The 72,089-nt window shown below is 41.7% G+C and overlaps 1 protein-coding gene across 1 annotated transcript; it reads left to right on the top strand.

Annotated features, from left to right (window-relative positions):
- The first annotated feature begins 19,359 nt into the window (after positions 1–19,359).
- Positions 19,360–48,819, top strand: slitrk6 (SLIT and NTRK-like family, member 6). The gene is made up of 2 exons (XM_079581878.1): positions 19,360–19,472; positions 44,748–48,819. The coding sequence occupies exon 2, from the start codon at positions 44,758–44,760 to the stop codon at positions 47,260–47,262; it is 2,505 nt and encodes an 834-aa protein (XP_079438004.1). The 5' UTR covers positions 19,360–19,472; positions 44,748–44,757; the 3' UTR covers positions 47,263–48,819.
- Positions 48,820–72,089: the final 23,270 nt, after the last annotated feature.

Raw genomic sequence — 72,089 nt, 5'->3', positions numbered from 1 at the left:
AGTGCAATAGTGATCAGTGCAATAGGGATCAGTGCAATAGTGATTATAGCAATAGTGATCAGTGCAATAGGGATCAGTGCAATAGTGATTAGAGCAATAGTGATTAGAGCAATAGTGATTAGAGCAATAGTGATCAGTGCAATAGGGATCAGTGCAATAGTGATTAGAGCAATAGTGATCAGTGCAATAGGGATCAGTGCAATAGTGATTAGAGCAATAGTGATCAGTGCAATAGGGATCAGTGCAATAGTGATTAGAGCAATAGTGATCAGTGCAATAGGAATCAGTGCAATAGTGATTAGAGCAATAGAGATCAACGCAATAGGGATCAGTGCAATAGTGATTAGTAGAGTAGAGATCAGTGCAATAGAGATAGGTGCAATCGTGATAACTGCAATAGGACTAAAAGTGGGACTCTGTGCAATAGGAGGTTGTGCAATACATTGTATCAAGTTCCTTTCTGGTTGTCATATTCCGTTTCACATGTTAACTGTCTGTGTCCAGCTGTCTTTGTACATGTCCTGTGTATATATTATATGTATATAGTGTATTTGTATTGTCTGTGTTTTTATATTTTCTGTAAACATCAACCTGCCAGGGGGTCTGCAGATGGAAATTGGCCCTATAATCTGGCATATTGACATGCCATTGCTCCCCCTTAATCTTAAAATTAATACTTTACCTACAGATTCTCTACTATTCATATCACACTAGAGTACACGCTAGAAGTACTATGACACAATTACTGAAACAGCCTTTTTTCCCCACTCTCTCTTTCTCGTGTGCATGTTTACTATGTGTAATTATCAAAGAAATCACAATTTTCACTGTCTAAGGTGACCAGATGTCCCAGCTTACCCGGAACAGTCCCAGTTTGAAGTCAATAGATTTCTCCAAAAAACATTGATTTGTCCCAGTTTCACACAGTCTCTGTCCCTGTTGTCCCGGGTTTTTAGCCAACATAGTCCTCGAAATAGCACACTGGACCTGAACAGTAATGTGAAAAACAGCTCCCAAGTATAAACCACTTAAAAATCTTACTTCTAGCATCTCCTCAATAATTCGTTGACAGTTTTACCGTTCAGCTTAGGAAAGAGACAGTCAAGATTTTGGAGCCGCTGCATACAACAACATCTCCTCTCTCTTGTTTTCGCAGGTATCCCTTTAGCCCTGTCATACTTTGGCTCGTTCACATGAAGCGTGTCGCCCGGAGGGAGACGGCACCGACTGAAAGCGACACCTGACATGTTTCTTGCCGCGCCGCCGTGGCTCTGCATCTGACCTTCGACCCCTGACCCGTGTCCGCAGTGGCCATATAAACGGTAAGGGGCCAAGAGACGGAAAAAGACAAGAAAGATATAGATAGAGTTATAGTTTGCTTCTATACTTTATCACTGAAATTGCCACTAATTAGTTACAAAAAGTGAAAATGTCAAGTAAAGGTCCTTTGCTGCCGGGCGATTCTTCAAACTATACATCCTTCTGCTGCGCCGTAGACATTAGTTTGTCAAAAAAAAAAAAGTATGCTCGCTTTACTTACACTGAATTGCCTTTAAGCCTCATTTCTAGTATAAATTACAAGCACGTCCTATTTGTCGAGGTCTTCTTCTTCTACCCACTTCTGTTTTGTTTGTGTCAATGCTGTATTTACGTAGAGACACATCCACGCGGTCCATAAATCATCTCTAACCATAGGGTAAGCAATAAAGAGGAAAAACAAGCCTTTGTCAATGAGAGCTTAAGTAGAGCGTGCTATGGCTTGAGGAAAACCGATAAGCCATTTTCCCAATGAAAAAATAATGGGCTTTTAGAACATTTTATTCCTCTGTCATGTGTGCATGTGTCAACAAAGTACGTGACTTGCTCCTAGCGGTTTCCGTATATGTGTTTACTCCCCCCCGCATTCTGCATTACAAGATAAAGTTCAAAGCCCGGTTTGCAATATAAATGCCCCTTTCAACATGTATTTTCAATTACGGGTGGCTTCCTATGTTGACGTCTGACACTGAGAATGTACAAAATATTATGTACAAGGAATTAAAGGAGGCAACTGCGCTCTATTTAAAGTTGGGCAGTCCTTTTGCAGAACATAAATACGTATTCATTCATTCCATATGGAGCGATATCCAGGCATGCAAAACATCGGATTCTCTACAAAGGAATTCAACCTACAACCCGCTCTGCACTCATCTTTAACACGCTACTGTTCCTGGACTCATTGATCAAATACTTGAACAAGCCTAGATCTGTGTGGACAAGAAGTCATCTTTGTGTTGTCAGCGCTAATGCTAACGGGAGACAAGCAGCTGACCCCGCAGAGTGATGAAAGAGCCTGTCGCTCGGAGCTGCGAGCATTAGCCAGAGTAAATATCAAGCTAAGTGTTGGCAAAAGCTACGAGCTGGAGGAGTGGAGCCGGTGCATATTCAAAGGACATTTGCAAAGAAATTGAGAAGTAATAAAGCTGAATTAGGTTTTGGCTTGATGTCATTGGGAGTCGGATCATGCAAAATTAACCTGTTCTTAACCGAGTGCATTTTCTCCAGTTCGGGCTTTACCCAAATCTAAAAGCTTCTGGACTGGAGCCAGTGTGTAAGGCCTCAATGTAAAGCTAAGACCTACAAAGCTGATCTAAACTGAGCCTTTTCCTTGCAATGTGCCTGGTTCAGGTGGGGGTTAAGAGGTTAACTCTTTGTTGTTGAGCTTTTGACCTTGTTATATAACGTTTCCTCATCAAAGACATAACCTGGAGGAGTATTTTCTTCATTTTTCAAGCGCATAATCCATCACTGGACCAATTCGGAGCAGTTCTGAAGCGCGTTTGTCACGGTATCATTGACGTTTATAGCTTGCAGAATGGCGCTACCAAATTGAATACTCTCTGCTTGTATAACTTGTCATTCCCACTACAGCCTGAAGAGGGAGCTCCATGCCTAATCAAATTATAGCCTCTAAGTCAGGGGTCCTCAAACTACGTCCCGCGGGCCAAATCCGGCCCGCGAGATGATTTATTCTACTACTTGTAGAGCACAAATCCCTGAGTATGTAAAAAAAAAAGTAAGTCTCTAGCCCATTCCTGTGCGGAGTTAGGATATTTTAACTAAATAACCAGTTTACTCATTCCAGCCACTAGGGGGCAATTTGAATAAATAAAAAATAATTCCACAGGTGTCCAGCAGAGGGCACTTACATAAGAGATCAGAATATAAACACATTATAGCCACGTGGTAAATGAAGCTCCTCACCACAGAGTGTGGAGAGAATGAATAATGACGACAGTACTTAGAGAAACTTGTGACACAGGCTTGTAAAGCACAATACAAGTGTAAGAAGTTATTACTTTGGTCACATTGCATAATGATGTTTTATTTGAAAATATAAATAAATGGAAATTAAAACTAAGACTTGATTGCTATTTTTGCAAACCACTACAGTGAAACAAATATGTGCCTGAATCAAGTGCTGATCTTGTGGATATAGTAGTGGGGACGACTATGCCAGGCGAGTAATCTCTACTTCACCATGAGGCATTTTGATCTGGCTCATGCAATTCTGTGTTATAGCCAACCCGGTCCGGCCCCCCATCACAGTCAGGAACAACAATGTGGCCCCCAGAGAAAAAAGTCTGAGGACCCCTGCTCTAAGCACTAACACTAGCAACAAATCCTTAACCTTTCATGGGGTCAACTGTTGGATCCCTATGCAGCTAGTGAACTAGAGCTTCAGAGCTTTTTGCCCAATCCGACCGTCCTTACGGGGAAGTGACATCACCATCAGCTGTTTTTCTTCTTCTTTAAAGTTATTTGTGGAGTGCAGGCCAAACAAAAGTGTATGCCACCATCTACTGTAAAAAATCCAAATGATCCTTCACATTTTCCTTTAGCATAATTTTATCTCAGCTATTACTTTTATCTCTAGTAATAGGCGGTGCAGTGGCTTATGGGATGGCACATAGCTCCTAATCACCGGTTACTTAGCACCAGAGGTCCCTATGCTGGAGTAGCTATGATAATTAGCATTGAGGCTCCTTTTCCTAACTCCTTCCTAACTGACAGCCCAATTCGGAGGCTTCTTATCATGGCGGACGCTGACGCACATCCGGTTTGGCGTAAGACCTCTTACCAATCTGCTCGTTTGGGACGGGGGCCAACATCCTGTCCATAGTCTCTCACTCCTCACTGCCTTTTCTGCGCTTGGACTCCCGGGAGATACGTACATCCACTTTGAATTATTTGTGGAATAAAATTGCAAAACAATTACCCATTCGCCTTTGCTCTCCACCCCTGCTCTGACATTACACGTACCACATTCCACTTATCTCATTAGCATAGTCCGCGAATTCTAGCCCAAAACTTTCCCACCATATTGTTTGCAAACTCGAGGATCTTTTCAACCAACTCGTGCGATTCTGTCTAAATAATTAGCGTAACATTTCTGTCGCCTAATTACGCGAATAATCAGCGCTTTATTCCTCGCACAGATGTTTGTCCACTGCCATCTCCTCAGCGAAGGTCACGTTGTCTTTTGCATCTCAACTACTTGCGTTGTTTGTCTCGAAGGCACGATCTTTCGCTCCCAATTTGGCTTAAACCATTTACAGTCACGCTCCCCGCAAACCGCCGGGTTCCCCTCCATCCCACGTCGCTTTCGGTCAGCCTCAGACCGAGTGGCACGCCGGCTTCCAAAGAGAGGAGCTAAAGGACGAGAGCACTTTAGTAAAATGGGATTTGAAAGACGGGGGGGGGCCCGGCATTTGCTTATCCGACATCGAGGTTTTCTTTTCTTTTTTTTGTGCCATTAATAGAGCGTTTTGTATTTGCTCTCAGAAGTGTGTTTTCGTCTTGAATGAAGGAGTCAGCCCACCCACACTACTGCAGGAGGACAGCGGTACAAGTCAGAGAGGCTAGAGAGATGCTGATGAAGTAACAGTGGGAAGATAGAAGTAGTAGTGGCAGAGATAGTATTAGTATTGGAGAAAAAAACATTGTCCATATGAAGGAATCCACAGACACAATATCCCGAAGACTTGAAGCTAAACTGTTTATTATAGACTATTATACGACTCTAAATGATGAATCCTTTATGAGTCATATTCATTTAATGCACACGCCTAGACTCATGCATCTCTTGCTTGAGTGAATTCTGAAGTTTTATGTGATATTGCTATGTATGAGAGATACGGTGTAGGTTTATATAGCTTTTTCCTACTTCTCTTGAGCACAATAGTCTTGTTTTTTCTTGTCTTCTCTGATATATATTTGAACTACCTTCTGCTCAAATGAAAAAAATAAATGAGATGAAAAGTGAAACTGAGCACACAAATAACTGTATTTTTAACATCCAGATGAATAAATTGAACAGCTATATTTGTTCGAAGAGACACCTCAGGGGGAAACAAAGATGTTTCATACAGTGGTTCGTGCTGAGATTTTTCACTAGGTTTCTCCCGTAAAGAGACTGTTCATTTTACACTCACTACTGCCACCTCAGGTCTTACATGTAACTGCAGCTTCTGTATTAAGCTCATGCATGACCTTAGACCCGAAGTAACAACTTTTTGAGTGACAGTGCAGGATTTTAGAGGCAGGTCTGGGCTCATTCTACACATTAGGACATTGCTGGGACATGTAGGGGGATGAAAATACTTAGTTTTAACATTTTTATACTCCGTATAGTCCCTTTAACATCTTAGTTTCATTATTATAAGTAGCATTTAGGACCCTTTTTCTCGATATGAGGTTTTATTCCACTCTGAAAACACTACCTCCACTTTAGTAGCTGCTTTCCAGTCATGTGGTTACAGATATTTTGAAGTCGCTTTTTAAATATTTAATCCCTCGACTGATTTAATGAGCTTTGAACCACAAAAATCAAGGCGAAATTTGAATTTTACTGATTTTTCCACACATAAATAGCTTATTTATAAACTAAACAAGATCCAACAAAATAAAACCATCAATTTAAACCTCGCTCTATCGAGTGTTTAGATTCCGTCGCCGAAAATATGCAATTTTTATGCATATTTATATTTTATATGAAAACATAAAAGGACCTATCATTTATGCCAGTAATCTACAGCAAAAGTTATCTCCAAATTAATTAGTTCTCCCCTAGTGTCCCACAGAGTCTTTTAAAAACATGCAGCGTAATTACTCGCAGGAATAATCGTCCCGTCAGTAATACATCACGGTGTGCATCTGTGTGTTGCTCACTCAAGTGTGTTTCTGGTCTTGGCTGAAGTCTCCGGCCCACCCACAGAGCTCGATGCAGCAAACAGTGGAGTGTGCTGCAAGCTGAGATGTCTCGCCTGGTCTGCGTCAGGGATTCTCAGGGAAGGGAAAAAAAAAAAAAAAAAGAGAGAAAATGCCTTGGCAAAATCCGGACTGGATAAATTTAGTGGTGCTCCCTGCGTCTTCTGCTGTCAAGAGGAGAGCCACAGCACACGGGGCTGCTAACATAAGCTTATTGGGGCTTTTGCAGTTCTTACATGGGAACTTCACTGCAATATCAATGTGGAAGGGATAGAAGGAACAACTCGCAGCCTGGACTTGGGTCAAAGGCCGAGGGTAACCCAGTGGTTCTCAAACTGGGTGCTTAGGCTTCATAATTTAGTTAAATGTATTATATTGTCTGGACTATAAGTCGCTCTGCAGTGTAAGTTGCACCAGCCAAAAAATGCATAATGAAGAAGAAAAAAACATATGCAAGTCGCTTCGGAGTAAAAGTCGCACCATCCAAAAAAAGCATAATGAAAAAATAAACAGAAACAATTCGCTCCGGATTATAAGTTGCACCAGCCAAAAAAAGCACAATGAAGAAAAAAACATATATATAAGTTGCTCCAGAGTATAAGCCGTACCAGCCAAAAAAGCATATTGAAGAAGAAAAATATATATATATATATAAGTCGCTCCAGAGTATAAGTTGCACCAGCCAACAAAAGCATAATGAAGAATAAAAGAACATATATAAGTCGCACCGAAGCATACATCGCACCAGCCAACAAAAGCATAATGAAGAATAAAAGAACATATATGAGTCGCACCGAAGTATACGTCGCACCAGCCAACAAAAGCATAATGAAGAAGGAAAAAAAACAAATTTAAGTTGCTCCGGAGCATAAGTCGCACCATCCAAAAAAAGTATAATGAAGAAAAAAACATATAAGTCGCTCTGGACTATAAGTATAATAATAAGTACACCAGCCACCCTGGTGCACCGTTGACAAGCCTCTCCCAGCAGCACGTTGTTCAAGCACCTATTTGTAAACTTGTTCCTCTAGCTGTGGCCCTCTAGCTTTTAGCTTCTTTTTGTTTTCATCATTGCAGTAAGAGTATAACCTCTGCTTTCTCGCTCAAGTTTCTCGCTCACTCCAAACTTTCTTTCTGCTGCTCGATTGCCGTTTTTGGCTGAATATTATACTCTTTGTAGCTTCTTCTTCTCCAAAATATGATTTTCTTTTTTGGGGGCATTTGTGTTCAGTCTCAGTAGATACTGGTGCACAAGCCTAGAGCGCCCTCTTGTGATTGTCAGTGTAAAAATAACAAAGATGTGAAATTATATATTTTGACATACAAGTCACACCTGAGTATAAGTCGCACTTTCAGCCAAACTATGAGAAAAAAGTGCAACTTATAGTCCGGAGAATACGGTAAGGCGCTTTTAAACACTTTTTAGATCTGGTGTTGTCCTGGTGATAATGCTTGGTGTTTGGTTTGATTATTAATTTTCCTTTATTGGTCAGACTTGGTCAAAAACTGTTTTTACCACTTGAGAAACATTACCAAGTCAAAGCCAATTTTATTCAACCCTGATCTTGTTTTAACATATCTTTTTTGAATCATCTTCAAATGGTTCAAAATGCTACAGCGAGGCTTTCAACAGGATCTAGCAGACAGACATACATCAAATTTTACGTTCCCTGCATTTCAAATAGATTTTAAAATGTTAGTTAGTTCAGACTTGTAGAGCCTTGCACGGTCAGCCTCTAAAATATTTCAAAAATGTGATCTGCTGTGCCCTACCCCTCTGGCCGTACCCTTCGGTCCTCGGGCCAGAACCTCCTCGCTGTCGCAAAGACCCGCTTTAAAACCAGAGGAGACTTGTCCTTTCAAGCTGTTGCTCCTCAACTGTGGAACTCCCTTCTTTTGACTCTTCGACTCTGCTGAAGACGCTTCTGTTCAGATGAGCTTGCGATTGCTTCTATTTTCCTGTTGCTTTGATTCACCTGTGAAGGACTTTTATCCGTGAAAGGCACTATATAAATGAAGTTTCTTCTGGTGCCAGTTGAAGGGTCAAACGTTTGATAAGGTTGTACTTGGTGTAAAGAGTTTGAGAACCATTGCAACTCTGGAGAAGTTTAGGATTGTTGGACATTGGAATAAAGTACATTTCTAAGCCTACGTTTCACACACAAAAGGTAGAAACACATTCAAACATGTTCTTGGACCATCTATCACGCTGAATATAACCTTCAAGAGACAAAGAAGATACAACTTTCCATACATTTTTCTTCCAATGCAAGGCGATAATATCAACCGTTATAGTCAAATTCCCGGCCAGCACGCATGACAGATCCAACTCCATCACTTTGCAGCCCTCAGACCCAATGGAAAGGAATCACTTTCCGCCCTCTTTACCGTCATGCTCCATCGGGTTTAGATTTGCTGTTTGTTTAGCTTTTCGCCCGCTCGCATGTCGCCCATCTCACTCCTATAACACGCGCATTCCCCAGGGGCCCATACATGCGCGGCCGTTTTCGCCGCACTTGTGGTCTTTCTAGATTGCCCCAGTGGTTTGCATAATTGACCCCGGAGACCTCAAGAACCCGGCGCGGTCTGACTAAGTGGCCTTTTCATTAGTGCAAATGGGGCTCTGGTTAAGAGACAGAAACAACAAGCGGCATAATTATGAGCTGAGAGGCCGAGGCTTTCGATTATGGGGCTTGAGATTTTGTTTGGGGGTAAATACAATGTGATAAAGAAGTACAAAGAACATATTTTGTGTTATAGAATGGCGTCTAACTAGTCAGGGTTTTGAGCAAGTGACTTCATAGTTTTATGGCACTGAAACAAGCCTGGTCATGAAAAACATTTCCAAGCATGAGTTGAGTTTTGGTCAATGGCACTTGTGATTAGAAAATAAAATAACTTGTTGTTTTTAGCAGAGAGCTAACACAATGCTAATGGGTGGTACTGCCCTCTCCAGTACTGAATTTTATTTTTGAGTGTCTGTTTTAGTCTGGCATTAGTTAAACCCTTTTTTTTTGTTTTCTCTCTTTATAGTTTTATTATTTTTTATTATATTGCAATGCCCTTTGTTTTAAAGGAAATGTACAGTCCTCATTTTATGAAGCAAGACTACAGCAATAATAAATGACAGTTTAACTTGCTAATATTACTACAGTAACTACTTTTCATTACCTTCATAATAAAGTAGCGCAGTGACATGACAAGATACTTTACCAGAGGAGAAACGAGCTAACATACCGACCGAGACAATAGACCTCTACATTGGAGCGTAGTTTCAGCTCTATGAGTACTTTCTGGACACAGTGTATGTAGCTTATTTTGAAAAGGATGAAGCAAATATATGCCTATAACCAACAGTAACTAGGAAACAGCAACAGTGTGCCCTCGGTGCAAACAGCCTCCTCCAGCCCAGCACGCTCCACTGCAGAATTTCAACCCACGTCCGACACAGTGTCTTCTCTATCCATCTCAGATTAACTATTCTTATTGCAGATGCTTAACTCCGTCCAGCCCTCAAATCCCCTCAGGCGCCGTGCTTGTACCTATCTACCTCTCCATCAGATGAGTGGGAGGCGTATAATTCAGTGGCTGCAACGACTGAACTGTACAGAGGCGACACTGAGGTAACTATTGTTGTTCAGGATATACGCGCTTTTGTAAATGTACAGACTGTGCATGCAGTCATGACTCATAAGAGCGTTTCCCCAGAGGTAAAGGAAAGGAGGACACACTGAACAAAAAAAAAGGGGAGGTTTTATAAGTAAACACCATTACGTGACGCTCGCTGTACAAGTTAAAAGTTTAGCGCTTTGAGAAACTTGTTAAGTTGCTACTGTTAGCTCACTTCCGTCAATAGAAGCTGCGTGACTTGTACAGAGCCTTTTACAACAAGCAGAAAATATATTTTCGGAACGTGCTTGTGCATTCCTATCTCATGGTGGAGGTCCTGAGTCCTGTGTCGTCGTCCGGGGTGAGTTGGAAATCTGTGAAACATTACTACACTATATACTTTCTGCTTGTTGTCACAGCCCGGCACGATGCACGTAAAAGGCATTGTTCACAAGTTATCCACGCTTCTTAAACTGTTCTCTGTGAGCTCTACAAGTCACGCAGCTTCTACTGACGGAGGTGAGCGGGGGAAGTCTTTAGGAGTTACTGCGCGGACATTGTGCTCCTCGTATCATTACGCCTCACAATATAGTACCCCTTTTTATCTGCTTATAAAGTCGACATGCTACATTTCTGTGTAAATATACTTTGCTTGAAAACACTTCACATAACTTAATTTAAATAGGGAACACGTGGAAGAGCTTGGTAGCTTCTATCGTGAGCTTTTTTGGAGCTATGTGACATGTGGGAGAGGCTGCGTATGTGCTCCGTTTGCCTGACAGAGCGCGCGGACAAAGACCAGACGGGGATATATTAACTCGTCTAAGGGTAGGTAAGAACATATCTCAGTATGTAAAAACGGTGGCCTATTCCTTTAAGGATAGTGGGCTGGTGCCTAATCTTAATACATCAATGTTCCCCCACTTCGGTCCCGGGGAACCTAGGGCTGACCCCCATTTTGATGGAGGAGGTGCAACATGACGATGACCCAAAGCACAAAAGCAAATCCACCTCAGAATGGTTTCAGAGGAATAAAATATGCGTTCTGGAATGGCCCGGTCAAAGTCCTGACCTAAACCTGATTGAGATGCTGTGGCATGACCTTACGAAAACCATGCACACATCACATCAGAATCTCACTGTACTGCAACAGTTTTGTAAAGAGCAATGGTCCAAGATTCATCCTGATTGTTGTACACGTTAATCTGCAACTACAGGAAACGTCTGGATGAAGTTATCACGACCAAAGAACGGTCAATCTGAGGGTTCACCTACTTATCTCTCGCTGTCCTGTGAGTACTGGCTTGTTATGGCCAATACAAATATGACCATTGTTTGGGTGGTATTAGTTCAAGCCGACACTGTTTACTCATTCTCGTGATTTTAATAAAGATTCCAAAGGGTTTGCATACTTTTTTCCTCCCACTGTACTCCTCTTCAGCTCGGAGACACCATGGTGCCATCCATCTTCAAGAGATGATGGACGAAACATGTGCACAAAGTCCAAGGTATTCCTCTGTGTTTCCAAGAAGAGGAATTAATTTTTGACGTCTTAATTAAAACTTGTATTTATTAATCTAAATCAAAGAGTAAAGAATAGACACTTTCATTAGTTAAATGCACAGCTAACAAAAAGGACCATTTTGAGTCGAGGTCTGTCTTCACATCTTCCTTTAAAGCAGTACTAAGTAACTCTTGCCCCTAGAGGCTATAAGCGCAACTGCAGGTGTCGTAGCAAGTTGCGTTTTTTTTTTTACTTATTAATTGCCTTGGAGAGTAAATACTACGCTGACAGAAAAGGCGAAGGGAGAGAGGGATATTGTACAACCAATTATACAATGGAAATCATTTTTTTTCACTCAAACTTGGCTGTAAATACTGTTTAAAGTGACACTAGCCCGCAGTTAGCTTTGCCCGTTAGCCTGTTAGCTTCTTCTTCTTGATTCTATTAGTGTGTATTGGTTGCTCCGGTCCGGTGGCAGTCAAGTTGCAAACATGGTTTTAAGAGACCAGGGGGAGATGAAAGACCCTCCGATCATCCCATAAACACTTGTATTACCCCCACAGGGACCACGAAAAGGATTCATTAAGGTACACACGTTACTTAGTACTGCTTTAAGACTATAGGGTCAGATTTCCACTTCCGAGATCTGCCACAGCGAGTCCACAACAAGCAACACTGCCATTACTGCTGTTGTGTGACGTCATGTGGCGCGTTCCATTCAATAAAACCATCTCCACATTCGCTGCCAAGTTGGGAGGCAGCCTGCACTCCAGTTTGACCATTTCCACTCCCATTAAAAGCAATTGGAAAGCCCACTTCGCCTGAACAGATGTGAAGATGACATGTTGGCAATTTTCCCGACCTGGTTTGACGGAAATATTACTGTTTCCGAAAGCGCAATGAGTCACCATCAGGTCTAAAACAATCATTATCTCAAAAGGTTAAACGACTGTCATTGTTCAAAGATATTTGTAAAAAGGCTTAATATAAGAGTACGAAAGAGCAAGGATTTCTTGTTGTTTACAGTATATCCACCTTTCTAATCATTATCAGCTAGAATAACATACACAAACAGAGTTGACTTTTAATATTTGTCCGGAAATTGCATGTGACAAATGATTAACCTGTTGCTAGGTGTCCGCTTGACGGCACTTTGGGAAAACTCATTTATTAAGCAAACAGTAAACAGATTGCGTCGACGGTGCGCTGATAAAAATCGCCCAGCAATCATTGTCCTCGGATAAAGGTTCCCGTCCGGCAAACAATCAAACCCAGACGCAGATTCAATCGCCGTCATTTTTCCAAGCATCCGAAAGATAGGTCATAAAGCGCGCGGAGATTTATAATAATAACTTGTAAGCGATTCTAGAACTGCCAGAGATTGTCTCCCAAGAGCGAATCGGACTTCGAGATTGACATTGAGAAGTTATAAATATGCATTGCTTCTTTTTGGGATCCTAATGTCGGCACTAAAATAAAAAACAGTCATATTTTTAGATTTCTGATTTGGTGCATTGTTTCATCTCTTCCTGTCGTGACTTGTGTGTTATGGAAAGGCGTAGAAATCCCATTTTAAGGAAGCGGTGTTGCCTCGGTGGTTTGTGTCTATCTGGGTCTAGGTCAGATGGAGATTCCCGATGCGCCACAGGGGGAGGTAAATCTGCGCTAATACTGTGACAAAGTGAACTTGGCTCGGAGCCGGAGACGTATAAAGAGGGAAACATGAGGAACACATGTGTGGGTCATCTGAAAGTGATCCGGCTTTGAGCTGCGAGGATTACGGGAGGATGGTTTTTCAAAAGGCCGGACCAGGTGCAGGCACATGTGTGGGAGCTAGCTGCTGCACGGGCGGAAGGGTGAGGCGGCTGCAGTTAGGAAGAACCTCTTACCACCCACCTTCTGTGAGGGCGTTTTCGACAGTTCGGCTTTACCCAAATGTAGAAGCTTCTGGACTGGAGCTTAGAGCCTATATGGGCCAGTGCAACGCCTCATTTGAAGACCTACAAAGCGGATCTAAACGGCTCTTTTTCCTTGTGTTATTGCCGTGTTGTCATCACTTTTTTCACTTTCTTGTTCATCACATTGTTGGCACTTTTTTGTTGCTTTTGGTTGGCTTTTTTATTGCGTTTTTGTTCCATTTTTGCCACATTTTGCATTGAGTTTGTGCCACCTTTTTATTGAGTTTTTGCTACTTTTTTATTGAGTTTTTGGACACATTTTTATTGAGTTTGTGCCACATTTTTATTGAGTTTTTGCTACTTTTTTATTGAGTTTTTGTCACTTTTTTATTGAGTTTGTGCCACATTTTTATTGAGTTTGTGCCACGTTTTTATTGAGTTTTTGCTACTTTTTTATTGAGTTTTAGCCTAATTTTTATTGAGTTTTTGCCACTTTTTTATTGAGTTTTTGCCACTTTTTTATTGAGTTTTTGTCACTTTTTTATTGAGTTTGTGCCACATTTTTATTGAGTTTGTGCCACATTTTTATTGAGTTTTTGCTACTTTTTTATTGAGTTTTAGCCTAATTTTTATTGAGTTTTTGCCACTTTTTTATTGAGTTTTAGCCTAATTTTTATTGAGTTTTTGCCACTTTTTTATTGAGTTTTTGCTACTTTTTTATTGAGTTTTAGCCTAATTTTTATTGAGTTTTTGCCACTTTTTTATTGAGTTTTTGCTACTTTTTTATTGAGTTTTAGCCTAATTTTTATTGAGTTTTTGCCTAATTTTTATTGAGTTTTTTATTGAGTTTTTGCTACTTTTTTATTGAGTTTTAGCCTAATTTTTATTGAGTTTTTGCCTAATTTTTATTGAGTTTTTGCCTAATTTTTATTGAGTTTTTGCCACATTTTTATTGAGTTTTTGCTACTTTTTTATTGAGTTTTAGCCTAATTTTTATTGAGTTTTTGCCACTTTTTTATTGAGTTTTAGCCTAATTTTTATTGAGTTTTTGCCACTTTTTTATTGAGTTTTTGCTACTTTTTTATTGAGTTTTAGCCTAATTTTTATTGAGTTTTTGCCACTTTTTTATTGAGTTTTTGCTACTTTTTTATTGAGTTTTAGCCTAATTTTTATTGAGTTTTTGCCTAATTTTTATTGAGTTTTTTATTGAGTTTTTGCTACTTTTTTATTGAGTTTTAGCCTAATTTTTATTGAGTTTTTGCCTAATTTTTATTGAGTTTTTGCCTAATTTTTATTGAGTTTTTGACACATTTTTATTGAGTTTTTGACACTTTGTTTTGCACATTCATCACGTTTTTGTCACTTTTGGGTTGTGTTTTTGTCACATTTCTGTTGCTTTTTGTCAATTGTTGGTTTGTGGGGGGTTTGTCAATTTTTTGTACTTTTTTGTAGAGTTTTAATCACATTTTTGTTGCTCTTTCATGGTTTGTCATCACTTTTGTGTTTTCTTCGTGTTTTTGTCGCTATTTTGATGCTTTTTGTTTCAAGAAGCGTTTTGAATAATGGAAAATGGAGAAAATGTGCTTGATTTCAGTGGAGGTTAAGAGGTTGAACATAAGTGTGTGTTTGATACCCAGAAATAACATTATAACATGTATGTTATATTATGTTTTAAGTTACATACAAATTCTTAATGGGAAGTATTGGATCTCATTTTAAGCATGCTTTACATGCTGACGGTGAATTGACGGGTTCACAAGCCAGACTGGCATTTCCCTGTGGTTCTGACTCTGGCAATGGAATATTTTATCCCCAGAACAAGAAATCATCCGAGATTTATGTGCTGCCATACTAATTCTCCTTGTCTTTTCACCCGGAGGAAAAAAAGTGCCCGGATGTTGCTCCCGTCTAGAATTGAGTCGGTGGGCAGCGTAAAATTCCATGGTGGTAACTATGGTAACAGTCAAAATTAGTCTTTTTAAGGCTCAAATCATGTTTTTTGTTATTATTTGGACGATCCAGTTGAAAAAACGAAACAAATTGGGTCAGAAAATAGTTTAATGTTTATGTTTTCAGATAAGTCAATATCCATGCATTGTATCATGATCAATACAGGATTCTTCAATACATAAGGATTGTTTCATAACTCCTTGGGCCTGTCTAGTTTCTCCTGTTGTGCTAAGGCTGTCTGCATAATGCAAAGGGAAGCCCATTTTAGCTGTAGTGTATTTTTGAATCTTGAATGGAGAGCAAGGTAGCCCCGTAGCAAAAGTGTCACTTGATTCATAACTGATTCAATAGCCTTTTATTGTGGCTCGCTGTGCATTGTCCAAATTCCACCCGACACGCAGTGTCCCACTGAATGAAGCAATTCGGATACAAAAACCCAACTCTCTTTGTATGAACTGGTGTGATAGACGAAGGTGGTAATGTAATAGTCAGAACAGTTTGTATGGTGATTTGTACAAAAAATTTAAAAAAAAGAGACATTTTGTTCTTTCGCTCTTTTTTTCCACATCAGGGGCTGCTCCACATAATCAGGCCTGGCTGAATTCCATGTAATACAATTATCTTTTAAGTCCAGCTTTTACACATGGGTTGCTAATGCCTTGCTTTTTCCTGGCTTTATTTTTTCTTTTTAGCCCCACCTGGCCCTTTTCTACCCATGTTTTTTTTTCTTCTCTTGTGTGGAGAGCAGAACTCGAACTAATGCAGAATGGTGTTCAACGTCGAATGGTATCTCCCTTTTGCAGATGGGCCAAAGTCGCTTTCTTCTTCTTTTTTTATTAAAAAAAAAAAATTTATTCATGACTCTCGACCTTTGTAAACAGCAGTCCAGGCTATACTTGTATTCAAGAGACATATAGCATCCTAACTGTAAAAGTCGTTTGTTCTTTTATGGCAGTAAAATAGTGCCACAGCCCCACAAGGAAACGTCCTGACTCTTCAATACTCTATGGGGGTCGTTTATAAAAAAAAAAAAAAGAGTGGTGCGCACTGAATGGGTGCTGCTGCCGGATGCTCTCTCATCGAATGCAATTTCTCCATCTGTGAGATCAATAAAGTATTATCTTATCTTATCTTATCAAGACGGGTGCTAAATATCAGGGGAAGCTGAAAAAAAACATTTTGTGGCAATGTTGTACGCAATTTACCTTTTGAAATGACCTGTATTACTGTATAAGAGCTCCAAATCTGGTATGTAAATGAAGCTTAAAGGGGCTAGATGCAAGTTTGTCATTGTATACTCACTACTGCCACCTCAGGTCATATGTGTAACTGCAGCTTCTATATTAAGCTTGTGCATGACGGCACTTCGGACCCGAATGAACACCTTTTTGGGTGACAGAGCAGGATTTTAGAGGCAGTTGTGGTGAACAGGTCTGAGCTCATTCTATACATTAGGACATGGCTGGAACATGTAGGGTGAGGAAAATACATAATTTTAACATTTTTAAACTCACAGTCCCTTTAAATTCAACCTGAAAGACCTACCGGCAGCACTTCATTCACCGCCTCATCTCCGGCTGCACCTCACCAATCATCCAATCATCGCCTCATCTGAAGCCGCACCTCCGTGACAGCCCATCACAATCCTGCTTCAACCCATCATCGCTCTGGATTCCCCTCTCAACCCCCGACACGAACCGAGCTCATTTCCTCCAGTTTGGCATTACCCAAACCCTAAAAAGTTCTTGAAAAAAAAAAAAAAACAAGACATAAACAAGGATGAAAACACAACAAAAAAGTATTTAAAAAAAGCACAGAGCATACAAAAGCACAGCAAAAGCAAAAGAAAGAAAAGAAAAAGAAAGAAAAAGTAACGAAAAATTCAATCAGGCGAAAAAGTGACAATAACGCGGTAACAATTCAAGAATTAATTTTGCAGACAAATAACACTGGCCTCTCAAGTCAAGAAGCTTCGGGATTTAGGTCAAGCTGAACTGGAGAAAGTGCATTCGGTTAAGTTTCCTTCGTTCACTGCCTCGGTCGTTTCCCAGCACGTGCTGCGACCCTCCTCCGCCCCTCCTCCACCTTGGCCTCACCTCCACTCCGCTCATCAAGGCTCGTCGTCCACTGGCCTCAGACCTCATCTTCTATCACCACCAGTGTCCAGACTCCGGGGTGGAAGACTCTCCTACATTCATTCATCACACCGGAAGAGGAACACGGACTAAATATGAAGGATTCCAGAAAAATGCAGCACTCCAGGAATGTCTTTTGATGAGGATTTTTCGCAATTCATCTAAACAGTTTCAAATACAGTAAAGGTATTTGAACATCCCCAAATACCAAAAGATTTGTCTCACTTTAAACAGTTTAAATCATAAAGCAAATTACACCTATTATTGATTTTGTTGCAACTAATTACCACAAACTATCATTAAAAGGACGTATCCATGGCAACAGTATCATTAGACGTACGCTGCACCTTGTACGGCCACATTTATCATCTTGTTTCACTCATGTTATTGCCCGCTGACAGTTACACAGTGCCTGCGGTTCACCGTCCTGACCTCATGTCTTGTAAATATCAGCTCGAACCGTGCATACTGATGAGTTCTAATATGCCGGGGGGTCAAAGTTCACGCAGAGCCAGAGCCCGCCACACACTGGCTCTTTATGTGTCCGGCTCAAGGACGAGTGGACCATAGCTTACAGTGAGATGGATGACGTGCTTTTTTGACCCATTCCGTATATAGGCTTGTCAGTGGACTTTGCGCTGCTTTGTCCACGCCCTCAACGTGATTCACGACATACTTTGGCCACGAGGTGTTTTTTGAAATCTTGTAAATTGATGGTGATTGGTTATTATTCACTGTGTGTCCAGGAGCTCAATCAGGGAGGGAGTTTATTGCATTTGAGGCTTACCAGCTGAAGTGAACGACAAAGGAGTCAGGAAGTAAAGCTGTATTCTTCTTTGTTTTCAAAATAAAACAGCTTTCGTGAAGTTGTGCATGTTTGTATAGCTAAATATGTTTGCCTTTCTGACAAGCACATTTTTGCCTAAAAATAATAATTATTTTGAATATTAGCCTCACTAAAACAATGTCTGTTGATTATACAGTTCTAATGCTCAACAACTTCAAATGTTGTGTCCTTCACTGCCTTTAGCTCAGCTATCAAGAGGCAACACCATGTGTTTAAAAAATGGAAAATGTCAAGTAAACAAATCATTACATAAAAAAAGCAGCTTTGAGTGGCTACAATTGTTGCAATTGTATAATATTAATATATTTTATGTGTAATGCACATTTGACAGTTATGAAAAAAGAAAAAAAAAAAACATTATCAGAGATTGCATTATAGTATGCCAATAAAAAGCCTAATATATCTACCAGATTTTCAAGTAACTATATATAGATAAATCGTAGGAGTGAGCTCAACTATATCCATGATTCATTCAAGTTTTGGACTCTTTAATCAAGTCCCCCCAAAAAAAGAGAGAAAAAACAAAGGATCTCCCTTATGTAAAAGCTACTCATATTCCAGCCGAAAACATGAAGCAATGAATAAAAAATGACAAGCGAAACGGAATAGTTCATGTTTTGGCACTTTCTATTCGTGCGTTCATCCATTACGCTTTATCTTAAAAGGGAAATCAACGACACAGTAGCACTTTCATGCTTTTACTTTGAAATGCACACGGAAACCCGCTCGTCCAACCCTCGCCCAGCTTGAAGGCGCTTCCTTTACCCCTCTGTCGTCCACCTCTCCAGCATGCAAATTACGCAGTCAGTCCAATATAGCGCAGATTGGTTAACAACTCACAGCGCGCGTTGGGAGCGCAAGGAGACGGACACGTTGCGCACCGGCTGCCATCACAACCAGAGGACTATAAACACAACTACTTTTTTTTTTGGTCTTCTGTCACTTCTATCACATTGTTTTTTCTTGCTCTTATGAGGAAAAGAAGCGCAAGTCAGCAGCAGCAGCAGCAGCGGCAGCGGCGGCGGCACCATCCCGGGACTGGACTGTAGACGTCTTTACGCAGCGGAATAATTAGCAGCCCGTTGAGGTCCGCGGCTGTGAGGACAAGCGAGGGGGCCAGAACAAGAGAGATCTGGCCAAGTTTGTGCCTGGGACTGCACGATTTTCTTTTTTTTAATTTGTATTATTATCAATGAGACCAGCCATTCCGCGCTCACCATGGACCGTGTACAGTAGCCCATCTTATTGGGGGGACTTCGATTCTGCACCAGTTTGAGTTGGTAAGTCACGCTTTGACACTTCACTCTCGTTTCTCCCGTTTCTCCCCTCGTCCCCGTGAAGGTAAACAACTTGGACTTTTTTTTAACTATAGGGTTCCCAGTTAGGAATCCATGTCAGTCGTGCGCGAGACGTGTTCCAACTGGCTCCTTGTCTTCCGTGGAGGTATTTTTGTGTGTGACTTTCTGCGACCACTTGACGAGAATAACTCCATTGAACGAGACGCGTAAAAGGAGCGTATGTTTTTTTTTTTTTTTTTTTTTTTGACAGTGCGGGAACAGAAGGGGCGCTTTCCCCCACCCCCCTCCTAAGGGGGGGCTACATTACCTCGAGCCCACCTGGCCGTCTGCCACTCGGAGTTACAGTATCCCGCGGCGACCTGGGTGAGCGCGGCTGTATTCTATCCCAGCTTGTGTGTTTTTTTTTTTGTTTTTTTACGGCCGCTGTAATCGCGGTAACGTCTTGATTGCCCGCAGCGTGCCAGTGATTATTGTCACGCTGATTTATTAGGAATATGGCTACCAAGAGTTTGGGAATGCAGGGTAAAGCTTTTGTTGTCCCCATGGTTCAGAAGAAGGAGGGAAGACGGTGCCTTTTGCATCGTGGAGGACAAACACAAATGGTCTTTCGTTTTGTTGGCAGTACCAGCTCAAACAATTACATTTGAAACCGGGGCATTGTTCTGGCAGCATCACTCCCATTCAATTGTGGCTGCAAAGTAATTAAGGAAGTGGTCACTAATTAGTCCGGCGTTGTCTCGTGCTCAAATGAGTTTTGTATCTCTAATTTTGAGCTTGGGTGAATTTGCTGAGAGGCATTAAGGCCACTGCCGTATTACCGTCCACGTCCCCATCACGTATGTGTATTACTCAAACTGTTAGTGGATTTTGAAGTGCTACTAATACGGGATCATGGGTATATGGACCCCTGCCAAGGCTCTGGCCCATGTCTCTAAAAGGACCAGATAGAAATGATCACATCACTGGTTTATCGTGATGCCCCAAAATGCCATTTGTTCATCATTTATCATTCTGCTTTACATTTTCTGAAACTCCGTTGGTGCTATGTCTTGTTTTCCAGCTTAAACTTAGAGGCAGGGACGGTGGCACATTGCGAAAACTTTACAGAGAAGCAGTACTTTTGCCTGAAGAAAAAAAAAAAGCCAAACAATTCTCCCCGCAGACATGTCAGACAGCGCACTGTAAGTCGGCAAAAGTAGAACTCAAAGAATATTGAATATTGTCCAAAAAAAAAAAAAAAAGTGCTCGAAGAAGGGGCATGAGACTTGAACTTTGTCTTCCGAGTGGGTGGAAAATCATAATTATTATTTTTTTTCAAGGCCCTCTCTGCAAGATACGTGGGCGGCGGGATGTAGATCGTATAAGGCACGCTGCATCCCTTCCCAATCGCGAAGAAAGGGCTATAGCTTGAGCTTGGAAGGGTTGGGGGAATCCTCGGCTAGAGAGTAGGTAGGGGGTGCTAATCAGCTTTACAATCCAAATGCAGCGAGTGTAGGATTGGCATGGTTCACCGTGTGTTCCAGTTCTGAGAAGTTCATTTTGCGGCCATTCTTTTCAAGATTTTGTGCCAGAATCTGTGAGGAGTAGCAAAGAAAAGGACAAGTGGTGCAGCAGATTATAGGCCAGGTGTGAAACCTGTTTGTTTTCCTGTTTGCTGTTGTTTCTAGTCAGAGTTAACCACAGTTCATCATAGGGCTGGGCGATATGATGATGCAAATGTGAATCGTGATCTGATCTCCATGATGATCTGCTTACATGGTTCGTGATTCTGTTGTTTTTTTAATGTTTTTAACGCAGCTCTGAGCTTAAACGGACACTTCTCTTCACTCTCTACGCTTCTACTGTCAGGATTAGACCAGAACTAAACCAGGTGGAAACTAGGTCCAAACCATGTCTAACATTGGACAATAGCATGGACTGAATCTGGTTTAAACCCGGGACTTAACCAAGACGTAAACCCGGGTAAAGCAGAGATCGAAATCATCAAGGTCTAACGCAGGACCAAACTAGATAGCACTAAACCAGGGGCAGAAGGAAACGAGGATTACCCTGGACTAAACCAGGTCTAAACCCAAGGACTCAATCAGAACTAAACCAGGAGAAAACTAGGTCTAAACCATGTCTAACATTGGACAATAGCATGGACTGAATCTGGTTTAAACCCGGGACTATCATCAATGTCTAAACCAGGACCAAAACCAGGTCTCAATCAGGACTCAATCAGAGCTAAACCAGGAGAAAACTAGGTCTAAACCATGTCTAACATTGGACAATAGCATGGACTGAATCTGGTTTAAACCCGGGACTATCATCAATGTCTAAACCAGGACCAAAACCAGGTCTCAATCAGGACTCAATCAGAGCTAAACCAGGAGAAAACTAGGTCTAAACCATGTCTAACATTGGACAATAGCATGGACTGAATCTGGTTTAAACCCGGGACTTAACCAAGACGTAAACCCGGTTAAAGCAGAGATCGAAATCATCAAGGTCTAACGCAGGACCAAACTAGAAAGCACTAAATGCAGGGGCAGAAGGAAACGAGGATTACCCTGGACTAAACCAGGTCTAAACCCAAGGACTCAATCAGAGCTAAACCAGGAGAAAACTAGGTCTAATCCATATCTAACATTGGACAATACCATGGACTGAATCTGGTTTAAACCCGGGACTATCGTCAATGTCTAAACCAGGACCAAAACCAGGTCTCAATCAGGACTCAATCAGAGCTAAACCAGGTGAAAACTAGGTCTAAACCATGTCTAACATTGGACAATAGCATGGACTGAATCTGGTTTAAACCGGGACTAAACCAAGACGTAAACGAGACTAAAGCAGAGACTGAAATCATCAAGGTCTAAACCAGGACCAAACTGGAAAGCTCTAAACCAGGAGCAGAAGGAAACGAGGATTACCCTGGACTAAACCAGATCTATAAAATAAACCCAAGGACTCAAACAGAAATCAACCAAGAGAAAACTGGGTCTGAACCTGGACAATATCAAAGACTGATTCAGGATTGAACCCGGACTAAAACATGATGTCAAAACTATGTCAGGACTGAAACCCGGTCTAAAACGGTTTCAGTCCTTATACAAGACTATACCAGGACAAGCATATCTAAACCCAAGATGAAGTAAATGGATTTAGTCGCCTTTTAAAAGACAATACACACATGAATTGTGAGAAAATCAAAATCATGATGCGATATCGTCCAGCCCTGGTCCATTATGATGATATTCTGTGCCCCGGTTCAGTTCCACGTACGATTTTGAATACTGGCTCTGCTTTATTTGAAGGATAACGTAACATACTCTTTGACAGGGTGATGAAACATGCAACAGAATATCGTTGAACTAAACTAATCATGTTCGATAATCAAGTACCTTTATCGTCTTCCCTTGCCCCCCGCTTCTGCAATCTGACGTGCCGATGTTTGCATGACTCCCGAGCAGCACCGAAAGCTATCATTCACAGAAGTTCTATCAATAATGCTACATCATTTGCTCACTGGGCTTTGAAACCGTAATCATTTCTACTGGGCTGCTCCTCAGACGCGGTTATTTCCCCCCCATTCCAGCTAATCTTTGGGACAAAATAGATTCTGTGCTTATGGATCTTTACATTTCTCCGCCATTGATCGGCCGGCATTAATCTAGGGCCTCTCAAATGATTTTAGACTGGGGCCAGAGCTCAAGAGCGTAATGTGGACAAGCTTAACCTCAGGCTTTGTGGAAACTATCGACAGAAAAAGTCCAATAAGAAAGTCCACTGCCCACCACCCCCCCCCAAGCGCCTTCTTTCTTTTACACAACACTTAATAGACGCGCTGAGAAGGACTCTTACAGTGAGAAGCCATTATCTACCGAGTGCTACTTTTGTGATAAACGACACAGCAGGTAAATACGGGCGGCAGTAATAAGCTCTTCTTTGCAGAAACTTGAAAAAAACCTTCATAGGAATAAAGATTAAAAGTTCGGCCTGTGTGAACCCATCGCTTACAGTATATTTTTGGAGAAGAGTTAGATAATTCCGCGAAAAACAAGACTTAGCAGGAGAACAAGTATGAACTTTTCGTGAGAGTTTGCAAGGACAACGCAAGGAGAGCTTGGGAAATTTGGAACAAAGAATTTTGCTAGTGTCCTTAGCTTTCAGATGAACACCTATCAATTGTGTATATGACTGGGCTGTACGCTCATGAAAACTTGATTTTCTACAATTTGGAAAGTACATAAAGTCAGAACGTGGGGCGGCATCGATCTGCGAACCTTGTCCTCCTCGAGTGTCTTTTATGCGACTTTGAACCCCGCCGAAAGACCATGTCTAAACAGCGGTCCTATAATAGCGCCTTGCCCCTGCGTCCGGCTGCATCCCTGTTAATTGCTCGTGAAGGGTCTTGTTGAGTGAAGATGGAGCAGGTCATCTCCAGGCCCGTGTCGCGCTCCAGTCCTCAGACACTCAATTAGCTGGCGGCACCTGATTAAAACCAGGGGCTTAAATGAAGGAGACCGAAGAAAACACGATTAGAACGAGTGGAGTGTGGATAGGAAGCAGCCGTAATCACATTTAGCAACATTAAAGGCTTGTTTAACTGGATTTGGCGGATTTCTCTTCAAATGGCAACTAGGCCTGTCACGATGATTACCACATCCACTTGTCGATTAATTAAAGACAGATGAACAGTGTGATATTCTTGTTTTTGGTTGAGATACGATCGGTTACGCTTAATAACAGAAGTTCACTGACCTTTTTGCCCTTTAGAATAACACATTTGTCAAAGTTACGTCTAAGAGATGATGTTATGACACCTGCTGAGTGAGTTTCTACACGCTGGCTGCCTGACAAGTGACAGTGTCTTGATATTTATCTTGTGGATGAATGATGTGAGGAAAGAGGAGTTGATTTGGCGAGACGTTTTATGCTCTCAGAAGATGCACTTCCTCCCGTGCGCAGGTGAGAAGTGTGCGTTATCCCCGTGCCTTCCAGATCAGCCGCCTGAATTAGATGTGACAGTCATCGACATCCGGATTGACCGGGTTCCACAACGGCAGAGTGGTTAGCATTCCCAAACAGAAGCTTGTTACCATTGTACACTGTTGTGGTCTAGAGTAACTTGAGTAATCTTTGGATCTTTACCGAGCTGCAGAATTTCTTTCTTTGTTTATAATAATAATAATAATGCATTTGTTTTATGTAGCGCTTTTCTGGACACTCAAAGACGCTTTACATTGCACTATTCGTTCACTCCGTACTCGGTGGTGGTAAGCTACTATTGTGGCCACAGCTGCCCTGGGGTAGACTGACGGAAGCGAGGCAACCAGTCTGCGCCATCGGCCCCTCTGACCACCAACAACCACTCACTCACTACATTCGCTAGGCTTCCTAAACGGTCTCCCATCCAAGTCCTGCCTGGCCCTTCCCTGCTTAGCTTCCAAGGTCTCACGAGATTGGGCAGAGCAAAGGCGGGATGGTTTACTCTTTATTGAAACAGCTGCACAGCGAAGGGGAGCAATACCCCTCATTGATGCAACACTCAAGAAGCCAGAATACAATCACTGATTTCTTCTTCTTCTTTAACCTCTTACCCCCCACTTTAACCGAGCACATTTTCCCAAGTCTAAAAGCTTCTCGACTTGGTCTGCCATTTGAAAGCTAAGACCTGCAGAACTGATTGTGACTTTTTCAGAGCTTTTTTTCAACGCTTTTTCACTGCATTTTTGGTCACTCTTTTCGGTCACTTTTTCGTCATTATTTAGCCCATGTTTTTGTCCCTTTTTTATTGTGCTATTGTTGCTTTTCTGGCACGTTTCTGTTGCTTTTTTTTTTTGCGTTTTCATCCTCTTTTCCGTCTATGACACTTCTTTGAGATTTGGGTAAAGCCAAACTGGAGAAAACGCGCTCGGTTAGAGAGGTGAAGGTTTACATCTTTTGCTAATAGACTAAAACTAAAATTCCTCGTAACTTGCTTTCAGAAGTTCAGTTTTAATCAAAATTCTCCTCATTTAGTTCCATTTTAGCCTTGTGTTCATCATGATTTGACACAGCTTGATACAAAGAGCTCACTACTTTTGTAATCAATTAAATGAAACATACTGTGTTGAAATGGTTCAGTAAAACATTGCAATAATATTCAAGGCAGTTTTCAAATATTTCTCATTGTGCAGCCCTGATATACGCCCTCAAAGGGATCCTCTGACAGTTCAAACTTCAGAGAGGCTCTGAATCACCACATAACCCTCTCTGCAAATTGCATGACGCTAAATTGTCACATTACCCACGCCTAATATTCACCCACTCCTGAGATTTCTACACTAAAATGTCGATTTACTGAAAGATTATGTAGACCAGGGGCGCCCAAACGTTTTGTCTCTGAGGGGCCAAAATGAAAAAGTGCCTGTGAGTCGCAGGCCAAACACGGTGATGTCAGGCACGAAACATATATAACTGCAAATAATAATAGTTACTTTATTTTATTTACTTTGTATTTTTTCGATAGCCAACATTTGCATTTAATTCTATCCATGCAAATAACAAGCTATGTTAAAACAAGTGGTAACTATGGCAAAAGCCTAGTTTTAGTAGAACAAAATCAACAATTGTAGCAATATAGTGCAAAATGTACAAAAAAAACACAAAAATAAACACCTGTATCTGCAGCACTTACAGTGACTTTACCTCATTCATTTGTTAACTCAAAGAAAATGCCACATTAGGTTATTTTGAAAGTGTCAGTTGAGCATCCATCCATTCATTCATTTTTTTTACATGTACTGTTGTTGATTGAAGTTGGAAGACTGTGAAAACGCTCTGTGATTGATAGGGCTGAAACGACTAATCGATTAAGCGACGACTAATCGATTACTGAAATAGTCGACTATTTTAGTAATTGATTAATCGTTTTGTGGTTCACAGAGACTCAAATAGAGCAAAAATGACGTGAAAATGTAGTATTTTTGATGAAAACCTACTTTGTTTTTCATAGTAAGGGTCTGTAGTGTTTTGTACATTGTAAATTTCATAAATATCCGTCTGTGTCTCATCCAATCAGAAGCAGAGTTAGCGCCAAGAGCCTCCAACAGACATTTACTTTAAGTTTCCGCCATCAACATGTCCTCAAGCGGCACCACTTTAGCTTTATGTGATAATTATTTTTATTTTTTTAATCCAATTTTCCTACACCATTCACAGCCAATCGATTAATCGTACAAAATATTCAATAGATTAATCGATGACAAAATAATCGTTAGTTGCAGCCCTAGTGATTGATAATACCAAGACACCACAACAGTGTTTCCATAACTTTGTGAAAGGAGTGAAACAGCGCCCCCAATTTGACGCTGGTGGTCAAAAAGTGTACTGCGCCCATATTTACCATTGAGAATGAATGGAAGAGATTTAGTATTAACCACACGTAGCGCAGAAGCAGGTCACTCTCTGGCGGGCCAACAGAATTGCTTCAGCGGGCCAGATTTGGCCCGCGGGCCCCACTTTGCGCACCCCTGATGTAGACCGCGGCGCACCAGCGAACACAACTTTCACTCATGTTAAGCCTGTGTGAACTCGTCCGGGCTTTCTCGACAAAACATGACCATCGATGTTATGTGTTACCGCAATTACTAACTTTTACTAGTCATGCTCTGAGTCACTTTCAAAGATTACTCACTCGGTGTCATGACATTTCTGACATGGAAAATCGGAAACACTTTGTTGTTGAGCGTCGGTTAATTACGTAAACTGCTTGAGGCTTTAAACATTCTTTATAGTGAGTCGTTATTTAGTATTAAGTACAGCGATCGCTTTTTGACAAGACCGAAAACTTCTGGAAAGGCTTGTCTTCTTACCCGACTGTCACTGCTATATTTATAAGCTGTGCTACATAGTGCACATTCTTTTATCCATCTCTTTTTATCTCGACGATGTTTGGAGACTTCAGCATATGTTTCTGCCTCGTGAAAAACAAGACTGCGCTGTCCGTCAAGCTCCAAAAGTCTGTCTGATACTTTCTTTCTCTTTTTTTCTCTTTTTTTGTTACAAATTTTGATGTCTCTCCACTGGGCTCCCTTGAAGAATCGGAGCTGTCTGGGAGTAGAGTTATCTCTGCCAGATTGCGTTTTACAGGTGAATAAGCGAGAAAGGCTTTAATCAGAAGAGACGGTTACACGATCTTTGTTGCCGATTTGAAGCGGAGCTCAAAAAACCTGCCGAGGCACGTTCGCTCAAGCCTTGCTGCTAATCTCCCCGCGTGCTGCTATGTTGTGTGTTTGTTTTTTTTTCTGTCCTAATTTGGCCTCAAGACACGACAAAGCATTTTATTAGTAGCTGTTAAAGTGTTCAAATCGACATAGCTTGGAAGAACAGCTCGAAACTTGAAATCGGAATTGTAAAACTGTCAGATTAGGGAACGGCAATAACACAGGTCTTCAACAGGACAAGTACTGGGAGCCTACGAAAACAAAGTAAACATAACTCCAAAATCTAGCCTATGTTACTTCTGATACAGACGGTTTGAGTGTCAGCCGATATCCGATATCATCCGATACCATGAGACTTTCTTAAAAGTAGTTGCTGTGAGTGAAAAAGTTGGTCCTCTTTTCTCCATTGTGAGATCAATAAAGTCTCATCTCCATGGTAACGTCTGTTTCTTCGCATTGCTGCGTTGTCGTCGCTTTTTTTCCCTTTTTTCCCCCCATTTTTCACACTTTTTAAGGCTATTTTTGACCCTTATTTTTTAATGACATTTTTTTGACTTTGATTTTTTTTTTGATGCTTTTTTGACTTGTTTTTTTTAATAGTTTTTATTTACCTTTTCTTTGCCCTTTTCGACTTGTCTTTGATGCTTTTTTGACCTTTTTTAATTGTTTTTTTTAATTCGTTTGATGCTTGTCGGGTTTTTTGTCATGTTTTTGTCACTTTTTTATTGCTTTTTTAGTGCATTTGTCGCTTTTTTGTTTTGTTTCTGAAGCTCTTATGTGGGGATTTCATCGCTGTTTCGTCTCATTTTTGTTGATATATTGACACTTTTTTTCAAGAAGCTTTTCAGATTTGGGTAGAGCCAAACTGGAGAAAAATGTGCTTGGTTTGGGTGGGGGTTAAAGGGACTAAACGGAGTTTAAAAATGTTAAAATTCTGTATTTTCCTCCCCCTACATGTTCTAGCCATGTCCTAATGTGTAGTATGACACTCAAAAAGGTGTTAATTCGAGTTGAATATAGAACATGCAGTTACACGTAAGACCTGAGGTGGCAGTAGTGAGCATAAATATGACCAACTTGCATCTAGTCCCTTTAAGAGGTTAATAAACTGTAATGGAAAATATTAAACACAAATAACTAGACTTTTCTTCACTGGTCTGGCTCACATTAGCATGAACAACTCACATTAATTGATCTGATCATTACAACTTCTGCATTACAAATTTGTATAAGTTAGTCTTTAACATCATTTCATAGACTAAAATACAAACACAATTTTATTTTTTTGTCTGGCTACTTTCATAATTTCTGTCCCAGCATAGATTAGTTGCCGTTAGCATTAGCTTTAGAATACTGTTCTCGCTCGCGGCGATCGAAAATACGTTTTCGGTTAAAACTAGCTCAGCGATTGAATTCTCCAGGTTCAAAATGACATACAACATGTCCATATTCACTTAGATCTAGTTGGTCAAAATTGTGTTTTTTAAAGCGGGTATCGGCTCCGAGTGCATCGCTAATTACTACATCTACCCTACGATCTGTGTGCTTGGCCCTTGGTAACATACCCAAAAGTACATTTCTAATCCCCTAAAAATATCCGGTTACTTTCTTCCTTGGGCATCTTAAACTGTGCTTCCCACGCAGGTTAAAACAGGTCAGTTCATTATCCAAGTGTCTACGGTATGCGCACTCTTATTTACCATGTACTATGCGAGTCGGAGCACGCTCGAGAAACAACTACACACTCAAACATAAACGTCTACTCTTATCGCTGGCAAATATGAAGTAATAATATAGATTTTCCCGATGACATTTATCTGTTTCTGCAGTAGAACATTTACTTTCGGGATAAACATAGAAACCACTTTGTGCCACTCGTAATGTGCGTGAATCAAAGACTATCTTTCACCTATTTATCGGCGGGATCATGAGACTGGCATCAGAATAACCCCCTCGTATTTCCACTTTGATGGTTTATTTTTTATTAGGAGGTAACAGAAGATGTATTATGTGGTGCAGTGAAACTTAAGAGAGGCACAACAGGCTTATGCTTACAAGTAATTAGGTCTAATGTCATTATATCTGCCATGAAGCGTCCGTAAACAAGGCACAGTGCTATTTTTGCCTCTTCGTTTCTTCGTGCCGTGCCATTTTTTTTTTTTGGATTATCTTCAGCGGGTTTAATAGGTTTTGTTGATTTTGCTCTCCAAACGAGCAATGATACAGAGGGAGCGGGCACATTTCTATGCAGATGTTTCCTAATGAAAGCTGCAGCGAGACAATTCGACTTTTGTGTTTTAAGCAAATGGTATGTAAAGACCCACAAAATGAAGTTGTTTTCCTGCAGCTTCTCACTTCCGCGACTGTGGCTTAGTCTGCTTTGATGTGCGTATCGATGTGGCATATTGATGTGCGTCTATTCAGGCTTGGGCCAGAGAATAGAGTGGAATGGTTTGTGATACTTGGTGATATCTTTCAATTATATATATATATTTTGAGTCTGATTCTAAAACATGCACTTTTGTATTTATTTGCAAACAAAAATCTACTTTTCATCGCTATTTTGGCGCTTATTTTCAATCAACTTTATACTCGGTTCAGGTGGGAGTTAAGAGATGAAACTAGGGCTGAATGTTATGAACAAATTTCATATCTCGATATTCATGCCAGGGATATCGATATGATACATTGCATTCTTGATCTTAGTACGAGGGACGGACCAGTTGCGAATATAAATGTTTCAAATAATGAAGTTGCAATCGAGTAAACACATTTCAACCTGAAAAGACTCAGAGACAGACTGCATTAGAACGTTTTTTTTGAAGTTGAGTCATGATTGGGGCTCAGACCCCAGTGGAAGATTGCAGTAATGATATAGTCTCGCTAACCAGACTCCGCTTCTTTACAGAAGAGGGTCTGGCAACACTCCATTGCGCGCTTTCAAAGGAAGTGACGCAGCGATATGGAGCCTACCGACCAATCAGAGCAGCTCCCTGAACGGGCGTCACGTTGTTGCGCCTTTGTTTTGTAGTTTTTCAACACAAGCAACTACTTCACGTAATGCTCCGGTATGCTTGTGTTCTTAAGTTTTTCTGACATAAACGACAGAAGTCATTTACTGAACTCCGTGTGGCAGGAGCGCCATTGTTAATGTCCGAATGACGACAACTTTCTTGTCGCTGTTTCTGTCGTCACATCCGCTATGTCCTCATTGGCTGCTATGCGCTTCGGTCGTCCCACATTAGTCCCGCCTCAAGCAGTAGCTTTTCTACAACAGGGTCGCCAGACTAGTCTCCTGTTTATTAATTAATAAACATCGGAGATTAGTCTGGATGCCAGGCTAGTAATGATCTGGAATACATGGCGTTGATAGATGATGACCAGAATCATCGGTCGACGCGATGAGCAGAGACTGATGAGGAGAGGCCAGGCGGAGGAGGGGCGGTGGAGGGTCGCAGCACAGCTGGGAAACGGCCGAGTGATTGACCGGGGAGCTTAAGCTAGGGCTGAACGATATGGACAAAATTTCATATCTTGATATTCATGCCAGGTATCACGATATAACTACGGGTTCGGTGAAAACCAAGCATTTTTCAGAAAAATAAATAAACATCTAAGTACAAAAGAGTGCAGTTTTATCGATAAGAATCTAGATATTTTATATCTTGGTTTTTCAATATTAATATTTTGAATGTTCATATCTTGATATTGATGCGATAATGATATATCATTATCGCATCATAACTCCCCTCTATAATAGAGTATAAGATTGTATATTTTTACAAATATAATAATCCACATGATATTAAAGGCAGTGTTGTGCTTTTTGCAGGTGTTTTAATCTCAAACACATCTTTATCGTCATCTTTGTTGGTTAGACAACGCAATATTGATCCAAAACAGCCAGAACAAACCTGATTTCCTATCACTCCCCGTCCTTTTCCTCCCATTCGCTGTGGAAGTGTTTCAATACTGAGAGTAGTGCAGGTGAAAAAAGCATTTCCTGGATGCGTAGGACACTGGAGGAGCTAAGAGCAGTCTCTGGGGAAGACACAAAGACTAATCAATGTTGCGCGAGTGGGTCGAAACATAGCTCCAGGTTTGCTTTTGATTAAAGAATTGTTTTGTATGATGGTGAAGCGCCGCGTAAGGTCGATTTGGCATGAAACCTCACCTCCTGGCTCGACTTATTGGTAATGATGAATGCTGGACCGACTCAAATAAATCAGCAGCATCTTGATTCCTCAGCTAAGTCGTGTCAAGCCGTTCATCACTTCAGTCTATGAAATGTTGTTAATAAAAGTGCCCGTCTCCACACTTCACTTTGCTGTCATGCATGCTGCGTTTTTATTCCGGGCAAACTGGTCTATATTCAGAATAGAAGCGCGAGTGTTCATTATGTTCTTCCAACAGTGCGAGAACACCCAAACAAGGCGTCTATTTATACACAGCTGTCTTCCCCCAGCGCAAACACCTTGATACTACAGTAACACGAGTGTAATGTTCCCCTCGCTCGTTTTTTTTTTTTTTTTTGGAGAACTAATTACGGCGCATTAGCTAAACAGACCATCTGAAATGCAAGCCTGCGTGCTGCACCGCGCTTGCCAGGGGAGCCCATCCTATCTCTCCCTACTTTGTAAAGCACAATCTTCGCGGGGCTATTATTAGCTCCCCTGCATATGTTTGTTATCGGAAATCAAAGGCCGGAGAACGCCGGCGTTGATGGTCCACCCACAGATGCATTTGTGAAAGTGTGTGATACCAATACATCCGATATGCAAAGCGCTTTCGAAAAGCCTTGGGCAACATTATTTGACTGTGTTTTGACAATGTAAGCACGTCCAGTCGTGTAGAGTAGTGAGTAAAGTCCCTCTATTTGCAAGCCAAACCGAATCGGGAGGTCAACAATGGCAGAAGGAAGCTAAAGTAATTGGAGCAGTTGTTGTAGCAGTAGATATTTTGATATTCCATCCATCCATTTTCTTCCACTTGTCTATTGCCGGGTCGTGGGGGCAGTAGCTGGAGCTGCCCAAATCACATTGCACCAACCCCTATGGCTCCTCCTGCAGGTGGTGGGTCCACGGGAGGACGGCCTCGTGATTCTAACCGGGCCTGTTGGTCTCTCATAAGGGGCTTCTGAACCGCTCTCTGTCTGACCCGTCACCAAGGACCTGTTTCCATGGGAGACCCCTGACAACAGAGCTCCCAGGATCATTCGGGCGCTCAAACCCCTCCACCACGTTAAGGTGGCGGTTCCAGGAGGGGGATATTTTGATATTGTGAAAGAATATTTGCCCAAAAGTGAACACAGCCTTTGTTTTCTGTCATTAGACGAGCGGATGTCTATTTACAGTATGAAAGCACAGTCCGCATTGTGAGTTGACGCATTTTCGCTGTTACGGAGGCCAGCTGTTCGACGTTACCCGACACAGCTGAGTCTCGCAGAAGGAGAGCGAGCGAGACCGAGAAACCGAGAGAGAGAGAGCGAGCGATGGAGCGGTCCCATGGTTAACTGCAGCGTCTGTGTGTGCGCCATAAGCCATGCCAGGGGGGATGTGTTTCTGCATGGGGGGACCGTCGGGAGCAGGAAGTCCACGGGCTGCGCGCTGACGCCGTTAAACGCGAACCAGGTGAAAAGGGATGGGGATTAAACGGTTCATGTACCTACTGTAACTGCTGTTTTTCCAGTTTAGTGGGCGATTCGCGCTGGAATAGGGCCACGTCTTGGTCAATGGAAAGCGCAGCCAAAGAAAAAGAGTTGGAGTATTCCCATAGCTACTTTGAAAATTCATAGGAGAGATATTATGCAAAATCGTCGTACTGTTTCGTCGTCAGAAACGTACTTCCTGGCTGCGGTCGTGTCATGGAAGGCCTCAATTATGCAGGATGTGTCCATTCCGCATTGGTATTCGCAGGCTACATTACATTTTGGGACGCTGTGGTGCAGTGGGTTGAGTGTTTGCTCGCGAGTTAGTGGACGACTGCTTCAAATCTCGGGCGAATGAGTTTTGCAGTTGTGTCCCGTGAGCTCGCAGACGTTTCATTCACATGAGCCTTTTCAGAGCATGTACAGAAGAGTATTTGATGTACAGTACTGTGTGAACCTAAAGCTTCATGTGACTCTTTCCCTGCGGCATTGCTCAACTAGAAAGGAGGGTTAACAAAAAAGTATGTTATTAATAATCTTTAGTGATTATGGGGAGACTACAGGCAAAGGTTATTGTCGGGTTTTGAGCCAGGTTGTGTCTCTTAACATATACACTTTCACTTGGAAACGACAACAAAAAAGCCTGATGTTCCAAATGAACACATGGGCAAACCTTTTGATGTGAGGGCAACATTGGGTTCTTGACCTTAGTACGAGGGCCGGACCAGTTGCGAATATAAATGTTTCAAATAATGAAGTTGTTCTCAGATAGACTGCAATCGAGTAAACGCATTTCAGCCTGAAAAGACTCCGAGACAGACTGCATTAGAGAGTTTTATTGAACTTGAATCATGATTAGAGGGCTCAGACCCCGGCGGTAGATTGCAGTGATGATATGGAATACATGGCGTTGATACATGATGGCCAGAATCTTCCCCTGGAGCTCGGACTCTGGTGGTGGCCGGTCGACGCACTGAGCAGAGCCTGAGGAGAGGCCAGGCGGAGGAGGGGCTGGGAAACAGCCGAGTGATTGACCGGGGAGCTTAAGAAGGCGATCCTGGGCGATGAATGGCTGAAGCGGAAAAAGCAGCTGTGATGATTGGCTGACGCGAAGGTGCGGTTTGCGCTGGGGCCGTGATTGGGTGATGAGTGAAGACTGCCTTTGATGAGACGATGAATGAAGGCTTCTGGTACATCTTCTAGGTGCTCCTGCCAGGAACATGTACCTGCATCTTCCAAGACTTGTACCTGCGCAAATCTTGAATTTGTGCTGAAGCTTAATTTCAAAATTTCAAAATATTTTTCTGTATGTTTTCACCCTTTTAAACCAGTGCATATCGGGCTGGATTACATTTTTTGCGGGCCGGATTGAAAGGCAAGGTGGGCCACGTTTGGCCCCCGTGCCGGTAGTTAGCCCACCTCTGCTATAACATGTTTGATTATTGCACTGATTCAATGTTTTGCTATAGATTTAAATGTCATTCCAAGAGCCATGTTGCCTCCTCAAAATGTATTACTCTCACATCGGTGCGACAATATCTCCACATTAGTCGCCCCTGCAGACTTCAACTTTTCCAGCCTTGGACTGATAAATATTTTGGAGGTTTTGTCAAGGGGATCTGATTTGTAGCCTGCATTATTGAGTTTTGAATTACAAATGCAAAATTTCCATTTTTGCTGATTTTTCCACTAATAAGCAGCTTCTTTCAAAACAAAACAAAATCCACAATCCTCTCAGTAACTAATGTCGACAAAATAAAACCATAAGTTTAAACCTGCAACCATCCATTATTAATTCATTGCTTTTTTTCATAATTTATGCTTGTAATCGATAGCAAAAGTTTCAAATGTAAAAAGTTTTCCTATTCACCTGCAGTGCTGCCTTAATCAATGCTTGTTTTGTCGTAGCAAATACTGCATTATACTCTAAAGTCGAGTGGAAAGAAAAAATCCCTAATACAGCCTGCTCTACAGCTACATTACGAACAAATACTAGAATGTACTCAAAGGGTGGCAGGGACACGTAAAGAAGAACCTCGTATTGGAGTGAATGCAACTTTGTCTGAATTGTCAGGGCCTAAATAGACTTCAGTCGATTTTCCGCAGTATCTGTAACATTTAGCGCTGAATAAAGCGAGGGCATAAAACGATCCTCATGGAGTTTGAATCAACGCAGAAGCTTATTTTATGCCGTATATCAACGGGAAAGTTTGAACGCATTTGGAGTGTTTGTTGCCTTTGAAAAGTGCGGCTCGTATATTAGTCGCACAAAGACGCCGGCGGTAGTATATTCGAGCACTATTTATGCCGTCCTGACAGCGGGCTCAGACTTGGGAGAATTAAAATTTACTCCGACAACCTCTGCCTTGTCAACATCCATAAATCAACGTCACGGTAGGTGGCCAAGAGAGTAAGGTCAGGGGATGCTGAGGTGACTGCCAAGAAGACTCCCAAAGATGCTTCGCTTTTACAACGTATCGCGTTTAAGTCTATTTTGTAGCATTTACTAGTTATTCACTCATTCATCATGGCGAGTCACATAATAATCTCTATAAATAAACCCTTTTAGAGCCACTTTTTGTAATATCAGTTAATGTCATTGTGTAATATACTCCAGTTTAGCTTACATTTATATTGCACTTATCGAGCCTGTGTTTGGCAAACTTCCCATAGAGTTACACAGTAGTCATTATTCATTCACTCCTTGGCCACAGGTTCACCGGGGTAGACGAACAGTAGCGAGGCAGCCAGTCTGTGCGATGATCCCTTCGACCAAAACTAACCACTCACTCGCACATACCCGTCGCACACGGTGTGTCTAAAACATTTGCGATGTTTTCCTACTTAAAGTAAATAAGTTAAAGTAAATGTTTAAGAATCGATGACTGAAGCGATTACAAATGCATTACAAACCGCTTGATGCACTTCCTGACCAAAAGAAAAAGCCAGCACACGAAAAGTCTTTCTAAACAAGGGCCGAGATATTCCATGGGTTTAGAAAAATTAAAAAAGCCCTTATTAATTCAGGGCTAACATTTAAAAAACGCCGACGCAGGGCATGTGCTGCTGCTGCTGCAAAAAAGGTCACACACTGTAATATTTGGTTGGAACGGCTTTAAATTTAAAAGATCCTGTGTTCACCATCATTTTTCACAGAGATCCTGAATTGATGATGGGTGAGTGTGATCACTGCACAAAGCCTTCTCCAGTACATCCCAAAGAGTCTCAATGGGGTTCAGATCTGGACTCTGTGGCGGCCGATCCATGTGTGAAAATGATGTCTCATGGTCCCTGAACCACTCTTTCACAATCCTGGCTTTGTCGTCTTGGAGTATGCCGTCAGCAAAGAAGACATCCTTTGATTGGCCATTTGGGATGTTCAGATTTGGGCACGTACATTATGTTAAGAATTACTGTGCAAATTGTATTTCAGTGCCATAAAGGTAAATATTTCTGCTCGTCAGCATTCAATTAACAGTTTATGGGTGGCCAGATCGAAGGTTTATGCATAACTGCAAGCCTCTGGAGGGTCCTACACCTTGATGTTTGCTTTGTAGCAGCTGTTCTCTTAATCTGATGTATTTGTCTGGCAGAAACCGTCCTTGTTGTGCCTTGATCTGCACAAACCCACGTGTGCTCTGAATCAGCCACAAATCTTTTAACAGTGCGATGATTATGCTTTGTTTTTTGAAATATCGAAGGTTTTCATAAGATAGTCAAAGGCAACAACTATTTGACGCTTTTCATCAGCAGAGAGATCTGCTTGAAAATGAAGGTGAACATCCTTTTTCAGTAGTGTTTTCCTTAACTGGGCTTAAACTGACAACTAATTATCACAGGCGTCTGAGATAGGTGTACCACAATACCATCCATGAGTTTCATTGAACATTTTTTTTTTTTTCCCTTTTTTCCCCTATGTCACTGAAATACGACTACAGCAACCTCAGATCAGAACAAATCCAGGTGGCCACTTTTTTTGGTCAGTTACCAACTTTATTAGAAATGGCATTGAGAGAGTTGAATACAAAATCTGAGTTCATGGCACAGTTATTCATTAATTACTTATTTTTTTAGTATATAATCCCACAGAACTGCCTATAGCAACCAATGTGTTTCTTTTGGAGATTATATATTGTGCAGTACTTCAGTGCAAGTTAGCACCACACCAAAATATACCAAGCATTCTGACATTTCTTCAGTCTAAAATCCGAAGATGGATACTTTGCAAAGGCCGGATTTTGTTGGGTGGCCCAGCCCTATATATATATTTATCATTGCTGCCACCGGGGATAACAACCACTTCATATTTGTACATCAACTTGCCTCGCGTTACAGAAAAAGGAATTAGCCCCGTACCTCCCGGGCTTTTCGCGGCTCCGGCTCGCCTTGCTCCTCCTGACAGTGATGGCGACGGAACACGACTGCAGATCTGTTTGTTTAAAATCTAAAAATACGCTCCCTAAACTGAGCAGGGGCCGAGGTCGTGTCACGCGTGTCGGTTTGTTGCCGACTATGACAAACGCGTGTAAAAATAAGTTGCAATTGCAGGAGCGGGGGGGGGGGGGCGCGTGCCGAGTGAACCGTGTCAAATCGATCGGGAGCGAGGGCGCGTGGAGGCTGCTGTCCAGTAATGAGAACGTGCTCACTGGCCGCTTGATTCCGGATCGGTCTCCCACAAGTTCAGCTCCGACTTTTCACGCGGATAATGACGAGCAACAGCTGCCGAAAAGCAACCGCTGTGATTGGCATAAACGTCTATAAGTGAGGCAGAGGCGAGCACTTCGGTGGGCGCTGGATGGACGTAACACGAGATTGAAAAACAATAAATGAGTCGAGGGAAAGCCGGTGCAGAGCTGACTCTGGGCAGTTTGATGCCTGAGGGGAGAGTGGGCTTTGGTGACAGATCAGGTTCAGCACGCCGGGTCACAGTAAATGATGATATTGACCTTTAAAAAATTGCATGGGGACTGCAATTAGGCATCCTGTGTACTCACCTTGGTCTGATGTACTTACTCTGATGTGAGCAAGCTGCAGTTGAAGTTAATAATATGGTTCGCACTTGCGTCTTTGGAAAACACGTGAGCTATATCCTGGGTGCTTCCACACAAAGCGAGACAATGCGGTTATGCAAGAAGAAAGAATACGGTAGCACTTTAAAATAATGGTACATGTATTGCTGAATCATGAGTTCTCAGGAACAAACATGTTGGTTCATTGATGACGTCATCCTTGAATTAAACGTCTAACAACTGTAATGAATGTACATGAAAATCTTAATATTTCATCATGAGGATCACATGAGAATACCATGAACTCACTAAAACAGCAATGAAATGACAATAAAATGATCAACCAATCATGATCATGAGGACTCATATGGTGGAAATCTACTTTTAAATGATGTACAAGAACACAAAGTATAACTTTATAGGAAAACATTAATCCTTAATCAGGATAACGGCAATCATGAACTTATCATTTGCTAATCCTTAACTACATCATGATTTCATATGATTATGTCTCCTCGACTAAAGTGGTGCTTTATTCTAAACTGTTAAACCTGTTAAAGACCAGCTCTTGAGATCTTATTTGGTTGTTCTGTACTTAAAATAATTTGTAATAAAGGTTTTTGAATTGTTTTTTCCACAGAAAAATAAAAATTGAGGAAACAATCCACAAATCATTGCTTCGTCTTCAGGACTAAGGTAGTCTAAGTTTAAAAAGTTTAGGGTAATGCACCACTTTAGTTGAGGGGACATTATTTGCAAGCAGATTTCCACCGTGCACAATCCTCATGATCATGATTGGTCGATCATTTTATTGTCATTTCATTGCCTTTTAAGTGAATTCATGGTATTCTCATGTGATCCTCATGATCATGATGAATTATTAAGATTTTCATTTACATTCATTAAAGTAGTTAGACATTTAATTCAGGGATGAAGTCGTCCACGAACCATCGTGTAATCGTGTTTGTTTCTGAGAAGTCATCAATTAGTCAAGCATGAATGTTTAATGAAACCAGTTCATGAAAATCAAGCATGAACTCATGTACCATTATTAAAAAGTGTTACCAAAAATACAGTTGAAAGTAGTGTAGTGTAGTTTATTTCTGTAACTTTTTATGTGAAATGCATATTGATATTCGCATATTTGATCTTTCAGCACCCCATGGATGGTCAGCATGCCGCCTTTACCCTCTCAATTGTTTTTTTAGGGTTTCTGGTAGGTCGATTCAGAAAACCTACCAGAAACCGGAAAGAGAATTGATCCTGGGGTGTCAAAGAGGCCACTGTGATGGAAAGTAAAAGCTGCTTGGTCAGTGAAAGATCAAATATGCATACAAAGTTAAATAGTTCACCTTTAATTACTGCTAATGTTATAGAATACGAGCATCTGTGTAGCACTAATATTAGTATTGCATACAACTACCATAACTATAACTTCTACTGCTGCCACAACATAGCAATGAGCAGATGCAGAAAACACTAAGCGCTCATAAGTCGGGGCCAACAGTTTCACCAAAGTTTTATACACTACCTAAACCATTTTATTTCAACATAATGAGCACACAGAGTGATATTCCATTGGTATTTTGCCGGGGCATTCCGAAAATGTCATTTAGAAGTCATTGGCAATTGACCCACATTGTTGCCTCGGTAAAACGGCGTTTTAAGGATCCCCTGCAGGATACCGGTCCTGTTAAACACATTGTGAGCGATGCGAGCGGTGTTGGGCGATGAAATGTCAGCAGCCATTAGAATAATTGATCAATATGAGGCAGAGGCGGCTTGTTAGAGGGCCGCTGTGCACTGAGAGTTATAGGATCCAGAGAACACGGAATTGTTTTGCACTTCATTGGATTTGAGAGAAGCGTCTGGATGGATGCGTGGTTATTACTCTGGCTTTGTCCTATGCACTAAAGACATGCATGTGCTAAATAGACCCTTGGGAATCGATATGCATAAATCCGCCTCATCGTAATGCCTTCGCTCCGGTTCTTAATGCCCACTTCTAAGAACCACTCCACCCCCCCCCTTTCTTCTCACCAATTTGCAAACAAAGGACATTTGAAAGCCTCATTCTGAGCGATCAACAAAGGTTCTCTGCAAGATGGAGAACAATCCAATCAAACGACGCACTTTCTCACATTGTCTCCGTTTATCTTTAAGGGAAAGAAGCAATTTCACTCGCGTAACCTAAAACGGGATAATTAGTCGGCGCGACATATTGAGTGGACACTTTCTCGATGCGTTGCTTTGCTGCGTTATATCAACTACAACTTCTCATAACAGCGCGATTGATGCTGGACTGAAAGGCGGGGGTTGTTTATCCTTTGCCGAGCTGCCGCTAGACGGAGGAATCGTTGAAGCAAGTACAATGTTTATAGGATTTCAAATGCCGAAATCCCATTGAAGTGCATGACACAGAGCTTAGCATGTGGTTAAAAAAAAAAAAATGTTCTTCAGATCTCCCTATTTGCTGGGATTTGGGTTTGCCGGAGTATTTTCTCGGTGATTTATTTATGTTTTTGGCCTCGCTCGACGCGAACACGCTAGATGTCAACGGGTGGTTTTCTAATTGTATCGCCTCTATGCCATCGTTTGCAACAAAAAAAAAAAAAAAAAAAAGATGAGTGTTTGCGGAAACGCTCCAGCCCTGGCACGGCGAGAGCGTTTGTCACGGTCCGCGGGAAACTTTCCCTGCCAACGCCAAATGTCTGTAAAAATGGATCGGTTGCGGAGTCCGTTTGAAGTCCGGCGAGGGGGGGAAGCTTATATGCCAGTTCATATCTGGGCGAAACGCCGCGCACGATAGCATCTGTTAATAGCCTTTGTTTTCATTTTGTTTTTGCCTTACGAGCGAGTGGGCCGGACAGAAGGTGAGTCTCGCGGGGGTATCTTGACCACGGCCAGACGTCCGACGGAGCTGACATGAATAAATAATGAAAAACAGGCAAGGATATCTTCCGGAACCGACATTTTTGCCGCTTTTTTTTTTGTCCAGCTTTAACAATGCATACATAATAGGTTTAGCAAATTAGATTTCCGGGACCCTTGAGATAAACTGGAACCGGAAAGCCAAACGCAAACCAGTCAACTGAGGAGTGCATTTTCATTGTTATGCAGACAATTTATAGCGGATTTTCTTTCCAGTTGCATCTGCCCTGGAGATATAGTGGAGGAAGAAGCCGTGGAAATAGTCATAACTTCTTGACCTTTCTACATTTCTCCTCTATAGCACAAGAAATCCTTCGTAAAACACTCCGGCGGCTACTAGGAAACTTGTCTCCCCCATTATTCCAAAGTAAAGCGCCTGCTCATTTAGTTCATCCAGTCGCTGCGTAAAGTTCAAAATGACCTTCAGATATTCAGCGCGGGGCTCTGAAATACATCACAGAGCGCGGGAGATAGTGTTGACTTTGGTTTTTCATCAATAATTTTGACTTTTACCCACCAGCACAGGCGAGTGTAACTTCGGAGAGGCAGCTTAAGGGAAAAGGTGAACACGAAACGAGGCAAGAAAGCTATAACTTTTCCCTTTTGTTTCTTGTGCAATAGGCATTAATATTCAATGAAGGCGGTGCCGGATTTGCGTCTCAGCGATTCGGGAATGCAGCGAATGTTGAGTTGAAAGTCGGTTTAAATATATAGCCTCGGCAAATTGCTTTAAATCTGTTCATCTGACATTGATCTTGGTGCCATTTATAATAGAACATACACGTCAATTGATCGCCAACATACCAAGATCTATGTATTTTTTACTCCCTGGACTTGGAAGTGCAAACTCCTCTGCAAATGGTATCCATGTCTCATCGACAAGGAGTGCATACCGGAACTTATGTGGAGAGAAAGAAAAAAGGGGTTGAGGGAAGTTGCTAGATTGGAAGTTTGATGCTGCCTGACAAATGGGGAAGCAAAGATGATTTACGGCACAGTGGAACGCGGGGGTCAAATAAGGATAAACATGCAAAACTCTTTGTGTAGAAGGTCCTTCGAGCCATTACTCTTAGTAAAGGTTATGTATATTTAAGCAAAGTAAGTATGAATGTATATAACTGGTTTTAATGCTTGTAGTTTTCTCATTTCCACTTGTTCTACAGCCACAACCTTATGCTTATCTATGGTACATGGAGCAAAAAGTTAGATAATTTCTGTACTAAGGCACTATCCACTATTCTAGCTTATACTACTACAACTGGGGATGCACCAATCCAATACTGGTATTAGGTATCGGAGCCGATACTGAAAAAAATTATGATACCTTAAAAAAAAAAAAACTTTTACCACCTAAATCTAAGTGTGGGCATGCTGCATATCATTGTAAAGCTAAGAACCTGGAGAATTCAATCGTTTTAGTTAACTTCCGCAAGAAAAAATACATGTTTGATCGTCGATACCTAAAGTATATTTGAAATGATCAGACCTCTTTTTCTGAGTTGTTTATATTAATGTAGCCTAAAGCCTGTCATATACACAAGGATATTTAGTGAAGAAAAGTCATCCTTGTTAAATGGTCATCCATTAGTTTATCAATAGATATAATTGATCTGTAACATCATGACAATAAAATATGTCTTTATTGATCTTACAATGGAGAAGAGTGAATTACATTTTTCGCTCAGAGAAAGCCACTTTTAAGAAAGTCTCTTGGTATTGGTAGATATCGGATAGGCACTCAAACCCCAGTATCGGTATCGGTATCAAAAAAGTTGGATCGGTGCATGTCTAACTACAACCACTACTATTATTGTAATTACTACCATAACAACCAGGAGTAGCTACCACAAATACTACTAAAGTCTTTGAACCCATTATTTTCTCTTTTACAGATACCCATGCGATGCAACCGAGCCGAAACACTGTAGACTTGCATCATGTAAAATGAATATTTATTCTTTAATCAGTGCTGCAGCCTATCAATCATTTTCATTAATTCTGCTTTCAATTTTCCTCGCCGCGTCTTATCAGTATGCTCTTAGTTAACAGATTTCTCGTCTCCCTTCATCCCTCCACGACACTCCAGTGATCCCTTTGTGCGCAATCTGGCCTTTGATCCGTGCAAATCAAGTCAAATTAGCGAGATACTTCCCGACAACGTGCCGGAGCCCCTCACGCTCAGCCTCACTTTTAATTACTCAATTACTCCAATTGTACTGCTATACAATTTGACAAGAGTGTTTAGCCTAATTGTCTAATCAATGACTATGAGCCGGAGACATGATTAGTTCACTTTTAGTTCGGTTGGCGTGAATGTACGTCGTCTGTCAGTGGCGCTTCTGTAATTCTTCCCATTGTCAAGCAGGCCATATACTAAATGCGCTCTTGAAGTGGGTCTGAGAAAGACTGATTTCACTGAGGCATTGTTATGAGTCATTGTCTTTGTGCGCGTATATATCAAGGGCAAAAAATCATTGGACTAAGAGGGATTTTCTCGAGCCCATAATAGCACCGAGTCACTGGAGAGAAATATCATCTCACCGCTATTACTCATGCTTTGGTGTATGTTTACTTGTTAAAACACAGAATCCCAGAAGCTATGGATTATTAGATGTCCTATTTAAAGTCAACTTATATACTGCAGTAGATATTTTTTTACTTATGACGGGGGGGAAAAGACCGTCATCTGGTGTAAGGCCACATTGGGTCACGAAACCCTATAAAGGAAGACAATGCCACTATATAAAGACACATCCACCATTTGGCTCGGGACCGCTCCCTTGTAAACGCTGTTTCGCCTTTTCATTCGATGCATTTTTAATACATAATGACTATATAAAGCCTGTTCGCCACTGTTCGGGATGACTGTGACCTCCTCTCATGCATACAACCAACGCATATATGTCATTTTTTTACGCCGTTGCACTTTTATAACTAAAGTTCATTTGTTGTAGCGCATTAAAGATGGATTGCGTGGATCCTCATGGGTGAAATATCATTGGATAGTGTGAGACATTCTCGCATGATGTTTTAATATAGTTCTGTCTGTACATACAAGCTGTATCAATCTGCAGAAGTGTGTGGTACTTATGGGAATCCTGGCTCTTTCATGGGAACTATATCTTTGAGATCTTTTGTTTATTCCTTCTGTGAGCCGATTAAAGAATTGGCGCTCATTTTATTTTGAAATCCAGTTTGATTAGTCATACTATCTGAGAACTCATCGCTGAGAAGCCGCATTTTAATTAAAGTCATCAAAGACATATATAAATAAATACGATGCTTAGTCCAAAGAACTTTCACTTGTATTAACTGCATTGTTGTTACTGTTTCTCGTGTTCGTTCAATGAACATCTGAGTGAGATTGCGTTAAAAAAGAAGAAAGAAAAAGATCAGCTCTTTCGACAAATGAGATCCATTTGTACTGTCATCAGTATGCATAGTTGATCGTCTTTTTGTCTTTTCTGCTTTGTTTCAGATCCGCCGAGATGCAGTCCTGTCTCATTTTCGTCGGCCTGTTCCTCTCCGTGGCCAAGTCCCAAGATATCCCCCCCTCAGAGGCTTCGTCGTCTCTCAGCGAATCTTGCGACTCGCTCTGCTCGTGCGAGGGAAAAGACGGCATCCTGCATTTGAACTGTGAGCAGCGGAACATAAGCAAAATCTCACAAATCAAAATCCCGTCAGGCGTGCCCTTCCACCTGAACCTCTACAAAAATGACTTGGTCGAGCTGCGTGCGGAGGAGATGGAAGGGCTTAAGAGTGCCCTGTCGCTGCACATTGGGGGTAATAGCATACAAGAGTTGGAGCCAGGGGTCTTCAGCGCTCTCGGATCACTGAAAAAACTCCACATAAATAGCAATTTTCTTGTCACCCTGAAAGAGGACACTTTCCAAGGCCTGGTGAATTTAGAGTTTCTACAAGCCGACACCAATTTTATCCGGGTCATTGAACCGGGAGCTTTCAACAAACTGATCCGCCTCAAGGTCCTAATCCTCAATGATAATTCCGTCGAGTTTTTGCCCAACAACATCTTCCGCTTCGTGCCCCTCACCCACCTCGACTTACGGGGCAACAAGCTTCAGACGCTGCCCTACGTCGGATTCCTGGAGCACATCGGGCGCATCATGGAACTGCTTTTGGAAGACAACGACTGGGTGTGCGACTGTGACCTATTGCATTTGAAAATCTGGATGGAGAACATGCGGGCGCAGTCTGCCATTAGCGACGTGGTGTGTGGACATCCGCACCACCTTAAAGGGATCATTCTGGCCAAAGTCAAGCGCGACGTCCTGTGCCCCTCCCATGCCGAAATCAACTTGGAAGAGCCCTCCAAGTCACTCGATATGGTTGTCACCCCCTCGTCTAAGTTGAATCCCAAACAAGATGACTCCAAGATGCCCGAGCCGTCTCACGTTCCAGGCAGCCCTTGTGTTGAGTACTGCGCCTGCCACAATCATCCCGTGACAGGCTTTTTAATGCATTGTCAGGACCGGGGGATCCAAGAGGTGTCAGATATCGGGATACTCGGGCAAAGCCCCACTAAGCTTGTCATGACCGGGAACATGATCCAAACGCTGCGCAAGTCGGACTTTCTAACATATGACAGCTTGGAATTGCTGAACCTCGCCAACAACAGAATAGATTACATCGACAATGAGACGTTCCTGAGCTTGAGCAGTCTGAAAAAGCTGTACCTAAATGGCAACCGGATTGAAAAACTGGTTTCCACTATGTTTGTCGGCCTCCACAATCTCGAATACCTTTATCTGGAATACAACCTCATCAAAGAGATTGCCCCAGGGACTTTCAACCCCCTCCCAAACCTAAAACTCTTGTCATTAAACAACAACCTCCTGAGCGCTCTCCCGCCGCAAATTTTCCGCAACGTGCCCCTCAACAAATTGAACTTGCGGAAAAACCTCCTCATGCACCTGCCAGTGAGCAACGTGCTGGACCAGCTTGATTCCCTGGAGCAGATTTATTTAGAGGACAACCCATGGGACTGCAGCTGCGACTTGCTCAGTTTAAAACAATGGGTGGAGAAATTGAGGAAGGACACTGTGGTGGGGTCTATTTTGTGCCACACGCCAAAGAAAGTGGTGCAGTCCGAATTGCGGAGTCTCCGTCACGAGGTGCTGTGTCCCGGCTTGGGGACCTACTACCCAAACGAAGAGGATGCCGTCACTGCTACGCTCGGTCCTGACAACACCGGAAGGGGTTTGCTGAGTGCTTTGACGGACACAGTTCCTTTGTCGGTGCTGATTTTGAGCATGCTAGTGTTTGTCCTGATGATCATTTTCTGTTCGGCGGGACTCGTGGTGTTCGTCGTGCACAGGCGGAGGAGGAGGGCAAAGCGGAAGGCGCTGGAAGAGCAACCCAGAGAAAATGCAAGTAGCAGTCCAATTCATTTACACTACAGCATGTACGGACAAAAGACGACGCACCACACGCTGACTCAGAGAACAGGGTCTTCCAGCTTGTATGAGGAAAGATCGCATAGTCCAATCGTCCAAATCTGCCGCAATCCGACGTACTGCGCCCAACACAAGGAGCATGACACCGACATGGATTACAGCCTGGAAGACCCCGTCCTGAAGCATCAAGTCTGCCGGAGCATCATGGAAAAGGAAAACACCTCTCCCCTCACCGGGAACCCCAAGTACAGGCCTATACCGGGAGAGTGCCCGGCGGAGTTCGTCACGCTCGGGAATCCTAATTCTCTGTACAGGAACCTTTTCGAGCGGGAAAAGGAGCTCCAGCAGCTGGGGATCACGGAATATCTTCGGAAAAACATGCCGCAGCTTCAGTCGGCGGTGGACATGCAGGGTCCGGCGCATCAGGAGGAGTTAAAGCTGATGGAGGCGATTATGTACACGAGACCGCGCAAGGTGATGCTAGAGCAAACTAAGAACGAGTACTTTGAACTCAAGGCCAACCTGAGCTCTGAGCCGGACTACTTGGAGGTCTTGGAGCATCAGACTCCTTTTAACTAAAAGACAACTATATAATATTGATCAGAAAACCAAGTGCCTTGTCCCGTTTGCTTCTTTCCACAGTGTGAGATACTATATTACCATGGGCACACCACTTATGTTTAGAGGAGAATGTATCTGGTTTTACCTGTGTAGTCTTTTCATGTTGACCCCAAAATGTAGCTGGTAAAAAGTGTTTGTACAAACCTTGTGTTCATGGGTTTCTGGAACAACAGTTTTCGAGGACTTTTTTGACCTTTCAAAAGATCGAACGCCGATGTTTATGTTTATTGCTGTGGCAACGGTCCTAGTTTCTCATCACATGAAACCCATGGATACACTGCTCAGGCCTCGCGATTCGATTATTAATTGGTGATGTAAAAGCGTAAATAGATAGCAGGTAGAAAGTAAAAGTGTATTTTGTTTGGATTTGTTAAAAGTTGAACAATCATAGGCATTTTAGTAAGTTTGAAACCAGAGATGTGCTGAGTGTTAGAACACAAAAGTATCAAAAGTGTTTGGGGAGCTGAAGCTACTGTCCAATTGCTGAAAGATTCGAGCTTGTATTAGGCAATTTGTCATATTGTTATGCCTGAACAGTTCATTACGAGATCAGTATGTAAAGAGTGGGCTGGTTCTAACCTTTATATTCCACTTCATCAGCTTTTTATGATGGATCACATTTCGACGGCGTCCCCCTGCCAAACGAATTGATCCACGTAGCTCTCACCATCCCATCCCACACCCCGGCCCGGACGGCAGCAGATGTTGTGCCAGAACCAAGTGGGTGAATTCCAATCAGCTCTTGACCCAGAATTGCTGTTTAATCACTATATTCTGAGTCGGGCCATGACCTGATTACTCCCCTCTGTCAGCCAGATGCAATAGTGTTACCCGAATGCTCATTGTGCCGTAGAGTCAGCGAAATGCCAAGCGCACATCGGATAAAAAAACAAAAAACAACAAAAAACAGCGAAAGGAGTATGTTTCATTGCTGTTTCGCTGTCGGTTTGTGACATGCTGCGATGTCTTGCAGTCAAAGGACCTTTATTTATTTTTATACAGATTCACTTTGAAGGTGATTTAGTTCTCCTATAGAAAATAATAGCACTTAAAGGTACGGTATATTCTACACAATATTGTACAAATGCACTAAACTGTTCAGATGCCATATGATGGTGCATGACAATCAAGTCCTGCTGATGAATTTATTTTGTTTGTTTAGAGACGCGCCACTTTGCGGATGTGAATGGTCATCGGGGGGGAAACGTATTTTTGTTACAAATTTCTTCACGCTACCACTCGGAACTGATTTGCAACGGATGCTACATGCGGAATGAAACTCTGGTTTTTCTTCACTGTCATACCAACAGCACTGGTGAATGGGATTTAGCATATTATATGTTCCGAACGGTTCATCCAAGCACATGCTCGGTAGCTTTTTTACTGAAATAGATTGACTTATTTATTCTGTATATTTTGTATATACTTATGTTCATTATGATATATTTTCTTTTTGTTTCTGTGTGCCTTCAGTGCTGTACAGAATATACCACGAGTTGTAAACTGATAAAAGAAATAAAGAATGATATTATGGCTGTTTTTTTTGTGTGGAATGTCGTATGTTTTGTGGAAGGGCAGCAGAAAAGCGCGGGAAAAGCGGAGATATACCGAAGTGCCATTCCGCCCACGGAGTCTATATGCTGACTCCAAAAAGCCTTGGCACGCGCTGAGTCCAATTTAAAAGGAAAACTCCGGTGAACTTTTCCCCACACAAAGTCAATATTTTCTCAAGTCAATCTGATAGTTTGCACTTTCTCAACAGTCCCAAATGGCTGCCGTCGAGCTGTGAATACTTTTTATCCCAAATTGTAATGCCTGTAAAAGATTAAAGAGAAAATTGCACATGTAAGATCCACAGCTGGGGCTCCCTGGGATCTTCCGGGGGAACAATTATAAGGCGTTTTCTCATTGAGATAAAACCGCGACCTTGTCCATGCACATAATTGATTGTTTCTGCCGGTTAGCCTTTTACAAATCACGCTGCGAGATCTGGGGTTACGTTGTGGCAATTACACGCTAAAACATGACTTCAGTATGAGCCGTCTCTCTCCGAGGGGTCGCTGCAGCAAATCATGGGATCTATAGGGTGCTCTAACGAAGCATGCAAACAGCACAGAAGGTGCACTTGTGATCTCTAGTGGCGTCATTAACTTACAGATCGCATAAAGGATTATTTGAAGAGGAATTCAAGGAAAAAGGCTACTTTAATGACGTTTCTGTTTGAATGTTTGAGTATAAAGGACATTTTCACCATTAAACCTACTCTTAGGCTGGAATTTATATCTGGAATTGAGATATTCTTTCTATTATGACATCCACGTACCTTTTTTTTCTACCCGCACCCCTACATATTTTGTGAAGAAGGCAAAATCCTACTTTTTTCCTAGATTTCATTTTTTTTCTTTATTATGTTATCTTTGATTAAAGTAATGGCGCCAGAAAGCGTCAAAAAAGCGATGTTACAAGACTTACAGAAACGCAATTAAAAAAACACAAAAAAGTGATGGAAAAAGACCACAGAAAAGTTATGAAAAACTAGCAAAAAAGTGACGTCAATGCAGCAACAATGCAACTCGTGGAAACACAAAGAAAAATCTTCGATCCATGTTGTAGGTCTTAGTTTTCAAATGAGGCGGTACACTAGCCTGTAGGCTGTAGGAAGTTTTTAGATTTGGGTTAAGCCGAACTGGAGAAAATGCACTCGGTATTCTAAAACTACTTTAACAAATCATGAATATAGTTTTCTAATGAATATCGATACAAGGACATGGGGAGGAGCAAAGTGGTTCAACAGCCCATAATACACACATAAATAACGGAGAATTCTAACATGATGCTTCATGTTAGCATCGTGCTTGCGAACGTTAGCTAGTGCTAGCTACGACTGCCGTTTTTTTTTGCTTCTACTGAACAATCTGCTCTGAATAAACATCCATATGGACCTGATTTAGACTTGACTTTATTTTTATGTGACAAGTTAATATTTCGCCAGAAAATTGTAAAAAATGGTATCTAAAGATTCCCCTTGGCGAAGCCACGCCCCCTTCTATGACGAAATGGCATCTGTATGTATAGCAGTTTGGTTCACTCATTTCCCATTGACTTAACATGGTCGGCATGGCAACAGTTTAAAATTGTTTACCTTCTTCTATGTCGCTTCCCGTTGGTGTCCATTAAAGGAATAGGCCACCGTTTTTACATACTGAGATATGTTCTTACCTAACCTTAGACGAGTTCATATATCCCCGTCTGGTCTTTGTCCGTGCGCTCTGCCAGTCAAACGGAGCGCATACGCAGCCTCTCCCACATGTCATATAGCTCCAAAAAAGCTCACGATAGAAGCTACCAAGCTCTTCCACGTGTTCCCTATTTAAATAAAGTTACGTGAAGTGTTTTCAAGCGAAGTATATTTACACAGAAATGTTACATGTCGATTTTATAAGCAGATAAAAAGGGGTACTATATTGTGAGGCGTAATGATACGAGGAGTAAAACGTCCGCGCAGTAACTCCTAAAGACTTCCCCCGCTCACTTCCGTCAATAACCTTTAGGAGTCACGCAAACGGAGCGCACGGACAAAGACCAGGCGGGTATATATAAACTCGTCTAAGGTTAGGACATAAGAACATATCTCAGTATGTAAAAACGGTGGCCTATTCCTTTAAGGAAGTGAAACTATAAACATCACAAAAATGTCCAAACTAAAGTGGGTGCAATCTTTAGCAAAATCTTAAATACAATCGTGTTAACTATGTTTTTGCAAAGATTGTGTCTAATGCGTCATTATGCACTTCAAATACAGGTCTTACTGACACAAAAAAAAAAACATTTACTTGACGAATATCCAATCAGAAGCAGACTGAGTCACACACCTAGCGCTGCCAGCTCCTTGGGCAAATCTTTCGGAAACAAAAACTCACTCTACATCCAAAACCACGCTCTGTCCCCAATCACGGTTCTTAGCTTTCAAACGAAAAATGGCACATTCACACGTATATTGACACCTACACTTGCTTCCATACTAAAGGAAGCCTCAGTTACAATTTTAGGTGTGCACCTTTTGTATGGAGTGGAGTGTGCTCATTCCAATTTACATGCACTTGATCCAACTCCTCTTCTATCTACCGTCTGCATAAATAATTAAAACCTCTTGTTAAATTTTGCTCACTCACCCATTTTTTTTTTCTAGTCTCCTGCTGCAGTCTCCATGCTAATTAATAGTTTCCAAATACCCACAAACCAATGCTTCTTTCCCCCCCCCGAGTGAGCTATCTTACCATCATCCCTACTATCGCATGAGTGTACAGATACCCTAACGCCCCCCCACCCACCGCTGTGTGAATTATTTACCCTCCACACACACGAACACACCCACACACCATGTCTCCGCGTCCTTAATCACACAACATCGGCTTCGGGGCTCCTCGCCAGCGATTCTATTCAGCAAGCCTTTCATTTTTGCCGCACATCTCAGGGGGGAGGGAAAAAAAACGGGCGGGCTAATACCACCATTTCTTATCGTAAATGATGCTTTTTTTTTTCTCGTTCTCTGTCTTTCTTTGCGAGATCACGGGGGCCAAACCTCCTTCACGGACCGCAGTCACGAGAGGACGTATTTCCGCGAGCATGAATAAATAATTGTTGTGTATTTGAATGTAGGAATTTCTTTTGCACGCCGGCGCATCGTCATCCATCGCCGATTCCTTTGAGAGTCGTAAGCAATAGAGAGGTGAGGCATTAGCTGAGTGCAGAGCTGTGTTTAGAGAGACGTCGCTTTTTACTTGAGGGACCGCCTTCGAAATAAATGGATTCGGTTTTTTTTTTAACCTAAAATTCCCCACGGTGCCTGTCGCAAACAAAACTGCAGTATTTAACAGTCAGGATAAGCCATCGCTCTTTATTTGCTAGTTCAAAGGCCGTAGGAGTGGATTAAAATGACTTCAAAGTCACGGCATGGGCAACCTGTCACGAAGTGGACGGATGATTAAAGCAGTACTTTGTAACTTGTTTACCTTAAATCCTTTTCATAGTCTCTCTGCGGGTAATACAAGTGTTAATGGGATGATTGGGGGGTCTTTCATCTCCCACTGGTGTCTCTGTCCAGAAAACCACAATTGAAGAAGAAGCTAACAGGCTAACGGGCAAAGCTAGCTGTGGGCTAGCACCACTTAAACAGCATTTACAGCCAAGTTTAAGTGAAGAAAATATCTCCATTGTGTAATTGGATGTACAAAATCCCTCTCTCCCTTTGTTTTTTCTCGTCAGCGTGGTATTTACTCTAACGGACAAGTAATGAGTAAAAAACAACATGCTACGACACCTGCGGTAGCGCTTATGGCCTCTAGGGGCATGAGTTACTTAGTACTGCTTTTAATAGGCCATCGGCTAGCTCTCAGAAAGGGCTTAGAAAATGACTTTTGTTCCAGGAAATAGGAAATACTTTTTATTTTGATTTTTATCAAGTACAATAGTTAAACTTCTTCCACAAAAATTTCCACACGCAAACTCCCTGCAGTTAATGAGAAATTGGCTCCTAAAGCGGGCAAGTTTGTGAAAAAATTGACATTTTAGCCTCTACAGGCATTTTTGACTCCAGTTATTTCAAAAAGTGTAAAGGCCACAGACTTCAAATTTTACAATCATAAAGACAATACTAAAAATATTCAATATGTGGAAAAAGAAGGTGGATAGGAGTTCTAGTTTTTAAGAAATAACTTTTGAAAATATGCCTTTTTTGAAATATGCATCCTATTGAAACAAGCACACTATGGGACCTACCATTTCCACATGACATTTTCAAATTAGATTTTATGAACATAAATAAGAAATTGCTCCAGATACGTTTCAAACATTATTTTATTTTTTGTGATTTTGGGGTTTTTAACCATCAGAAGCAGATCAAGTGTATATTGGCATATGGACGAAAGCTTGACTTCAGTCTTTCCTGTTAGATCTTGTAATTCATTCAATATAAGACCTTCTACTGCAGTGGTTCCCAACCTTTGTTCTTGATTCCCCTCCTGTGCATGCTGTAGTCAGGCTGCGCCCCCCTTCAGTCGAAACAAATACATTAAAAAAATCAAAACTTGAAAATATTTACCGATATGCATTTTAAACACATTTTCTGAAATTAGATTTGTGCAAATGTATGACCTGACCCTCTGACCAGACAAAGCTCTGGGCCCCACCTGCCGTCCCAGGAGCCCCCGGTAGGAAGCCCCGCTCCCCAGGTTGGGAACCACCGTTCTAACACACTTTATCCAGGCAAGGAGGCTGAAAGGTTCTTGTCGTTAGGGTCCTTTAAAGGCTCTTTCTGATGTAGAGTGTAACTCCTGAATTACTGTCCTTGTTCAGTTTTTTCAAAAGTTCACTATTATTTCTCAGATTAGACGGTGATTGGAGGAAAATCAGCTCGAATCCTTGACATCAGCCGGTCAGACCTGAAATCAAAAAGTACCGTTAAGTTTAATCTACAACTAGTTTATTGTATGTTGATGGTAAATACTTCATATACCAATTTGTTTTTTTTATTACTTTGTATGTACAGTTTTGGGGCCCATATGAGTAGATTATTAGTTAAAAAATAAAGTCTAGTATCTGGGATGATAATGGATGATTGTGGATCTGTGTGGTTAGTCGTGCCTTTTCTGAAACCGCATCCTCCTTCCTTTTCCTACTCACTAACACTGGAAATGTATGTTCCCTCGAAGGAAAGGTATGTCCTGAACAGAACACGCAGCGAAGAGAAGTGGTTTATAAGCATCGACTCACAGGTGTGTGTTACAGAGAGCAGCCTCATGCACCAAACGACTTCTGTTCCATGTTTGTTTATAAGAGTCACATTTTACAGTCATATAGATATTTGATAATGAAAAAGAAAGCAGAAATGAGACCTAATATTGGCAAGTTTTAAGAAGCTAAAATATAGTGTACATATGAACAATCTGAATCTGAAACTCTAAGAGGAAATTAATGTTCAGTTCAAAGAATTAGTGTAAGTGTGAAGCAAAAGGAAGGAGGCGGTTTCAGAAAGGGCCAAGGTCAGATGCCACAGAGTCAGACACATTTTGTTCTAGGCCCAAGTTAGAATTTGATGGGAAAAAAAAGAAATCTCACTTCTCTGATATTAATTTAGGCCAACCCAATAAATCCCTGTAAATCTAAATGCATGACTTGATTATAAGACAGTGATAAACAGAAAAATACATGACATACCTCTAATCTGAGGCCTCTGACGAATCTGCAGTTCATTGATGATCTTTAGCAGAGTCTCATCAGGATCATTTCTCTGTGGTCCAAAGTCCTCCAGACAATCACAGGAGATCTTGTATGTGGCCACAGATGGCAGGTTCTCCCACTGTAAAAATACAGACAAAGCACATTTTAAGTTTTTAACAAAAAGTAAAGTCAAGAATCAAAGCCATATCTGAGGAGCCAAAAGGACAGAAACTGAGAATTCAGAGCTTAGATTAATATAATATTTACTACAAATTTCAGTCAGATAGTCTTCAAAACGTGTTAAGAATATTGCTATAAAAAGGCCTCTCGATAAGTGTTGGAGAGCAGTTTGCAGAATATGTTTAGCATTTTGCAATGTGAATGCAGTTGTTCCGAGCCCTGGAGGATTCATTCTGATTGTCCCATGAATACATACCTCACTCTTTCATGTTGAGTCTTTAAATGAAGTGAGGCGATGCTTTACAGGACCAGGCTCCACCACAACATGTTTTCATCACGTAATTGTCCTGGAAAATGAAGAAAGCAGATTCAACAGAAATAACTACAGCAGTAGGGCAGGCCTTATGTATCATGTAAAAGTTACTGTACTAATATTCTCCGTTTTATCATGGACTTAATTGGACTTTGGAGTGAAATAAGAGACTGTGTGAACAACCACAGACTGTAAAAACAACAGAGCTGTTCACAGTGGCACTCTTTTATTTACTTTTTTGATTGGTTTGTGCTTTATTATAGCAACAACATTTGACAAACTTTGATAGGTTCAAATGTCTTCATGCTTAAACATCTTTTTAGTGTAACTAACTGGTAAAGTTTTTTGATATTATAATTTCTAAAGCAAATCAGACAAATGGGGAACTACATCGAAAATGAGAACAAACTACGAATTTTCTTCGGGTCAAACATGCAACGTGAAACAGTAAGACGTGAGGCACAACACGTGTGTCGCTCCCTCAGGCATTATTTGTATTAGCATTATACTACACAATAAATAAGAATGTACTCACGAGTAGGACAACCCCCTGGCTGCCGTTTTAGGAGTCTTTGCCTGGGGTAGGTCTGACGATCTTTGAAGAAGAGTTTGCAGAAGTTTGCAGTTCATTTTCCTCGCTGTCCAGGGATTATAACAGGTCTATGGTCCAAATCCACTCGTCTGCGATCTTCGTGAGTGTTGCCCACTCTACTCGAGTTGTTCTCGCTGCAGAGGATCTAAAGCTTGCCTTCAGAAAGCAGGATTTTCTTTACGATAGTAGCTAACAGCTGCGCTGTCAGTGAAGGCGCTCCTCTGGGCTGCGTGTTTACTTCCGGGTTGCGGTGTCAACGCGATGCGCCGATTGGTCAGAAGTAGGTCAGGTGACCCTAAAATCATACGCGCCAGAAGAAAATAGTTCCCCTTTCACGATCGAATTTCTCAAAAACTGCAGGGTTTCTGCGTGTGGAAACTTTATTTGACCCCTTTTGTTTTATATAGTTTCAGAATATGCAAAGAAATTGTATTTCTGATTTCCTGGAACAAAACTTCACGCTAGAAAAGCTAGCCAATGGCCTATAAGTACTTATCCAAAGAAAAACAAAATCCAGTGGTGGGACATGATTAAATTCTTTAATTGGGTTTATTATGGCCTTTGTAATTAATTAATTAAGCGCTTTTGAGAATTATTCTTTTTTCAGTTTTCAGGTTTTGGGCCAAACTGGTCTCTGAACATAATAACTTTTCGCCTGGAAACAAAAAAAATCCCAAGTAATCACAATAACATGTTTAAATATTGCACTGATTCAATGTTTCTCCATAGATTTCCATATGTTAGTTAAAGGAATAGTTCACCGTTTTTCCATACTGAGATATGTTTTTACCTGAGCTTAGACGAGTTGATGCGTACCTGTCTGGTCTTTGTGCGTGCCCTCAGTCACGCAAAAAGACGAAAGATGTTGTTTGCATTTGGCCTCTCCCAATGTATTCCTATGGCTCCAAACGGGGTGAAGTTGGAAGCTACCACACTCTTCCACGGGCACGCACAAAGACCAGACAGGTACGTATCAACTCGTCTAAGCTCAGGTAAGAACATATCTCAGTATGGAAAAACGGTGAACTATTCCTTTAAGTGGTGACGTCACAGCTCTACTTCCGGGTCCGGAGATGTGCAAGAAACTACAAAAAACTCTTTAATACCACAATCAATATTTCTGAAACTCAACAGAGAGTTACTGAACATACTTATTTATCAGGCCCATTAGCCAAAAATGCAGCACCTACTGCTGAAAAAGTTATATTTACTAATACTACTTCTGGGACTAGCATTGCTGCTGCGCCGTTAGCATTTTTCTCCGCTAACCTGGATGTACCGATTTTGGCAAATATTACTTTTATAGCAGACAACAGTAGTTTGATTTATTCTGTCCTGCCCCAAGACATTGGAGAAGGAAACAAGTTCATGTACACTGCGTTCCAAATTATTATGCAAATGACATTTTTCTAAGATTTTCTAAATTGTCAACTCAAATGAGAGTCAGCATAATTTTCAAGTCTTTAACTGGTAAAGGATCATTTAAATGTGGTGGAAAAAAATTCCTAGTGATAACAGTATTTTTTTCAAAAATAAATATAGTTAAAACCTCAAAATCCACTGTTCCAAATTATTATGCAACTCATCGTTTCAATACATTTTAAAGCTTGTAATTAACTGAATATGGTCATTTGTTGAATTTGTAGCATTAGGAGTTCATATTTACTGAAATCAAAAGCTATTTCAATTTCAAAAAAATATTAACAGGTCAAGTCATATTTTACCATAGGAGCCCTTGTGTGATAGCAGCTTCAAAATTCTTAAATCCATTAAACTTGTGAGTTTTTGGACAGTTTCGGCTTGGATTTCTTTGCAGGATGTCAGAATGGCCTCCCAGAGCTGCCGTTTGGATGAAAACTGCCTCCCACCCTCATAGAAGTTTTTTTGTTGAGGCTCCAAAGGTTCTCAACAGGGTTGAGGTCAGGAAAGGAGGGGGTCCACATCATGAGTTTCTCTCCTTTTATGCCCATAGCAGCCAGTGATGCAGAGGTATTCTTTACAGTATGACATGGTGCGTTGTCATGCATGAAGAGGATTTTGTTCAGGAAAGCACGGCTCTTCATTTTGTAGCATGCTTTGTAGCATCTGTTCTCTTAATCTGATGTGTTTGTCTGGCAGAAACCGTCCATATTGTGCCATTATCTGCACAAACTGGAGTGTGCTCTGAATCATCCACAAATCTCTTATCAGAACGATGATTATGCTCTATAATCTTTCATGAAATATCAAAGGTTTTCATACCTAGGCATTCAACTATTTCACGCTTTTCATCAGCAGAGAGATCCTTTTTCTTTCCCATATTGCTTGAAAATGATGATCTGCATAATAAAGTGGAACACCCTTTTTCAGTAGTTTTTCCCTTAACTGGGCTTAACCTGAAAACTAATCATTCCAGGTCTCTGAGATTAATGTCAGTGATTCATAGAGCCCCAAGACACAATACCATCCGTGAGTTTCATAATTATTATAATTTTTTATACCTTTTTGACACAAAAATCCAATTTGCATAATAATTTGGAACGCAGTGTAGGTTAAACTGTGTGAACAAACAAGTCAAATGTTGTTGTTTTTTTGGCTTTACGCCGCGCTCTCTTGCAGGCACACGGGAACTGAAAAAGTGTCTGTGCCTCAAAGGAAAGTATTTTAACCACAATCTAATTCATTAAACATAATTGAAAAAAGTCACGCTCCTAAAAAAAACCAAACCTATAAAGCTGAAATCTTGAGTAATTGTCTGAATTCTGTATGTTCAAGGTCTGCTTATGTGCAAACACTTTTTCTTCAAACGTATCTATTGAGTTAATGAGCGGTGTTGACATTGATACGAATGAATAAGTAAAATGACCAAACATGAATAGATAAAATACATCATAAATAAAACATTAATAAAACAAAACCAGCTGCTGATGCATTTTTCATCGCCGGGGCTAATTTAAAGTCCTGACTCTATATAGTTGCGCTTTTTGCTTGCAATATTCATCCATTCTATTCTAAAATCTGACCAAAAAAATAAGACAATGCAACAACATACATCATTCTGTTGATGAGACTCTCAGAAAGTATATTAAAAAGCAGGGGGAAAGTTTGCCAAGAAAGCTTTAGCGAGGTGAACCTGAAGGACTGGGTTGTAAAGGCTTTACGTAACAGCTGACAGCGTTCACAGTCACCTGTCATGGCGCTGACTGAACCGGGCAAGTCGGAGCGTGGCGTCTTGTCCTTTGTTTGTCGCCTGCTATCTCAGCATCTTTGGCCTCGCGCCCTGTCAAATCTGCATGTGAAGAATCATGGTTCAGGATGTTTATCTGTCCCAGTCCGAAAACATGTGCAAAGCGTTTCAAACCCCGGCCCACACGGCACACTCCTATTTCTACTCTTTTCTCCCTCTTTCTTCCCTCCTCATTCTATAGCTTGTTTAATGTATTACAATCCTGGCAAAACATGAGGCGGGTTTATGCGTGTTCAGCAAAAGCAGCGGAGCTCAAAAGACTCGGCGTGCCAGGTGCTACAAACACATTCCTGTTTGCTCACCCACACACGTAATGTGATTGAATTAGAGTATATGTACGTGGACTAAAACGTTCAATTTAACATCAAAATGGCGGCGTGTGGTGTATGTGGTGTTTGTTTACCCAACCAAGGGCCGAGTGTGCGATCTCCTCACACAGCTGCGCCGCGAATGCAAGGTCGGAATGCAGGGACCCTGGCACATCTGTATTTACAGTTGGCGAGTCACTTTTTCGGAAACACTTGATGATGACTCCTTCTGAATAAATGATGAGCTAATACTTAATTCATCACGAAATATCCATTAGTTTATATATACTTAACCAAGTGCATTTTCTCCTGTTCGGCTTTACCCAAATCTAAAAGCTTCTCTACTGGAGCTACTGGAGAACGCTTCATTTGAAGGCCTGCAAAACTGATTTAAACAGATCTTTTCCCTTGAATTGTTGCCATGTTGTTGTCACTTTTTCACGTTCATCTCATTTTTGCTTCTTGTCGAGTTTATGTCAATATTTTTGCTGCACTTTCATCACTTTTTTGTGTAGGTTTTTCATCTTTTGTTTTTTTTTCTCACTTTTGACGCTATTTCATGAAGCTTTTCAGCTTTTACAAAACTGATCTGAATTGAACTTTTTTCATGTGTTGTTGCCATGTTTTCATCACTTTTTTCCACATTCTTTTTGATCTTATTTTTGCCACTTTTCTGTTGAGTTTTTGTCACTTTTTGTGGGGGGTGTTTTGTCACTTTTTGTGGGGGGTGTTTTGTCACTTTTTGGTGTCTTGTCTGGTCTTTGTGCATGCGCTCAGTCAGGCAAAAAGACCAAAGATGTTGTTAGCATTTGTATTCCTACAATGTATTCCTATGGCTCCAAACGGGGGTGAAGTTGGAAGCTACCATGCTCTTCCACAAACACCAGACAGGTACGTAATCAACTCGTCTAAACTCAGGTAAGAACATATCACAGTATGGAAGAACTGTGTGTGCTCAGTCACGCAAAAAGACCAAAGATGTTGCTAGCATTTGGCCTCTCCCAATGTATTCCTATGGCTCCAGATGGGGGTGAAGTTGGAATCCACCACATTCCTCCACGGGCATGCACAAAGACCGGACCGGTATGCATCAACTCATCTGGAAAAACGGTGGCCTGTTCCTTTAACTGTAGTCATTAAGTGTTAGTCACACTGAATTAATTAATTGTCCATGATTAATTTGTAATTTATTAAATAACTTGTAGCTATTAGAAAGTGCTACCCTTCTATAATGTGAAATGGAATTAAAAATGGCCACCCAACTGGGCCTATTATAGTTGTAATTATGCACCATTTACAGCACTTTATCATTATTATCTATGCATTTATCCATTTGTGTGTTAAACTTGACATTGTTCGCCTCTGTAACGCAGTCAAATGACTTACATTTGTGTTTACATAGAGCGGGACAAACTCTCGATGATGTTAATTTCCTTTGACACTCAGTATAATTAACTTGTCGCACATGGGTAGCCAACTACAGAAAATACAGCAATAACGCCGTTTGACACACAACAGCACATTATTGCAATATTGAGGGGCCTTGGGTCGCGCCAATGATGCATTAGGCATATTATGAAAGAAAACAGTTGCAACGGCGAGTGTGAAAAATCTTCATCATCCACCCAAGCTATTACACCTCAATTGCGTCCGCGGAAAGGTCATTAGTATTCATATCTTGGACACGCTGGAATGGGATGTTTTTTTTGCCCAGAGGATGTTTTTGTTGTTTTTTGCTCTAACTTTCACCAGGTCCTTCGCAGTATAAGCAGACAATTACTGGACCGCGGTACCCATCATGCTCGGCGCGAACTCCTGCTGAGGTGGAATGAGAAGTGAGGACGAGGCCGATGAAGTTGGAGGTCAATTTATCCCTTCAAGAATAGTAATATAGAAGGTGTGTTACACAAAGATTATCCAGGGTTTTTTTGTTTTATGAAATATGTACATAATTCATTCTCCTTCACAATAAGATAGCATACATGCCTGAAGCCAATCCAAACAGCTATGGGCTATATTGTTTACGGGAAGGTTTGTTTTGCCGTGTGAGAGATTCGGGATGTCTTGCATACGAACCACTGTCCCCCAGTGCTTTCTCCAGTAGCCAGAGGGGGTTGCTTATTAAAAAAAGGGGTCGGCTGAGGCGCGACGTGCTTTAAACAGCGCTGACAACAACAAGTTCTTTCTCTTTACTCTCCTCTTCGCTACAATAGGTGGCATTCACAATATAGCATTTGATTATGTCAGGTGGAGTGCAGGGGCCAATACAACTCGATGGGAAAAATACAGTTTTTGCAAGAAATCTCTAAAATACTCATCAGTATTTGACAGTCATTGGATTCACAAACCCGACATATTATGTTTATGCCTGAAAGTCCTTTCTACTGACCAACTTGTGGCTTGTGTTTTTGAAGATTGTCTCCACTTTTGGACGCCTTACAGAGAAAATAATTGGACATTAGTTTATACGTGTTTATTTTCTATTTCCCCCACTGTGAGTTAAAACAGTGTCCCGAATATATTGATGTGTCCCGCTCTAGCGCTAGTGTTAAAGAGCGCGGGACAAGCTCCACACTGCAGAAACGTAATCAAAACATGAGCACATGCACACCCAAACCTTCCACACCCACCCCGGAAAATATTCCAGTCTAGTACGGCCTGTAGGAGGAAAAGCTTAGGGAGGAACCACTATCACCATGGGAGTCTGTCCAGCCACTCACTGCACCAGGTATGTAGATGAAGATTGCAAAAGTCTAGCCTACATTCTTTTAGAAACGCAAGATCTGGCCCGTGCTAAATGCATTTTGTTTTCAGGTTGTTGTTTTTTTTGCCTTTCCCCCTTTGTTCATTATTTTGTTGTGAAATTCCAATTCTGCAGCACCGACAGTGGCAACTTACTTATTTACAACATTCAAAACCTGTCAGAGTTACATTTCCAAATTCCCTCATCTTAACTAAGCAATGATGGAGCAAATTTGTCACTTCAACCTTATGTTCCCTCAATATGGGCACTAGCTCAAAGTGAAGTCATCATCCATCACCGCACGTCAAAACCGCTGTAACTTTGCGCCCTGGGACTTTAAGATTCAGTGCGCGGCATTTTTATCGCTGCCATATTAATTAATAGATGAAGCATGATAAAGACCGCGACGCATATCCATCGATCATTCCTCATCTTATGTAAATATGAGGGAGCCGAAGTGCATCCCCAGAATGCAGCGGGGCGAGGGGAGTGTGGAGATGCATGCTAAGTGCGACAGTCGCTATAAATTATGCTATAATGAAATGCTGATTGAGTTTGTGTTGATGTGGTGGAGCCGTTGTGATGAGTCAGTACTTCTAGCGAGAAGTATATTCTAACACATTCTGTAAAGGCCTTTTTTATTTTATTGCTTGGGTATATTCTTTATAGCCGTGGCAGCAGTGTTAGTAGGAGGCGGTGACACCAGCAATAGTGATAATGATGGTCCTAGAGGTAGCTGTAGTAAATTGTATATACAGGAGGGTGTGAAGGTTTAGGCACCCCAGATTATAATGCCTATTAATGTGAACAATGGAAGATGAAATGATCTCTTAAAGAAACAAAAATCAAGTGTTATTTCCTTCTTTCACATTTTTAAAATAAACGCAAAAAAAAGATCACAGCAAAAGTGTGGGCACCCTGCAGAGCTAATATCTCGTAGTACTCCATATGGAAAGTTTCTCAGCTTTAAACGCTTTTCAGTGGTTTACTTCTAGATTGAGGGATTTTTGGCAGTTCTTCCTTACAAAAGTGATCAAGAACGAAGAGACTATGCACTGTCTTGCACGCACTGCTCGTTGGAAGTCCATCTATAGATCTTCCATGAGGTCAGGAGAACCTTCAGACTGCACCGCTTGACGTAAATCCATCTAGGATTTTGACGCCTCGTTTAACTTACATGTATTCCTTTAGACGTTGTTGGGATTTAATTGGATCAACTCGACCCATGAAATGTGCCAATGCTTGCAATATAACCCCAAAAAGATAATGGATCCAGAAATGCAGCATGTTAAATACCCAAGAGTCAAGAACAATGTAGAATGTCTTACTCATTAAATGTATTAAAATGATATTTTTCAGACTGGCTGCATAACTACAGACGGACCTCCAGATTCCACATCCTCCAGTTTGATCCAGTGGCTGACAAGAACTAGGGCGGCGCCAGTAACTCTTCCCCAACAGCTCCTTCACACTCGGACAGCTTGATGACGGCTGAGATGTTCTTATATCTCATGATAACATTATTTATGTAAAGCTAAACAAAGCAGCTAAATGTTCATTGGGAACATAAAGTTTACTGAAAGAACAAGCCACACTAAGAAATTAAATCCAGTGCTTTCCAGTCACGTTTGACTGGTATTTCATGGTGTGACCGTATGAATTAGAATTTCATTTGTTCATTGCATCTATGCAGATAAAGGGAGTCTGTGGAGTCTAGTCAAAACATGTAAGACCTGTTTCATTTCAGACCTATAAAATAAAATGGAAACAACTTCTACAAGTGGCAAAGGTCTATTCAAATATATTTTATGCATGTTTTATTCTGCCTCTAGCACTGGCTTGTGCAACCTTTGGTTTAGGAGTCACATGCGGCCCTTTAACGGAAATATGAGTTGATTGTATGGTTTGATTTGGACATGTTTTAGTTCTGGTCTAATCTAAAACAAATCGAGGATAATTCTGCTAAGATTAGCAAAAAAAATCTATCTATAATCTATAATAATCTATATTATAATCTTCAACTAAATAAGCAAACGCATCTAAATAGTAAGATTTTAATATAGTCTTTACAATACAGGCCCATCATGACAGGGCCATCATTTAGTAGTGGTTTAGTGTAGATGTTACATTGCAGTCACAGAATATAGTAATAGAAATGACTTGTGTTTTGGGGGAGAACTGACTCTGAGGGTTCAGTTTGCCATTGTGGGCCCAATTTCCCAAGGTCAGCAGTGTTCATGCACAGTGACATTTATTTTGAAGGCAATGCTTTTTATGTGACATGTTGTGCACTTTGCTGTGAAAGAAAAAATAAAATAAAGCTTTATAATAATAGTCACATCTCTGTGCCTCTTACATTCTCTGCTGGGGACACTGAGCTCCACATCTCATGCTTACATAGCCTACATCAATAAGTCTACATCTAATGTAGATCGGTAAATTCTGAAAGCAGTCAAGTCAACTTTGTCTGGACCGCTCAGGTACAACCCGTCCATCTGCTGCGATGCTAGCCATAGCACCACATTAGCTCAATGCTAAGCAGCTAGCTTTGTAAATTATAACCCAGCGTTTCAGAGCAATCTCAGGCACATGGCCGCTGTCTGCCACGATGCCTCTCATGTGTCTTCCCAGTAGACCATGTTGCTAAAAAAGTTAGCTCGCTGTCGGAACTCCATGTGGACTTTGTCTACGATGACTCTGGCCTGTCAATCACAGACCCAGACCCCTCCCACGCCTCCACCCTCCCACGCGCTAATTAGTCCGCCAGGCAACGCCCCCTTACTGTTGAGATTTTCAAATCTGAGGCTGAGGCTCTGGAAGGGGGGGTTAGTTACTCTTTAATTATAAAACTTCTTTGTTTGACGAATCCGGCATCTACATCCAGATCCACCAGAGTCTGAGCTTCTGTCCTTGTGTTTCTTCACCTGAGTCCGAGGCTTAAACTCATGTAGATCACAGGGGACCCAGGTCCCTGAGCTCCTGCAGGTCCAACAAGACCCTCCATGGCCTTAATCACACGAGGACAACCATCCACGTCTGTAGATTTAATCTGAACCTTCACTGTTGAGTCAGGTCTGACTGAGTGCTTGAGGGGCTGAAGCTTCTTCAACCTGATCATCTGTGGGAATCTCACTGCGTTCCGATGGTCCAGGGGTTAAAAAAGCCTCTGCTGCACCGATGTGCAGGGTTCGAATCCCGCCTGTGCCAGTGCTGTTGATCCACTTCTGTCTGTGACGTTTGTTCAGACTCAAACCACATTATAGTTTAAAACTAAAGGATCAGCCGTCACACATTTAACCAACAGCTCCCATAAACGACACTATACTTTAAAACTGCTGCTTTCTGTGAGAGAGCGGGAATCGAACCCTCAACCTTTGGATCAGGTACGCTTTATTTCAACTGTCTGCTCTCGTCACTGAGAGAGTCAGTTCAGTTTCACAAACTCATGACAGTGACACTGTCACTGCGCCAAGCTGCTGATGTGGTTGAGTGGTTCAGATCTCGGGCTTTAAGAAGTCTCTTCTGCCCTGAGGTCCGGGGTTCAAGTCCCCACTGTGTCTTTCTGCTGTTGCTTTTACATCTGAGAAACAGAAGTTTAATGATGAATGAGCTGCGCATCTGTTAAGTCAAATAAAGTCATAACAGTGCCAGACAGTGTGCAGATGTGGTGCAGTGGTTCTAGCACAGGGCTTTATGAAGACTCATCTGCCTGAGGTCGTGGGTTCCAATCCCGCCTGTTGCCTGTCCCGCCTGTTGCCTCTACATCTGTAATTTAGCAAAACTCAAACAACACTATGGTTTAAAACTAGTGCTTTTTGAGAGAGAGTGGGAATTGAACTCTCAACCTTTGGATCAGGGACAGTTCACTTTATCCAACTGCTCTAGTCACAGAGCTCCTGCCACAGCAAACATCTGGAGTTAAATGTTGTTGATATCAACAAAATCAACTGTGCGTCTGTTAAGTTAAGTCAAATAAACACATGACAGAGAACATCTGCATCCTGATGTGGTTGAGTGGGTAAATCACAGGGCTTTAAAACTGTGTTGACCTGCGGTTCTGGGATCAAACCCCACCTGAGTCAGTTTGAATTGAGCCTGTGATGGTTCTGAGACCTGCCGTGTTTTAGTGACATTATACTTTAGTGATGACACTAAGTAATAAAACTACTTCATTGAGGATCCATAGTACAAACCAAGGTGAGGAGGAATTGAACCCACAACATTTGGTTCACAGATGACCCACAACATTTGGTTCACAGATGACCCACAAGTAGCCAAACACTCTACTCACTGAGCTACTGCCCTGATCAACTACAGTGAATGTCTTTTGTTTTGTATCGTACGACTCTTCCTCCCTGAGCTATACATCTATAAGCACCTATAGAAGAACCTGAACCAGATGAGCAAGAGCCGCTGTGGCTCAGAGGTAAAATTCCTACACAATGAAAGTGGGTTTCACAAAGGTCTAAAGGTCTAAAGGTTGTGGGATCGAGCCTGGCTCTGGTCTCAGTGTCACTGAGGGAAACAAATGGGTCAAAAAAAACAAAAACAAAGGGTCTAAAAACAATAAAAACAGGTTAAAAAAAAAGGGTCAAAAACAGGTCAACAAAAACGAGTGAAAGGGACAACGACAGGGAAAACAAAAAGGGACAAGAATGGGTCAACGACAGAAGCGCGAGGGGGAAAAAGGGACAAAAAACAAATTTGTAGCTTTTTTTTTCCCGCTGTTTTTTTTTTTTTTTCTGCATTTTTGGGTAAAAAAAACCTACAAAAATGGGTCAAAAAGCGACAAAAAGAGGCCAAAAAATGACAAAAACGGGTCAAAAATGAGGAAAACGGGTCAAAAAGGACAAAAAAGGGGTCAAAAAGGACAAACCGGGTCAAAAAAGCGACCAAAGTGACAAAAATGGATCAAAAATGATAAAAACGGGTCAAAAAAGCGACAAAAATGGGTCAAAAATGACAAACTGGGTCAAAAAAGCGACCAAAGTGACAAAAAATGGATCAAATACGACATGACTGGTCAAAAAAACAACAAAAGTGACAAAAACGGGTCGAAAACGACAAAAACGGGTCAAAAAACGAATCTGATGTAGATCGGTAAATTCTGAAAGCAGTCAAGTCAACTTTGTCTGGACCGCTCAGGTACAACCCGTCCATCTGCTGCGATGCTAGCCATAGCACCACATTAGCTCAATGCTAAGCAGCTAGCTTTGTAAATTATAACCCAGCGTTTCAGAGCAATCTCAGGCACATGGCCGCTGTCTGCCACGATGCCTCTCATGTGTCTTCCCAGTAGACCATGTTGCTAAAAAAGTTAGCTCGCTGTCGGAACTCCATGTGGACTTTGTCTACGATGACTCTGGCCTGTCAATCACAGACCCAGACCCCTCCCACGCCTCCACCCTCCCACGCGCTAATTAGTCCGCCAGGCAACGCCCCCTTACTGTTGAGATTTTCAAATCTGAGGCTGAGGCTCTGGAAGAGGGGGTTAGTTACTCTTTAATTATAAAACTTCTTTGTTTGACGAATCCGGCGTCTACATCCAGATCCACCAGAGTCTGAGCTTCTGTCCTTGTGTTTCTTTACCTGGGTCCGAGGCTTAAACTCATGTAGATCACAGGGGACCCAGGTCCCTGAGCTCCTGCAGATCCAACAAGACCCTCCATGGCCTTAATCACACGAGGACAACCATCCACGTCTGTAGATTTCATCTGAACCTTCACTGTTGAGTCAGGTCTGACTGAGTGCTTGAGGGGCTGAAGCTTCTTCAACCTGATCATCTGTGGGAATCTCACTGCGTTCCGATGGTCCAGGGGTTAAAAAAGCCTCTGCTGCACCGATGTGCAGGGTTCGAATCCCGCCTGTGCCAGTGCTGTTGATCCATTTCTGTCTGTGACGTTTGTTCAGACTCAAACCACATTATAGTTTAAAACTAAAGGATCAGCCGTCACACATTTAACCAACAGCACCCATAAACGACACTATACTTTAAAACTGCTGCTTTCTGTGAGAGAGCGGGAATCGAACCCTCAACCTTTGGATCAGGTACGCTTTATTTCAACTGTCTGCTCTCGTCACTGAGAGAGTCAGTTCAGTTTCACAAACTCATGACAGTGACACTGTCACTGCGCCAAGCTGCTGATGTGGTTGAGTGGTTCAGATCTCGGGCTTTAAGAAGTCTCTTCTGCCCTGAGGTCCGGGGTTCAAGTCCCCACTGTGTCTTTCTGCTGTTGCTTTTACATCTGAGAAACAGAAGTTTAATGATGAATGAGCTGTGCATCTGTTAAGTCAAATAAAGTCATAACAGTGCTAGACAGTGTGCAGATGTGGTGCAGTGGTTCTAGCACAGGGCTTTACGAAGACTCATCTGCCTGAGGTCGTGGGTTCCAATCCCGCCTGTTGCCTGTCCCGCCTGTTGCCTCTACATCTGTAATTTAGCAAAACTCAAACAACACTATGGTTTAAAACTAGTGCTTTTTGAGAGAGAGTGGGAATTGAACTCTCAACCTTTGGATCAGGGACAGTTCACTTTATCCAACTGCTCTAGTCACAGAGCTCCTGCCACAGCAAACATCTGGAGTTAAATGTTGTTGATATCAACAAAATCAACTGTGCGTCTGTTAAGTTAAGTCAAATAAACACATGACAGAGAACATCTGCATCCTGATGTGGTTGAGTGGGTAAATCACAGGGCTTTAAAAGTGTGTTGACCTGCGGTTCTGGGATCAAACCCCACCTGAGTCAGTTTGAATTGAGCCTGTGATGGTTCTGAGACCTGCCGTGTTTTAGTGACATTATACTTTAGTGATGACACTAAGTAATAAAACTACTTCATTGAGGATCCATAGTACGAACCAAGGTGAGGAGGAATTGAACCCACAACATTTGGTTCACAGATGACCCACAAGTAGCCAAACACTCTACTCACTGAGCTACTGCCCTGATCAAATACAGTGAATGTCTTTTGTTTTGTATCGTACGACTCTTCCTCCCTGAGCTATACATCTATAAGCACCTATAGAAGAACCTGAACCAGATGAGCAAGAGCCGCTGTGGCTCAGAGGTAAAATTCCTACACAATGAAAGTGGGTTTCACAAAGGTCTAAAGGTCTAAAGGTTGTGGGATCGAGCCTGGCTCTGGTCTCAGTGTCACTGAGGGAAACAAACGGGTCAAAAAAAACAAAAACAAAGGGTCTAAAAACAATAAAAACAGGTTAAAAAAAAAGGGTCAAAAACAGGTCAACAAAAACGAGTGAAAGGGACAACGACAGGGAAAACAAAAAGGGACAAGAATGGGTCAACGACAGAAGCGCGAGGGGGAAAAAGGGACAAAAAACTAATTTGTAGCTTTTTTTTGCTGCTTTTTTTTTCCCGCTGTTTTTTTTTTTTTTTTTTTTTTTTTCAGCATTTTTGGGTAAAAAAACCCTACAAAAATGGGTCAAAAAGCGACAAAAAGAGGCCAAAAAATGACAAAAACGGGTCAAAAATGAGGAAAACGGGTCAAAAAGGACAAAAAAGGGGTCAAAAAGGACAAACCGGGTCAAAAAAGCGACCAAAGTGACAAAAATGGATCAAAAATGATAAAAACGGGTCAAAAAAGCGACAAAAATGGGTCAAAAATGACAAACTGGGTCAAAAAAGCGACCAAAGTGACAAAAAATGGATCAAATACGACATGACTGGTCAAAAAAACAACAAAAGTGACAAAAACGGGTCGAAAACGACAAAAACGGGTCAAAAAACGAATCTGATGTAGATCGGTAAATTCTGAAAGCAGTCAAGTCAACTTTGTCTGGACCGCTCAGGTACAACCCGTCCATCTGCTGCGATGCTAGCCATAGCACCACATTAGCTCAATGCTAAGCAGCTAGCTTTGTAAATTATAACCCAGCGTTTCAGAGCAATCTCAGGCACATGGCCGCTGTCTGCCACGATGCCTCTCATGTGTCTTCCCAGTAGACCATGTTGCTAAAAAAGTTAGCTCGCTGTCGGAACTCCATGTGGACTTTGTCTACGATGACTCTGGCCTGTCAATCACAGACCCAGACCCCTCCCACCCCTCCACCCTCCCACGCGCTAATTAGTCCGCCAGGCAACGCCCCCTTACTGTTGAGATTTTCAAATCTGAGGCTGAGGCTCTGGAAGGGGGGGTTAGTTACTCTTTAATTATAAAACTTCTTTGTTTGACGAATCCGGCGTCTACATCCAGATCCACCAGAGTCTGAGCTTCTGTCCTTGTGTTTCTTCACCTGAGTCCGAGGCTTAAACTCATGTAGATCACAGGGGACCCAGGTCCCTGAGCTCCTGCAGATCCAACAAGACCCTCCATGGCCTTAATCACACGAGGACAACCATCCACGTCTGTACATTTAATCTGAACCTTCACTGTTGAGTCAGGTCTGACTGAGTGCTTGAGGGGCTGAAGCTTCTTCAACCTGATCATCTGTGGGAATCTCACTGCGTTCCGATGGTCCAGGGGTTAAAAAAGCCTCTGCTGCACCGATGTGCAGGGTTCGAATCCCGCCTGTGCCAGTGCTGTTGATCCACTTCTGTCTGTGACGTTTGTTCAGACTCAAACCACATTATAGTTTAAAACTAAAGGATCAGCCGTCACACATTTAACCAACAGCACCCATAAACGACACTATACTTTAAAACTGCTGCTTTCTGTGAGAGAGCGGGAATCGAACCCTCAACCTTTGGATCAGGTACGCTTTATTTCAACTGTCTGCTCTCGTCACTGAGAGAGTCAGTTCAGTTTCACAAACTCATGACAGTGACACTGTCACTGCGCCAAGCTGCTGATGTGGTTGAGTGGTTCAGATCTCGGGCTTTAAGAAGTCTCTTCTGCCCTGAGGTCCGGGGTTCAAGTCCCCACTGTGTCTTTCTGCTGTTGCTTTTACATCTGAGAAACAGAAGTTTAATGATGAATGAGCTGTGCATCTGTTAAGTCAAATAAAGTCATAACAGTGCCAGACAGTGTGCAGATGTGGTGCAGTGGTTCTAGCACAGGGCTTTACGAAGACTCCTCTGCCTGAGGTCGTGGGTTCCAATCCCGCCTGTTGCCTGTCCCGCCTGTTGCCTCTACATCTGTAATTTAGCAAAACTCAAACAACACTATCGTTTAAAACTAGTGCTTTTTGAGAGAGAGTGGGAATTGAACTCTCAACCTTTGGAACAGGGACAGTTCTCTTTATCCAACTGCTCTAGTCACAGAGCTCCTGCCACAGCAAACATCTGGAGTTAAATGTTGTTGATATCAACAAAATCAACTGTGCGTCTGTTAAGTTAAGTCAAATAAACACATGACAGACAACATCTGCATCCTGATGTGGTTGAGTGGGTAAATCACACGGCTTTAAAAGTGTGTTGACCTGCGGTTCTGGGATCAAACCCCACCTGAGTCAGTTTGAATTGAGCCTGTGATGGTTCTGAGACCTGCCGTGTTTTAGTGACATTATACTTTAGTGATGACACTAAGTAATAAAACTACTTCATTGAGGATCCATAGTACAAACCAAGGTGAGGAGGAATTGAACCCACAACATTTGGTTCAGAGATGATCCACAAGTAGCCAAACACTCTACTCACTGAGCTACTGCCCTGATCAACTACAGTGAATGTCTTTTGTTTTGTATCGTACGACTCTTCCTCCCTGAGCTATACATCTATAAGCACCTATAGAAGAACCTGAACCAGATGAGCAAGAGCCGCTGTGGCTCAGAGGTAAAATTCCTACACAATGAAAGTGGGTTTCACAAAGGTCTAAAGGTCTAAAGGTTGTGGGATCGAGCCTGGCTCTGGTCTCAGTGTCACTGACGGAAACAAATGGGTCAAAAAAAACAAAAACAAAGGGTCTAAAAACAATAAAAAAGGGTCAAAAACAGGTCAACAAAAACGAGTGAAAGGGACAACGACAGGGAAAACAAAAAGGGACAAGAATGGGTCAACGACAGAAGCGCGAGGGGGAAAAAGGGACAAAAAACAAATTTGTAGCTTTTTTTTGCTGCTTTTTTTTCCCGCTGTTTTTTTTTTATTTTATTTTTTTTTTAGCATTTTTGGGTAAAAAAAACCTACAAAAATGGGTCAAAAAGCGACAAAAAGAGGCCAAAAAATGACAAAAACGGGTCAAAAATGAGGAAAACGGGTCAAAAAGGACAAAAAAGGGGTCAAAAAGGACAAACCGGGTCAAAAAAGCGACC

This window comes from Gobius niger, assembly GCF_951799975.1.
Source record: "Gobius niger genome assembly, chromosome: 23".
NCBI classification, from domain to species: domain Eukaryota; kingdom Metazoa; phylum Chordata; class Actinopteri; order Gobiiformes; family Gobiidae; genus Gobius; species Gobius niger.
The sequence above is the reverse complement of the archived record's forward strand: the minus strand, read 5'-3'. Positions and strand labels throughout refer to the sequence as shown.

Excerpts from the sequence above, each read along its gene's own strand:
- slitrk6 (XM_079581878.1), top strand. The coding sequence starts at position 44,758 with ATGCAGTCCTGTCTCATTTTCGTCGGCCTGTTCCTCTCCGTGGCCAAG.